General features: G+C 39.9%; 1 protein-coding gene across 2 annotated transcripts; it reads left to right on the forward strand.

Moving 5' to 3' along the window:
- Positions 1-7,885: 7,885 nt before the first annotated feature.
- E2F7 (E2F transcription factor 7) lies at positions 7,886-53,535 on the forward strand. Of its 2 annotated transcripts, XM_012442098.3 has the most exons (13): positions 7,886-7,936; positions 8,671-8,757; positions 17,488-17,763; positions 22,670-22,838; positions 27,081-27,371; positions 28,602-28,760; positions 30,199-30,333; positions 39,728-39,913; positions 40,651-40,723; positions 43,401-43,902; positions 45,726-45,981; positions 47,863-48,284; positions 50,288-53,535. In XM_012442098.3, the coding sequence occupies exons 2-13, from the start codon at positions 8,671-8,673 to the stop codon at positions 50,456-50,458; spliced, it is 2,727 nt and encodes a 908-aa protein (XP_012297521.2). In that variant the 5' UTR covers positions 7,886-7,936; the 3' UTR covers positions 50,459-53,535. The 2 variants fall into 2 exon arrangements, with proteins under 2 accessions (XP_012297521.2, XP_064233022.1); XM_064376952.1 differs by lacking the exons at positions 7,886-7,936; positions 8,671-8,757 and having other exon boundaries at positions 17,021-17,763.
- Positions 53,536-72,089: the final 18,554 nt, after the last annotated feature.

Below are 72,089 nucleotides of genomic sequence, written 5' to 3' on the forward strand. Positions count from 1 at the left end.
CAAATGTGATTTGGTAGCTATTAAAAATTACATTCAGCCATTTAATTCTAAGCTTTAAAAAATGAAGGTCACAAAGGTCACTTTGGCCCAATATTTAACATTCTCATTATTAATATATAAAGGTACATAATTTAACTTAGTAAGAATGTGTTCAGTATCACCAAACATGAAAATAAGAAAGTGGTTTTAGCAATATTCTTACATCTCCACACTGAGTGATTAGGAGTCAATAGCAAATAGCTTTAAGGGCTATACTAAGTATTCAATTAAGTAGTATAATAATACTTAATACTTAAATATTAAGAATAAATTAATATTAAGCATTATTAAGTATTAAGCATTAAAGATGAAGAATTCATAGCTTCTACAGAGTTCTTCCAAATCAGCTCACCACTTCACAGAGAAAACTAAGGCCTACATAGGCAATACATTTTGTTTCAGGTCACCCAGGAAATTCATGGCCAAACTTGATCTAGAATCTATGTCTCTCTACTCCTCAAAGTGAATTCCTTCCCTTCTGGATAAGGGATTAATCTTGATTAATTAATCGTGATTAACCTTGGGATAAATCACACTTTACAGAAAAAGGGTAAAAGGCTATTCACAAGTTTGAGAAGTGGTGGAGATTTTTACAGAGAGGAAGGTCAGACATCATCTGTGTACATCCTTCGGAGCACAGCCTTTGTTACTCTTCCATTATACCTCCACCCTGCTCATCACATTTCTCATTTACAGGCTCAACTCCTTCCAAAAACCAGTGACACTGCCACAAACCAGCGAGATGCAGCCCCTTAAAACCTCTGTGCCTACTCCAGAGGGCAGCACAGCTGCCCAGCTCTTCCTGTTCTCATTGATGGGACCTGAGGATCCAATTCTGAAACCATTGAGTCAGAAGCATCCAAAGAAATCAATGAAAGAAGGATACAACTAGCAAGATGCTAAGGAACAACACACTAAGCACTTAAAAAATACTTGATACCCAAGGCCAATTCCAGATCAAGTAAACTAGAAATCTCTGGGTGTGGGGTTCAGCTACTGGTATTATTTTAAATCTCTCCCAGATAACTCTAAAGCATAGACAAGGTTGAGAACCACAGGATTAGCACAATACAGAACCTTAAGAATTGCTGCCATGTAGGTAACACTATACTGTTTCAAAGTCAGTGACTTCTCAGGCAGAATTTATTGAGGTAGAATCGTAAGATACTTCCATTGGCATAAAACCCAGTGTGGCAGCTTTAAAATATGGCCCCAAAGACACAGCTAAAGCAGTGTTTAGAAGGAAATTTACAGCAGTAAATGCCCACAAGAGAAAGCAGGAAAGATATAAAATTGACACCCTAACATCACAATTAAAAGAACTAGAGAGGCAAGAGCAAACAAATTCTAAAGCTAGCAGAAGACAAGAAATAACTAAGATCAGAACAGAACTAAAGAAGATAGACACGAAAAACCTTTCAAAATAAATCAGTGAATCCAGGAGGTGGTTTTTTGAAAAGATTAACAAAATAGATAGACCTATAGCCAGACTAATAAAGAAGAAAAGAGGGAAGAATCAAATAGACACAAGAAAAATGATAAAGGGGATATCACCACTCATCCCACAGAAATACAAGATATCATCACAGAATACTATAAACACCTCTATGCAAATAAACTAGAAAATCTAGAAGAAATGGATAAATTCCTGGACACATATACCCTCCGAAGACTAAACCAGGAAGAAGTCAAATCCCTGAATAGACCAGTAACAAGTTCTGAAATTGAGGCAGTAGTTAATAGCCTACCAACTAAAAAAAGCCCAGAACCAGACAGATTCACAGCCAAATTCTACCAGAGGCACAAAGAGGAGATGGTACCATTCCTTCTGAAACTATTTCAAACAACAGAAAAATAGGGACTCCTCCCTAATTCATTTTTTGAGGCCAGCATCATCACAATACCAAAACCTGGTAGACACACAACAAAATAAGAAAACTTCAGGCCAATATCCCTGATGAACATCAATGTGAAAATTCTCAATAAAATGCTGGCAAACCAAATCCAGCAGCACATGAAAAAGCTTATCCATCATAATCAAGTCAGCTTCATCTCTGTGATACAAGGCTAATTCAACATATACAAATCAATAAATGTAATCCATCACATAAACAGAACCAATGACAAAAATCAAATGATTATCTCAATAGATGCAAAAAAGGTCTTCAATAAAATTCACAGCCTTTCATGCTAAAAACTCTCAATAAACTAAGTATTGATAGAACCTATCTCAAAATAATAAGAGCTATTTATGACAAACTCACACTCAATATCATATTGAATGGGCAAAAACTGGAAGCATTCCCTTTGAAAACTAGCACAAGACAAGGATGTCCTCTCTCACCACTCCTATTCAACATAGTTTTGGAAGTTCTGGCTAGGGACATCAGGCAAGTGAAAGAAATAAAGAGTATTTGAATAGGAAGAGAGGAAGTCAAATTCTTTGTTTGCAGATGACATGATTGTGTATTTAGAAAATCCCATTGTCTCAGCCCAAAATCTCCTTAAGCTGATAAGCAAGTTCAGCAAAGTCTCAAGATACAAAATCAGTATGCAAAAATCACAAGCACTCCTATACACCAATAACAGACAGCCAAATTATGAGTGAACTCTCATTCAGAATTGCTACAAAGAGAATAAAATACCTAGGAATACAACTTACAAGGGATATGAAGGACCTCTTCAAGGAGGAATACAAACCACCACTCAAGGAAATAAGAGAGGACACAAACAAATGGAAAAACATTCCATGCTCATGGATAGGAAGAATCAATATCATGAAAATGGCCATACTGCCCAAAGTAATTTATAGAGTCAATGCTGTCCCCATCAAGCTCCCATTGATTTTCTTCACAGAATTAGAAAAAACTACTTTAAATTTCATATGAAACCAAAAAGAGCCCACATAGCCAAGATAATAGTAAGCAAAAGAAAACAAAGCTGGAGGCATCACACTACCTGACTTCAAACTATACTACAAGGCTACAGTAACAAAAACAGCATGGTATTAGTACCAAAATAGATATATAGACCGATGGAACAGAACAGAGGCTTCAGAAATAATGCCACACATCTACAACCATCTGATTTTTGACAAACCTGACAAAAACAAGCAATGGGGAAAGAGTTTCCTATTTAATAAATGGTGTTGGGGAAATTGGCTAGCCATATGCAGAAAACTGAAATTGGATCCCTTCCTTACACCTTATACAAAAATTAACTCCAGATGGATTAAAGACTTAAATGTAAGACCTAAAACCATAAAATCCATAGAAGAAAACCTAGGCAATACCATTCAGGACTTAGGCATGGGCAAGGACTTCATGAGTAAAACACCAAAAGCAATGGCAACAAAAGCCAAAATTGACAACTGAGATCCAATTAAACTAAAGAGCTTCTGAGCAACAGCAAATGAAATTATCATCAGAGAGAACAGGCAACCTACAGAATGGGAAAAAATTTTGCAATCTATCCATATGACAAAGGGCTAATATCTAGAATCCACAAAGAACTTAAACAAATTTACAAGAAAAAAACAACCCCATCAAAAAGTGGGCAAAGGATATGAACAGACACTTCTCAAAAGAATACATTTATGTGGCCAACAAACATATGAAGAAAGCTCATCATCACTGGTCATAGAGAAATGCAAATTAAATCCACAATGAGATACCATCTCACTCCAGTTAGAATGGCAGTCATTAAAAAGTCAGGAAACAACAGATGCTGGAGAGGATGTGGAGAAATAGGAACACTTTTAAACTGTTGGTGGGAGTGTAAATTAGTTCAACCATTGTGGAAGACAGTGTGGCGGATCTAGAAATAGAAATACCATTTGACCCAGCAATCCCATTACTGGGTATATATCCAAAGGATTATAAATCATTCTACTATAAAGACACATGCACACATTTGTTTATTGCTGCACTGTTCACAAAAGCAAAGACTTGGAACCAACCACAAAAGCAAAGACTTGGAACCAACCCAAATGCCCATCAATGATAGACTGGGTAAAGAAAATCCAGCACATATACACCATGGAATACTATGCAGCCATTAAAAAGGATGAGTTCATGTCCCTTGCAGGGACATAGATGAAGCTGGAAACCATCATTCTCAGCAAACTGACATAGGAACAGAAAACCAAATACCGTATGTTCTCACTCATAATTGGGAGTTGAATAATGAGAACACATGGACACAGGGAGGGGAGCATCACACACTGGGGCCTGTCAAGGGGTGGTGGGGGGTAGGGGAGGGATAGCATTAGGAGAAATACCTAATGTAGATGACGGGTTGATAGGTGCAGCAAACCACCATGGCATGTGTATACCTAAGTAACAAACTTGCGTATTCTGCATGTGTACCCCAGAACTTAAAGTATAAATATATACATATAGAAGACAGTGGGAGAAGGGTCAAACAATTTGGGGTCATATATATATGAAGCATATATATATATGAAGTATATATACTTTAAGGCTATATATGAAGTATATATGAAGTATACCTCATATATATGTATATGACCCCAAACTGTTTGATCCTTCTCCCATTGCGAGTGAGGTATATGTCTTCTCCCCTTGAATATGGGTGGATTTTTGACTACTTTCTCCGAAAAAAGTATAGTGGAATTGATGCTATCTTAGTTCTTAGGCTATGTCACAAAAGGTAATACAATTTCCACTTTGCTACATGGCACATTCATTTTGAATCCCAGGAGCCACCCTGGAAGAAGTCCAACTATCTTGAGCTATGATGCTATAAGAAGGGCCAGGCCATATGGAGAGGTCACATGTTGAGATTCTTCTTGATACACCTGCCTACTTGCCAGCCAACATCAGTGTCAACTGAATTTCAAGAGATTGACAGATTATGTATGAATTCTGGGACTTAAAAACATCAATATAAATAAGTGTGTGGGAATAATGTTTCTGAATTTGTCTATTAAACATTTATTTTCCAGTTTTCCTCCAAATCTAAGATAACTCAATCAATGAAATTATAAGTGCCTGAAGTGATGTATGCAACTGAGTTTTATTTTGCTACTTGAATGGAGTCTACATTTGTATCAAACAGAAAACTTTGAAATGACTACTTTGAAATGCTAGGAAAAGTTCTGTACCATGAAACTGTCTAACCTCAAAGAAACCATCACTAGTATTTTGAAATATCAGAGAAATGAATGGACTTTAATAATTTGAATGTTGGTCTAGAAGGCTGAATGGTGGGCCCCAAAAAGGTATATCCATGTCCTGATCCCCAGAACCCAGGAAGGACATTACTCAGAAGGAAAGAGGATCTTCCCAGATGCAATTAAATTGAAGATCTCAAGACAAGATCATCCCAGACTATTCAAGTGGTACCTAAATTCAATGACAGGTATCCTCATAAGAAAGACACGAGGGAGACTTAACAGACAAAAGAGAAAGCAAGGTAACCATGGAGGTAGAGATTGGAGTGAGGCTGCCACATGTCAAAAATTGTTGACAGCCACCAGAAACTGAAAAAGGAAAAGGACAGATTATTCTCAAGAGCCCCAGAGGGAGTCTGGCCCTGGGAACACCTTAACTTTCCAGAACTCTGAGAAAATAAATCTCTGTCCTCATAAGCCAGTTATGGTAATTTGTTACCACAGCCACAGAAAATGAATACCACTGGGAAAGATATTTCCTTATCTAAACTTCCTGCTTCCACATATGTGCAATATTTAGTAAGTTGCAATTTTTTATTCTTTAAACTTCTAATTAGGTTTCTATCTACAAAAGAGATTTCAGTTCAAAATGTTATTCCTATAAAAATGTCAGATTTTTATTACTATTACTTCTTTTGTTTAATGTTTTGCATGCTTTTCTCCTTTTGATGTATGACTTAGCAGTGGCTTTTTTTTTTAAGGCTGTATTTACCAGAAATCTAGAGTTTGAAGTTAAGGACTTGGTTGAGCATTCTGAATTCTGCTGAGAGTTCATTTAAAATATATATATTTGATGCTGGGAGTGGTGTCTCATATCTGTAATCCCAGCACTTTAGGAGTTCGAGGCAGACGGATCACCTGAGGCCAGGAGTTCGAGACCAGCCCGCCCAACATGGTGAAACCCTGTCTCTACTAAAACTACAAAAATTAGCTGGGCGTGGTGGCGCATCCCTGTAGTCCCAGCTACTTGGGAGGCTGAGGCAGAGAATCGCTTGAACCCAGGAGGTGGAGGTTGCAGTGAGCCGAGATTGTGCCACTGCACTCCAGCCTGGATGACAGAGCGAGACTTAATCTCCAAAAATAAAATAAAATAATTTGGAGGGTAAGTGATGAAGACTGGAGCGTTGGTACAGAAAGGAGGAGGATGATACCTTTGCTGTAAAGTATATGGGGTGTTCAGAAATGTCTGTACATTTAAGAATGGCTGGTGCTTTAAGAAGGCTGTCTCAAATATCAGTTGAGGGATATCCTACCTGACCACTACTACTCAAAAATGTCCAGGTATCAAAAATGAGAAAAGTATGAGAAACTGTCATAGCCAAGAGGAGCCTACAGAGACACGGGAACTGAAGGTAATATAGTATCCTGAACAGAAAAAAACGACACTAGGAAAAAACTAAGGAAATCTGAATAAAGTAATGACTTTAGCTCAGAAGAATCTCCCAATATTAGTTCATTAATTTCAACAAATATTCTATATTAACACAAAATGTTAATAGTGGGTGGAACTGGGTGCTGGATATATGGGAATTCTTGGTCATATCTCAATTTTTCTGTAAATTGAAAACTTCTAAACAATAAAGTCTATTTTGTAAAAAAGTCTATTTCTACCAACATTCATATTTTAAAAGAGAAACTATAAGATGAAAGAAGTGAAACATTTAATACAAATCAGAGGTGTTGAGGAAATTTTCTAGGCTGTCTCCCAGACTGCTAGCCCATACTGCAAAGAACTACTTTTTTATATAAAGGTTTTTCCCTCCTAATTATTTGCAATGTGGCGAAAAGGGAACACCAAAAAACATTTCCGGATTTGCCACACACACACACACACACACACAAAAGTTAAAAAAATTTCTGGTTTGGCTTTCAGTCTCGTCTCCAGGCTAACTGGCGTGCCATCTGCTCGCAGCAGAGCGGTAACCATGGTTCACGTGTCTCATCAGCGTGCGGTGTTGGAAAGTTTGCCCCGGCAAGTCCGGACAACTCTGTTTCCGCGCAGGTTGCTTGGGCGGGTGGGGATGGCGGCAGCAGCATCCAGAGGGTGTAGATTGTTTTTCCAAACCCCATCTGCTTTCCTCTCCCCTAGCTGTGTCCGCGGTCCCCGGGCGCGGCAAGCCTCGGGGACGTGCGCGGGTCTTGTATGCATAACAAAAGAGCCTCCTCCTCCTCCCCTTCCTTCTCCCGCCGCCCCGCGCCGCCCCCACCTTGGCTTCCCGCGGCCGCCCCCGCCCGCGTCCCCAGCAGGAACTGGCTCCCGGGCCCGAGGTTTCCAGGTACCAGGAAGGGGGAGGGGGCTGAGGCGGCAACAATTGGGCGGGTGAGGGCAAAAAGCGCGGCTCGGAGCGCCAAGACTCCGAGGGGCGGCGAGCCCGGGCCGTGCCGCCGCACCATTGGCCGGAGCCGCCCGCCGGCCGCCGCTGATTGGTGGATTCTCAAATTCGGTCTCAAGGCGCCAGAGGAGGTGTTTTAGCGGGGACTGGGATCCAGGCTGGAGTCGCGAACGGCGGGGTGTGAACGCTGGCGCAGCCCGGACGCCGCGGGGTCCCAGCCAGCCCAGGGCACTCGGCGCGGGGATCTGCGCCTCTCGCTCTCCGTTCCCGATGCCGCCGCCCGGCTGCTGATTGCCGCACCACCTTCCCTTATCGGCGTGGGGCCGTGAAGGTCCCTGCAGAGGCAGGAAGCCTCCCTTGGAAAGCAGGGGTAAGCGTGCGACCCCAGCACTGGTAGGGAGGCGGGAATTGGGATACGGGGACCCCTCCCGCCCCGGCTGCCAGCCTGCCACCCCTCCCGTCCCCCGGCTGTGGGAGATTCGAGGTGTTTCTGCCTGGGGACCCGGTGCGCAGAGGCTGTGCCGGCTGCAGCTCTCCCTCTGGCCGGGCAGTAGAGGGGATTTGCCCTTCCCCACGATTTGGGGCTTTCATTGGAGGAGTTTATCTGGGGGGTCTGCATGGAGGCCTGGGGAGGGACTGCGCTCAGCGCTAAGTGGGTTTGGTCTAGCGATCGGGTTTCCTTCCCCGATTCAAACCCCCTCAAAGCCGAATTCCTCTCAGTTCTTTGCGCCAAAATTAACTGACCTGGGAGACCCTGCACGTTCTGACAGATTTGCCCAACACCCTTCCGACTTGGTAACTTTATTTTGCCATCTAGCTTTTCATAAAGAATTACTATTTTTGTACACTTTTTTTTCCTTACCAGCTTTCCTGTATTACTAAGCACACTTTAGGTGTTTGAGTTTGTTCGTGTGAGTTTTAGGAAGTTGAGGGTGGCTACACTCCTGGAAATGCCCAGGATGTGTTTAGAGAATTGAGAATTTCATATTGACAAACAAGTAACAAATAGGTAGATATTTTTGTGGGAGGAAAAAATATATGTAGATTTTTTTGTGGGAGGAAAAAAATATCTAATTGTAAAATCATTTTCTAATGTAATTACAGATGGAGGTAAATTGTTTAACACTAAAAGACCTGATCAGGCAGCCCAGACTAGATTTTGCAATTGAAGATGGGGAAAATGCACAAAAGGTAAGCAAACGTAAATACTTGACTTTCTAATACATTAAAGATGGTGATGTTGAATTCAATTAAGTGTTCCAACATGCCATTTGTATTTGTATTTAAATATAATAATTAATATTGATGAACATTATAGAAACATTCTTTTTTAAAAACAGAGCCATCCGGCCAAAGTGTAATCCTAGCACTTTGGGAGGCTGAGGCAGGCGGATGGCAAGGTCAGGAGTTCGAGACCATCCTAGCCAATGTGGTGAAAACCCATCTCTACTAGAAAAAAAAAATACAATAATTAGCTGCGAGTGTTGGTGGGCACCTGTAGTCTCAGCTACTCAGGAGGCTGAGGCAGAAGAATTGCTTGAACCCGGGAGGCAGAGGTTCCAGTGAGCCGAGATCGCACCACTCCACTCCTGCATAGGAGACAGAGCGAGACGCCGTCTCAAAAAAAATGAAAAAATAGAACCATCCAAACCGTTATTGCTGCAATTGTACTCTCAGATATAGTGGGAAAAATAGGCAAGGTTACATGTAATGTTGTAACCCATTTATATAAGTCAAAAATACGCTGGCTACAGCAATCAACGTTTGTAGTACAGTTGTCAAGGGTCGTGTAGCTAATGCTCTGTAGGAATGCTAAGCCTCTGTTCCCAGGAAGATAGACCATTGTAGTTATAAATGCTGGATTATTAAAGTGCTGTGAAATGTTTTCATACCAATAAACTAGCTCCTAGAGGCTGTTGGATTCACCCAAGAGTAGACCTGTACCTACCATCAGGGAGATAAAGTGGCTCAACACATCAATATTTTCTGAATATATTACCATACTATTGCTAGTTTTGCACTGAGCCATTCCCTTCCATTTTGCACCCCTTGTGATTTGTAAGACCAAGCTGTTGTTTTCAAGAAACATTATAAAGTAAACTGGCCATAACAATGTCTAAGCTATCTGAGCATTTTTAGGCGGAGGCAAATAGAAATAACAAACCAAATTTTAGAAACTTTGAATATAAATCTGTGAGTAGCAACTTGGGCATTGAACCCTCTGAGTTCCTGGTCTTATTTTTAGGCTTAGCATCAACAATGAAACTCCTCAGTTGCAAAGCACCTGTCATATGAACCTCTGAAGAATACTTGATTATTGTTAATGTGGGATAGATGTGAAATTGTATGCTTCCCCCACATAGGGATACTTTGGTCCAGCATTTTGATTTATTTTTATTAAGCAAAGAAATACATAGTCCCCCTTATCCACAGGAAATGTGTTCTGAGACCTGCAGCGAGTACCTGAAACTGTGGATAAGGATTGCCATTAGTTGGAACACATTTTTGTTTACTCTGCTTATGTTTCCACCCCCAAATTTAGTGCCTTTTCCGTCTTAACTAAGCACTTACGTACCATGGCTATAACTTTTGCAGTTTGGGGTATGACAGCAAAACTAGCATGAATTTCTTTTTCATTCTTCACAATTTCACAGATAGGAGATTCATTCTTATAGTAGATCTTAGCAACCTTGGAGTATGGATTTTTTCTTTCCTTAAGTCAAGAACATTCACCTTTTCAGTTAAAAGAAGCACTTTATGACTTCGTTTTGGCATATCCAAATGCCAGCATCACTACTCTTGTGCTTTGGAGCCATTATGAAGTCAAATAAGAGTTACTCGAACATGAGCACTGCGATGCCATGAAGGTCAGCCAATAACACAGTGGCTGCTAAGTGACTAACGAAGGAGCAGGTAGTATCTACAGAGCAAATACACTGGACAAAGGGGTGAGTCACATCCCAAGCAGGACGGAGCAGGATAACATGAGAGTTCATCACACAGAATGGCATACAATTTAAAACTCATGAATTGTTTATTTCTGGAATTTTCCTTTTGATATTTTTAGACCACTATTGGCCACTGGAAGTGAAACCACAGATAAAGTGAAGAAAAAACAACTGGCCTTTTTTTTAAATTATCTAAACCATGAGGGTGGAAATGCCCAGACTTAACGTGTATATTCAGAGTTTGGGCTTTGAGAGTTTTAGAACAAGTCTTTGTTTTCCTTTCTAATTTGGATGGTTCAGCCTTGAAAGAATATGTATCCGTACATTTATATAAAAGTCTAAGTCAGTGCTCTGCTTCTCTTCTTCCTGGGTCAATGACTTTTATCAAGTGCCTTTGACAAGGACCCTTCTCCTCTAGCATCAGCAAGTGTTGTGTCCAGTCGAGTTTTCACGGTCTAATGTGTGTGGAAAAAAACTGACTTAAAGAGATTGGAAAAGCAGTGAAAATGTTTAGAATAGCGTGTATGAGTAGGGATTCTGTCCTCCCAAATAGAAGGCAAGAGATGAGAACAGAGTGCTTCCATATAGTTACTAGGAGGGGCTTCTGTCTCTCTTTTTCATGCTGCTGTGAAGTAAAGGAAGGATGCTTTCTAGGGATGATGAAAACATGGAGTTTAAGAGCCAAGGAGTCCTGGGTTTGATTTCCTGCTTTGCCAATTATTAGCTATGTGACTGTAAACAGATATGCTGCTATGAAATAAAGGAAGGATGCTTTCTAGGGATGATGAAAACATGGGGTTTAAGAGCCAAGGGATCCTGGGTTTTATTTCCTGCTCTTTGCCATTTATTAGCTATGTGACCTCAAACAATATATTTAGAAGGTCTTTCAACAAATATTTTTCATCCAGATGCTGGGGATATAGTGATTTAATGAGTTTCCTAATCTCCCTAAGTCCATTCTTTTCTTCCATAAACTGGAATGAATATATAGTACTCCTCACACTGAGTTTTTGTAAAGCACCCATAACCACATAGTCTTCACACTGTTTTGAATCAGACTGATAGCCTAAAGATAAACATGATGTCCGCCCTGCTCTCAGTTACCTGAGAGACTTTCAGGGGCCCAAATGTGAAACTATACTGTTGATTTGTTAAGTGCTATACTAGGAGTAGGAACAAAGTACTTGGGCAGAAAGAGGAGGAGGAAATAAATGCATGGGGATTTCAGAGAGAATTAAAAAGCTTCACAGGGGAAGGAAGATTTGGGCTAAGTCTTAGTGGATGAGAAAGCTCAACCTACAAGAAAGCAAAAGTGAACGAGATGGACATTTTAGGCAGAAGAAACAGCATGATGTATGGGCATTCCGAAAATGTTCATGAAATCAGAGTAGCTGGAAGCTAGTAGTGCTGAATTGTTCCTTCTTGGAATCCCTCTGGGGAATACATGGAGTGGTGTCCTGCTGGATCAGTGGTCATTTAGAGGATTTCTTTCTTGGCCATCTGCCCATTGGTCAAGGTCTGTAAGTACTGTCTTATGCATGCATTTTCTTAGCAGTTATGGAGAAACTTTTCTTTAAAACATACAGGAGTTTCCAACTTCATTACCCAAAGTTACTATCTATTTACAATATGCTTGAGACAACAAAAGTGGAAAACAGATAGTCTGGGGCAAAGAGGTTAGGAGAGCTCTGTGAAGGAGCTAGCACTTGAGCTACAGCTAGAAGGAATACTAAGTCTCAGGCAAGTAGAGAGGAGGGGAGCTAGTGAAGAAGTAGAAATGAGCATGGTTTATTTGGGGACAATGCCCAGACTTAATGGGCATGGGTGTTCTTTGAAGGTCATTCATCTCTTTTGGGAGTGGCTGAGAAAGAAGTTGAGTTTAGTTTGGAATATGTTTGTACCTGTGTGATTTACAGGTAAATAAGTATATGCAGAAGGCAGCAGGTGGCTTGATTTTGGAATTCCTGAAAGATTGTAGTCAGGTACAAATGGGAATTGTCAGCATACAGGTTGATTTTAAAGCCCTATACATGGGAGTGGCAAATAGTGAGAGACGGGCAGAGGGTTGTGTGTGGACTCCTGTGGTTTGGTTTGTAAGAGTGAAAATAGAAGGAGGCTGAGAAGGCACGGTCAGAAGTATGTGAAGAACCAGGAGAGAAACAGTGGTATCTCACAAGTTAAAGGCTGAGAGTTCTATAGAGCAAAGAATAGTCAACTGTCTTAACTGCTGCAGTGAGGTCAAGTAAGATATTTTGCCTCTGACTTGATCTGGCAACTGAGAGGTGACCTAAGTAAGAGCAGTGGATCAGAACAGACTGGTAGTTTGAGGGACCCCTAGGGTGTAGGTGGATGAAACCCTCAAATGTGGATTGCTTCTAGAAGGTGTGCTCTGGAAAGGAGAGTTGTTGGTTCATAACTAGAAGGAGACACTTTCTAACATGTAGTCATTGCAATAAGCCTTAAATAGTAGACAGAATTTTAACAGGCAAAGCCAGTGGCATTAAAGAGGAAGTGGTGGCGTGAGCACCAGCTTAGCTGTGATAAAGTGAAGGGCAGGTTTGAAAAGCAAGGGGACTGTTTGGACAGAATGTGGGATGTGCATGAGAGGGAACTGAAAAAGAAGTTGGCTAAATATGGCTAAGGGCCAATTACTGTGTATATTGTTTGAGATAACATGGTCAAAGCTGTATCTGACGCAGGAGCAGGAGTAGAACCGAGACAACCAAGACTTTTCTGTGGCAGCATAAACCAGTTTACCTAGAGTCAGTGTGCTGGTGTTATTAGTAATAATATTGAACATTTGTCACAGATGACAGAGTGCTTTTACCTTCTGAGCTCATCATCACAGCAACTCTATGGTAGGTAAGCCAAGGTATAGTACCTCTATTTACACATGAAAACTAGAGGACCATTTCACAGGATACATATCTCCAGACACTGTAATGGAGGGAGTGATTTCCAGGGTATTACAGGTCAGATTTCCTGAAGCAAATCTTACCTGGAGGTTAAGTGTGCAGGAGGTCTATTAGAAAGTGCTCTTGGGATCAATGCCTAGGGAAGGGATGGGAAGACATGGAATTGGACAGAGGGATAAGTGGAGCTGCCATACAGTCATAGTGGAAGTTACCCTCTGGGGATTTCTAGAGTAGCCGTTAGAGGAGTCCAGAGTTGAGGCAAGGAGGCCTTGCTTTTATATGTCTGTGCTACTTCTACCAGCCAGTGAGTATAGGAGAGGAAGTGGTGTGACCCTGGACGAGTCAGCCGTCTTCAGCCAAAGCAGTCTGGTTATGGGATGACTGTTGGCATTGCTTCCAGCAGCTGGGGAATGAGTCACATCTGAAGAGATCAGGGTTCGTCCCAGCATCCACTCCACAGCTAAGCAGCCTTGCTAGAAAACCCTGGAGATAGATAATTTCGTCTAAATTCCTCATTTTAATACATACGGAAACCTGCCCCCAGACAGAATGAACAGTTTGTCCAGGATCAAAAAGATACAAACAGCTGGGACACAAATCAGGTTTCCATTGCAGTACCCTTTCCACAGCCCTATACGCCATCAGCATAGCAGGACTGACAGATGGAGTGAGATGTGACTAGATTGCAGTTGACTTTCTCTCCACCTGAGTCCCTAGAAAACAATTGGTTTGGCATTTTTTTTCTCTTGACAATCATAACCTACATGACCTAACTCCCCTCCTACTTTAAGTATTCCGTAAACTTCAGTGAAAATATATCAAAGTGTATGAAGAAATAATTCATTCTCAGTTGCTCCCTCACTAGGGAAAAAGTAAGTCTATTGGAAGCAATGGAGAAGGCGTGTAAATCTCTGTCCACCCAGCATGCCTGGACCACACCCTCCACCATGAGGATACCTTTTGGAATAACTCATCAAAGCACAGTGTTTTCTGAGCACCTGCAGTGGGCAAGGCATTGAGCCAAAAATTGTGAAGAACAACACATGTGGAACTTGCTTCTTGACATTTTCAAGGGCACAGTCTTGTTATTGAGACAAGACACATCCAGGAAGTTAAATCGCAATATGATGTGCTGTAGTATATTTAGCTCAAAATGCCAGAGTGAATGGTAATAAAGAATAGGAAAGAGGGAAAAGATAATAGCTGTTTTATCGAGCGCTCACTATATGCCAGGAACTATCTCATAACCCTTGAGATTGGTATTTTTATGAACTTCATTTTCAGTTGAGAGAAATAAAGTACGTGAGGTACAGAAACTTGCCGCACTCACACTGCTGATAAGTAGGAGGGGAAGGTTAGCCGGCCCTGCATCCTGCATATATAACTATTTCCCATGCTGCCTCTCCCTAGGTGCTAGTGGGGATCAGTGGCCTGCTGGGTACCTTTGGTTGGAGATGTGAAAAAGATGACTTCCTCCCAGTTTGTACCCAGGACACAACCTCATTTTTAGATGCAGTATTTCAGAAAGTTCTGCCTTCAGCTATTTCTTGCATACCAATGATTTTACACTGAACGAGGTCATAGGTGACCTCAGGCAAGTTATTTGACTTCTCTGTGCCTCAGTTTCTTCATCTATACACTGGAAAAATAATAATACCTATGTCACAGGATTGGATGAGGAGTCAATACATGCAAAATACATGAAACAAAGCATGGCACATAGTAAACAGTAATTACCCTTGAGAGTTCACCTGTAGAAGCCTTTTATCAGAATAGCACACTAACAGGGACTTGTTAAAAGAGGTGGGTGGATGCAGCACTCTGGACCGGGTGCTTACTGTAGTATGAGAAACCGCCACTTCCACTCGCTCCTCTCCTTCCTCTTATACTGGGACAGAACGTTGCCATAGCTAGCATGCAGCTTCTGCTGATCCAAGGAGCAAGAGTTGCCTTGCCTACACAAACTCCAGTTTCTCCCAATAGTTTACCTCTTCACATGTTGCTCATTTATAGGAAAGCACTTATTGTAAACCACTGCTCAGCCAAAACCCAAGCATATAGTAGCTCTATAGAGTGTACAGGGAAGGAGTGACAGATAACTCATCTACCTTTGTGATTATGTAAGACACTGTTGACTGGAAGGGAATACTACAGAAAGAGCAGTATCTTTCTGTTTTTGAATATTGAATTCTCGAATTCTCATATTGAATTTTTGAAAATTTTTTTGGGGAAAGATATATTTTAATTACTTGGTAGTTCCAAAGGTGGATTCTATATACTTAGTCCTTTTTAACAGTGGGACCATCATTAATCTTAGAATTATTTAAGACAGTCTACCTCAAAGTATAGTCTGAAGGCAGGTGCTATTACACAGGCCATCACCAGGGTACAGAAAAATTAACTTGGGAGTTAAACACTTAAAAACCTCAATAGTCTAGGTGTGGTGGCTAATGCCTTTAATCCCAGCACTTTGAGAGGCTAATATGGGATGATTACTTGAAGCCAAGAGTTTAAGATGAGCCTTGGTAACATAGTGAGACCCCATCTCTACAAAAAATTTAAAAAGGCCAGGCGTGGTGGCTCATGCCTGTAATTCTAGCACCTTGGGAGGCTAAGGCAGGAGGATCACTTGAATCCAGGAGTTCAAGACCAGCCTGGGCAACATGGCGAGACCCTGTCTCTACACAAAATTTTAAAAATTAGCTGGGTAAGGCTGGGCGCGGTGGCTCATGCCTGTAATCCCAGCCCTTTGGGAGGCCAAGGTGGGAGGATCACGAGGTCAAGAGTTCGAGACCAGCCTGGCTAAAATGGTGAAACCTCATCTCTACTAAAAATACAAAAATTAGCTGGGTGTGGTGGCGTGCGCCTGTAGTTCAGCTGCTTGGGAGGCTGAGGCAGGAGAATCACTTGAACCCAGGAGGCAGAGGTTGCATTGAGCGGAGATCACACCACTGCTCTCCAGCCTGGCAACAGAGTAAGACTTGTGTGCACTGGAAATCCCAGCACTTTGGGAGGCTGAGGTGGGAAAATCACTTGAGCCCAGGAGTTTGAGCCTGCAGTAAGCTGTGATCACACCACTGTACTCCAGCCTGGGTGACAGAGCAAGACCCTATGTCCAAAAAATAAAATAAAGTATTTGGGTGTAGTGGTGTGTGCCTGTGGTCTCAGCTACTTGGGAGGCTAAAGCGAGAGGATTGCACATGCCCAGGAGTTTAAGGCTACAGTGAATCATGATCACACCACTGTACTCACCTAGGTAACAGAGTAAGACCCTATCTTTTTTTTAAAGAAAAAAAAAAGAAGAAAAATAAACCTCGGCACAAGTATTGCCACCATGTCTAAGCTTATGATCAGTGGTCTCTTCTTGTTGAAGAAGCTGTGGGTCAGTTTGAGTGACAAACTCAAATGGCAAATCACATCTGGTGGGAGTTGCATTACATATTAGTCCTATGAAGTAAGGTCACGTATCAGTTTGCCAGAGTTTGGAAATCTAAAGAAACTTATCCTTTATCTTGGGTAGTTTGAGATGCACTGCTCTAGGAGAATGACATTAGAGAGCTCTCTACGTTGGCTTAAAATGTGGGATTTTGTTGGGTGCTCTTCCATTCACTGGTTCTGCTACTAAGTGCTATATTAGCACTGGTGCGCATTGAACTACAAAAGCATTCTTGCTCTTCACTAGTCCATGCAAACTTGTAAATAGTGTTTTAAAAAAGATGACACCTACAAGCAATATGGACTCAACCCAGGTTGGTCCCCATAGTCCCCATCTGTTACAAACATGTAACAGTGACAGATATGTTGTGTTTTCTCTTACAGAGATACCATGAAAGATAGGTGTAAAAGGTGTAGCAGATTATAATCTACTTCTCATTGGAGCCACTCTTTGATTCCCATGAAGCCTTCTAATTTTCATTAGTCCTATCCTGATACTTTTCAGCCCTAAACACATAGTCCTGTTTGTATTTTCAAGTCTTAGTGAATGGTGGAAACAAAATGTACTCTTAGCTGATACCTGCCCTTTCTCATTCTTGCTAAAAGTCTCTTTTTTAAAATAGGAAAATATATTTGTTGATCGATCAAGAATGGTCCCGAAGACTCCAATAAAAAATGAACCAATTGATTTATCAAAGCAAAAAAAATTTACTCCAGAAAGAAATCCCATTACTCCAGTTAAGCTAGTCGACAGACAGCAGGCGGAACCATGGACACCCACAGCTAACCTGAAGATGCTCATTAGTGCTGCCAGCCCAGATATAAGGGACCGGGAGAAGAAAAAGGGACTATTCCGACGCATTGAAAACAAGGATGATGTATTTACAGATTCTCTACAGGTAAACAGACTGTGCTCCTTGGCAATTTTATGGAACTTAAAAAATTTTACCTGATTATTAAAAAGTCATAGAACTCTCAATTTTTCAGCTCCTATTGAGCCAAAAGCAGTGTCAAACTGAGTATCTTTTGATTTTATTACAGAAATCTCATTCTATCTTATTTTTCATAATGAATGCTTTCTTTACTATATGATACTCCTTGGACCAGGGCTCATTTAAAAATGATAAATCATTTTAAAGTAATGATATTTAATCATTTTTATTTAATGAAGGGATTTGGATTTTTAAAATGCTTCTGTGAATTTTAATTTTACCCAGATTTTAAGGATAATATTAATGTAAATATTTTTGGTTTAGGAAATTCCATTATTCTTATATATGACCAGTTTGTTAGTTTGGGGCTTTATTGAAGTTAAGCCATCTTTAAATTACCTGTTCTGTGGGGAAACAGAGCTGTTGAATAAGTAGCATGTCTATGCTGTGTAAAAATAATAATAAAAGATCAATTATTTTCATTTCCCATCAAGCTTTTTCCCAAACTTGCTAAGAAAAGTTTTACAGATTTCAGTATTCTTAGCGATTTTTCTCCTTTTGGCAGATTTTTTAAGCTATAAAAATTGCCAAAATGAAGAAATTGGGAAGAGAGAAGTGAAAAAAGATGTCTCGAATTACAACTTGAAATTCATAGAACAAAATGACTTTAATCTGTTATATACATTGCAGTGGGAAATCAGTGGTAGTACTAAGAGATTCTTTTACATAACTAAATACAAATCAGTCTTGAGAGTAGTTCCTAAAGGCTTGAAGCCAGAGGGATTTCACAATTCCTTTTTTAAGTCTGGGCTGTCCTTTGGCTTCCTTTCCATTTTATATTTGATATGAAACCCACAAGGAGCTGGTTTCTGAGGCCTTGAGTTCAAATTGCTAGCTGGGTGACTGGGGGAAATCTCTGCACCTCAGTTTACTCACTTGTAAAATGAGGGTTGTTGTACCTGTCCTGGTTTAAAACTACATAAGATTAAATGTGCCTCTTGTTGTCAAAGGCATATAAATATTAGATTTTTTGTAATTTCTTTTAACAAAAATATAGCAAAGTGACAATCAGCCAATGGAAATGATTAGTGACCTCTTTCACAAGGTAACATTGTTGATCTTACTTTGGTAGAACTAGTTGTTTAACACACCCCTAAAACAGTTAAAATTTTGGTTTTCTACTAGGCTTTATAGAGAGATTTTAGCTGATGAGTCACTAGAAGTGTTCACCACCTTTAGAAAGTAAATGCCTACAATTTCAATGGATTTAAAACAGACTTCCTTTTGAAATTGAGGACTTTAATATCTTTCAGCAGTGTTTCACAATTTTTGGTGTACAGGTGTTGTACATCTCTTGTCAGATTTATCTCTAGATTTCCAAGTTTTTTGATGCTATTGCAAATTGTATTTTTTATTTTAGTTTCAATTTCCAATAGTTTATTTCTAGTATATGCAAATACAATTGATTTTTTTTTTTTTGTATATTGATCTTGTATCCAGAAAGCTTACTATATACTGATGCTTTTAATGTCTGATGTATTCGATCAAAATCAAGTAGTTTAAGTAGTTTTTTTCTTTTAAGTTCAGTGGGTACATGTGCAGGTTTGTTACGTGAGTAAATTGAATTTAGCGAGTATTTGGTGTATAGATAATTTGGTCACCCAGGTAATCAGCACAATACCCAACAGGTATTTTTTCAGTCCTCACCTTCCTCTCACCCCTCTACCCTCAAGTAGGCCTTGGTGTCTATTGTTCCCTTATTTCTGTCTTTGTGTACTCGATGTTAAAACAGACTTTTAATACCTTTCTTAAACTAGTCTTCATTACCTTTTGTTAGACTATTTGATCATCTAAAATACACATATCTTTTGCAGTACCTTTAACACCATGAATCTACCGCTCAGCCCAAAAATTGATACAATGTAATTAATTTACATCTGTCCCCCCAACAGAGTAAGCACTCTCTTGAATTTGTATTTATAGTCTTAGGGGACTTGCTTTTGTCAATCAACATACATCCTTTAGGTTCATTTGTGTTTTTGTGTGTAGCCATGGTTCTTTCATTGCTCTATGATATTCCACTGCATGACTACACCACAATTTATTTCTTAATTCTCCTGTTTACAGCCATTTGGGTTGTTTGCAGTTTAGGGCTAGTACAGACTATGCTATGATATTCGTTCTTATTTATGTCTCCTGGTATACATATACAAAAGTTTCCCTTGGGCAGTGGTTCTCAAAGGGTGATCTGGAGACCTCAGAGTCTACAGACAATCTTTCCGAGAGTCAGGGAGGTCAAAACTATTTTCATAATTATATAAATACCTTTGCCATTTTTGAACTTTCATTCTCTCCCAAGTGTACACTGGCATCTTCCGGGAAGTACATGATGTGGCTATTGCAACAGATTGACTACAAAAGGCAAGCACAAATATCAGTTCTCTTCTATTAATCCGGAAACTAAATATTATATGAAATACCCCTTTCTTACAAAACATTTTAACTGTCTCAGTTTTCATTTCTAACATGGTAACTATCAATAGATAATCCCCATAAACAAAAAGCCCTGTGGAGTCCTCAGTAATTTTTAAGAACATAAAGGGCTCCTGAGAACAAAGAGTTTGAGAACTACTGTTTTGGGTACGTAACTACTGGTAGAGGTGCTAGGTCATTAGATATGCAGAGGTTCACAAGTTAATGCCAAATTGCTTTCCAAAGTACTGTTTGCCTCCCTCCAGTAAAATATAAACATTTAGCCATCCATATCCTTTTGACACTTGAAATTGTCAAATTTAGTAATTTCTGCTAATCTCATGACTATACAATGTGTATCTTTTTGTGATATTCATTTGCTTTTCTTTGATTACTCATGAGATTAAGTTTCTTTCCACATGTTTACTGGCCACCATGTTTTTTGCTCTTCTGTGAAATGCCTGTTTGTGTTCCTTGCCAATTTTTATTGGGTTTTTTTTTTTTTTTTGTCATTTTGATTTGTAGGAATTGATTATATATTGAAACTAAACCTTTATTAATTATGTGAGTTATATATCTATTCTTTCAGTTTGATAATTGTCTTTTCCCTTTATGTTATTTCTTGATGGACAAAAGTTCTTAAGTTTAATTTAGTTCATTTTTTCTTCTAAGAGTAATGTTTTTTGTGTCCGAAGAAATTCTTCCCTATTCCAAGGTTAGAAAAATATTCTCCTTTATTTTCTTCATTTAAAATTTGCTTTACCTGTTTAAATTCTTGATCCATTTGGAATTGCTTTTTGTGGATGGTGTGAGTCAAGAATGCAACTTTGATTTTCTAAACATATCATCAGTTGTCCCTGCACTATTTATTCAGGAGGTCTTTCTCCTCCCCTCAGCTGGGCTGGCAGTGCAACTGCTTTCATGTCAAAGTTCCATTTACATGTGTGTCTGTTTCTAGACTCTTCCTGTTCCATTGTCCATCCCTACCTCAAAACTCTATTGTAATAAGCAGGTAAAACAGAACCCTCAACTTATCTTTCTTCAGAGTGTGTGGGCTACTCTGGTCTGTTTGTTCTTCCATGTGTATTTTAGATAGGATTTTAATTGAGATTACATTTAATCTGGAGACTAAGAAGAATTTATCTCTTTAAGATACTGAGTTTTCTTCTCTGTGAAGACAGTATATTTCACTAAATTTTAAGTATTCTTTAAAATCTTAAGTTTTCATATTTTATGCAAATAGATTTTTGCTTGATTTATTCCTAAAATCCTTATCGATCTTGTTGCTTTCGTAAATGATATCTTTTCAATTCCTTTGCTGTTACTGTTGTACAGGGATGCAGCTGATTTAAAAAAACATATTCTCTTGTATTCAACTACCTTGCTAAATTCTTTTATTATTTTTAATGATTTGTCTGAGATTCTTTTGAGTTTTTTGTGTAAACAGTGATATCTTCTGGAGAAGGAAAGTGGCTGATTCCTTTCCAGTCCCTGTGCCTCAGTTTCTTTTTCTCGTCCCCACACATTGACTAGGATCTTCAATCTGATGCAGAAGAGAAAGTGATAATGGGCATCCTTATCGTTTCCTGACTTTAAGGGACCACTTCCAGAGTTTTACAAATAGACGTTTGCCATTGTGTTTTCATGAATACCCTTCATTGAAGAAGTTCTCTGTTATTCTGAGTTTTTTAAAGGTGTTTTTGAAAATCATGAATGACTGTTAAATTTATCAAATGTTTTTTCTGAACCTATAGAGATAATTATATCACTTTTCTCTTTGAATCTGTTCATTGAAAAGCCTTTTACTTTCTTGGGGCTTGAATGGAGCCCCTTTCAATTGTGGGTAGAGGAGACAGGATGCTGCTAGTTTAATGTATTTACAAATAAAGAATAAGGAAGAATATGATTGGACTGCCTTCATTCACTTTCATTAACCTTTGGTCAATTGTGAAATATAAAACAGTTTGATGAAGAAGGCAGGCCAGTGCATCTGAAACTTCCCTGTCAATAGAAATCACCTAGGATCTTATGAAAAGGCAGATTCTGATATAGCTGATGACAGATTCTACATCTCACAAGCTCTTGGTGATGCTGATTCCACAGGCCCAGCGAGTGCACTAGTAGCTAGGCTGTAACAACCAGTAAATGACTTACATTTTTCATTTGTCAAACTTTTAACTAATAGACTCAGTCTCAAATTATAAAGGAGAAAAAAAAGTCAGTCCAGAGGAGACAATAGATAAAACATTCAAGGAATTAGATTAGGAAACTTATTTTAACCAGAATCTAGGATGGTATGCATTGAGGTGTCCCCCCAATTTGCCAGTACTGACCATTGCCATTTCTCCATTAGTATGTTAACTGTGACATCTTCCCCCTCCCTTCTATCTGCCCTCTGTAGCTTGATGTTGTTGGGGACAGTGCTGTGGACGAATTTGAAAAGCAAAGGCCAAGCAGAAAACAGAAAAGTTTAGGACTCCTGTGCCAGAAGTTTCTAGCTCGCTATCCAAGTTATCCCTTGTCAACTGAGAAAACTACCATCTCTCTAGATGAAGTTGCTGTCAGTCTTGGTATGTATCATCAGATTACCTGGAGGCCTGTCTCCAGTTACTGTGGGAAACTGGTTTTCTTGGGCAGGCCGAAGACTTCAGGTAGTGTGGGCCCTTCAGTTGGGTGAAGACAGAGGAACAGGCACAGATTCCTTTGTCATCATCAAATTTCTCTTCATTATACAAAGAATTTGAGGGAGACTTTTAGACCTGAGGACCAAACAAGAATACAGTCTTTTTTAACCTTAAAAAATATTTTATAATGAGTAATATTTTTTATAATAGAGTTACATTACAAATTAGTATCTCATATTTTAAATTCATCTTACTTCAAACAGATGCAAAAATATTTAGAAATAGCCTGCTTTGTATTTTTAGTAATGCTTCCAGCAGTTCAGAACTGGTGTTATTTCAACTTCGTAAAGCACGATTTGAGAGCAAGAGCATTATGTTTAAAGTCCCATACGATGATTGGTACAGCAAGTGGGGTCAAACTAGAAAAAGGTCATTTGGACATAACTCACACAACTAACCCTTATAACAAAGAGGAATCCACGTGTTCACATGCATGAGTGCATGATTTGAGTTGGGTGTGTGTGCTGGAAGTATGTGTACACCTGCTTCAGAATAGAGACCCCTAGTGGACATTGCAGTTAGTTCCCGAAAGAACATATTGTTGACATTTGTTAAATAAGCAGAAATTACAATGGCTTGAGGGTGTCAGGGTGTCCCCTTAAAAATAGGAAGGTTTTACATACACACAAAAAAAGAAAAAGTTCTGAAGAAATCAGCTAAATAAATAAATGATAGATTATAATTTTTAGTTTGTTTCTTAGTTCTATTTCTTCCATATCCTAGAGAAATGTGCCCAATAGAGGAAGGTCAACCTGAATTATTCAAGCTGAAAGCTAAATAGATTTTGGTTGTGGGAAACTGAGATGAAGAAACAGTGGGTTAAGATGAGAAGACCATGGGCTGGGCTTTGGATCACGTAGGGCTAGGTTTGAAGCCCAGCTCAGCTCTCTAATTTATAGGCTATAAGAGCTTTAAAAGGTGAATTAACCTTTTTTTTAATCTATAACTTAGAGACCACAGCACGTACCTTGCAGAGACATAGCAAAGTTAGGGATAATGTCAGTAACATGCCAAAGTCAATGGCTGGCATGGTGAGCTCTTATTATTATGAGGAACAGTTTCTGATCAGCTCTTACTAGAATGTCAATACCCTAGCTGCCCTATCCCCCTCTATAGATAGGAAGAGAAAGTAGAGTGCTATGGTTTGGGGGCTGATTTGGAGCCCAGAAGTGTAATATAGTATTCTAGGATTGGGGGCAGTTAATCAAGAAAGGGAAAATGAGCCAACCGAACATCAAAAAATGGGGTCCCTTGCTGGCCCTGGGGTGTATCAGTTGCATTCACATGACATTTCTAATGGGAAGGTGTATGGAATGTTACACTCAACAGGAAGTGTTAATATATGAAAACAGACTGGAATAAAGAAGCAGGAAGTTTTGGGCAAGGAACCGCTGACTGTTCCTGCCAGCACCTTCCAGCAGCCATGATGAAGAGCCAGTTGAGGCTCTTAGGTCCAGGGTCCTAGAAACTAGTCTTACAGTAATGAAGGTAAAATGACAGATCGTCTGATATCCTTCTCATTGGGGTTCATGAAGCCTACTTCCTCTATATACCCAATTTCCATTAAGGAGTCTTGCACTGGTGTCACTGCGGAAAACAAAGGATTAGATGTTGGAGGGCTGTGTTACATCCCAGGGTGGACAGAAAAGTGGATTCCTACTTTCATATGGCTCCAGATTGTTGCACACATCCCCATGTTTTGGCTGCCTGGAGCAGAACTCCAGGGATTTTTATGGGTTTCCCAATGACTCCTGATTACCCAGACCTGCCAAACAAGCATGCTGTCTTTTCATGTGACATCATAAAATGGGGTCCCTTGCTAGAAGCTGTTTCACTGATGAATATCTTTTGGGATTGAGTCTGAACTCAGTGCTACATCCCGGGTTACAGGCCACAAGACTGTATTTAACTAAGGATGTGCAGAGCATTCAAATTACATTGTTTTCCAGATTCTGGTGCCATGTAGATTTGACATTGTTGGATATCATGGGTAACAGTTTAGAGAATTGGGAGTGACTTAATAGCACAGCCTAGGAAACTATTTTTCTGGGCTGAGAATTTTTAGTAAGTTCCATCAGCAACTAAGGGAAGCTTAGCAAAAATTAGTAAATCCTTGACCATATAACTAATCCTATGATTGGGATTAATAGAATGACCTCAATATAAAAGAAAAAGAAGATTGAATGCCAGGGAAAAGTGTTCTGACAGAGCAAGCCCTCAGAGTAACCTACCGGTCTTGAGACCTGTGCAGTGGAACTTTCTGGTGCACTAGCCAGTGGGCAGTTAAACTCAGTTCAGATGAAAGAGCTAAGGGATTGTGCAGGCAGGCAGTTGCCATGTTGGTTTTCACCAAAAGCACCTACTAAACACCCACTGTGCTTCCTGAGAATCATTGAGAATCTCCAGGTGGTCAGAAGCTTCTTTTATTTTCCCTTCTTGGGATGTCTAGCCACTAGATGGAGACTTAACAACTTATTATCGAATATAAACTAACAAAACAGAGGGGCATATGGCTGGCCCTGGGGTGTCAGTTGCAGTCACATGACATTTCTAATGGGAAGTTTTATAGAATGTTATGCTCTAAACAAGATGTGTTAATATATGAAAACAGACTGGAATAAAGAAACAGGCAGTTCTGGACAAGGGGCTGCTGCGTGCTCCTGCCAGCACCTTCCGGCAGGCATCTGGCACCAAAGCCTGAGCTTATGAGGGTAACAAGCCTTTCAGGGTCATGAGCTGAAATGTTCTGATTGACTGTGAAATGCCTCTTTATGCATGTGATAGAACGTCCTTTCAGTTCCAGAGTTCTCATTGTAATTTGGTATATTTCTCATGTTAAATTTTTGAAGGGCCAACAGCTACATTCAGAGTCTGCCCTGATTATATAACAGCTCCTGGCAAGTGAAATGAAAGAAGGCATCTTTGTAGCTGGGCTGGTTTTCTGTAAGATGCCTGGAGGCTTTTGCTATGGGCCCAAGGGTCTGTTGCACAACAGAATGAGTCACAGACATGAGATTTTTAAAATCTGTTTCTGCCGTGACCTCTTATGCTAGCAGGGATTTTAGGTATAACCAATGTCATGACAAAAGTATTTATTTAAAATTAACACCTACTGGAGACTCTATATTTACACTTACATTTCATCCTCGGTATTATTGAGATAAATACAAAGGCACAAAAAGGTTAAGTAACTTCCCAAGATCACCCAGCTAGTAAGGCATAAATCAGGGATTCAAATTTAGGCAGTCTGACCCCAGAGCCCCACACCCTCAACCACTTTAAGTGTTTTTTGCTGGGTTTGATGGACAGCTTATAATCCTAGCTGCCTTGGGAGTGTTGGGAAAGCGAGCTGCTGAGCCTCATGGTTTGCTTGTACTGGAGTCTCTGTGTTTCACTTTTGGGCTGTGTGCTGGGTTATGATGAATGCGAACACAGAGAATTGTCAATAGCCATGATGAACAAAAGGAGACTCCCATGTTGTTCCAACCCCGGCTCTGGCTTCCTTCGGTAATATGAGAAGGGTATTCAAGCCCTTGACACCTGCATTTCCAATTCAAAATAGAAAACGTAATATTTGCACCTGTTTTCCTTACTGGTCCATTGACAGCATTATCAAGGTAATTTTTTTATATCATTCAAACTCCATGAAAGCGTAGATAGTATTGTCCAATAGCGAAGTGTCAGTTTTTAGGCACAGTTGATTTTGTAGTCTGCATAATTAGGAGTACAAGTCATAGTCAACCATCCATTCATCAAGTGTCCATTAGGCACACTGTTATGTGTGTTGCTCAGTCCACCCATTTCAGCATGCTGAAGTGTTTGTGTGGTTTGCCTAACAGGTCTAAAGAGCAGCTGCTATATTATTTATGTCAGACAGATGGAACTATCACCATCTCTAGATAGATGTTTTATCTTAGATATTTTTAAGGGTTGGATCTGAAGAAGTAAAAAGAAAAATAATTTCTATTGCTTGCATCCTTGCAGGTCGAATCCCTTGAGCATCCACACAGGGGGCATTATATTGGGGATCAGACAAAGTAGTTCACAGACATAGTCCAGGCCCTCAAGGAACTTGTCTTCAAAAATGTTTGTCTGCATGATGTCTGTTGGCCTCTGTTTTTCAAACAGGTGTAGAAAGGAGACGCATCTACGACATTGTAAATGTGCTGGAGTCACTGCATCTGGTCAGCCGGGTGGCTAAGAATCAGTATGGCTGGCATGGACGGCACAGCCTGCCAAAAACCCTGAGGAACCTCCAGAGACTAGGAGAAGAGCAGAAATATGAAGAGCAGATGGCCTACCTCCAACAGAAAGAGCTGGACCTGATGGATTATAAATTTGGAGAACGTAAAAAAGATGGCGATCCAGATTCCCAGGAACAACAGTTACTGGATTTCTCTGAACCCGACTATCCCTCCTGTAAGTCCATTGTAACTTCATGAGTAATGGCAGAGAAAGGGCGAGTGATGGTCTCCTCTGCAAAGAGTCACTGCTCAGATGAGAAGTGCCAGGTTGACAACCCTGGAGAGAGACGTCCTCTTATTCTCTTCACTGAAGAAAAGGAGGCAGATGGCCCCCCAACTGGACTGCCTGCTCGACCTCATTTAAATAAACCTGGCTCATGGCAGGTCACTCGTGTTTGGCCTGTTGGGAGAATAGATCACTAGCAGTACTCCCATTTATAGATAGGCAGCCCCATGCTGGTTGTTTTTGTACAACTGTAAGATTTACTTTGAAAAAGTTATCTTTTTAAAGAATTTTATCTAATTATATACTGGAGTAGACTACTTAGGAAAGAACTCTGTTCGAAGAAAATGTTGATAAGAAAGACAGACAACCTCTGTTTTCATTTGGAGAATTTTTATTTACATCAGCATGGTTCTTCCTTCCCAATTCATATTTATCCTCTTCTTGTTTTAACCAGTGATCTTCATCCCTTTTGCTAAGATGACAAAGTACAAGTGCAAATATAAGAAATAGAAATAGAAAGAAAAGTGGGCCTGGTTTTCATTAGATTCACTGCCTCATGCCTTTTAGTTCCACCCCATGAGCCAGTACTTATCTTAATAACCAGAGAAGACAGCCATCTGTCAGGGATAGTTTGCCTGCCATCCACAAGAGCACATATCTAATCTGTCTCCTGTTTATATATAGCTCATTTATTCACATATTTCTGAAAAGAAATGGAAGAGGCGGGCATCTACTATGTTTAGGGTATAGTCTAGATATTGCGGGCACAGAGAATAAAAATGGAGTTCTTGCCTTTGAGAGGAGAGTTGATGTTCTGAAAACAATTCTATATTCCTACCCTATCCTTTTATCCTTTTACATTAATCTTTCCAAGACGTTGCTTCAGGAAAACTACCACATGGATTCTATTATAGGAAGTGTAAGTATAAAGCATCGAGTGGTTTAAAATATGCATCTCAGAGTTTATGCCTACTGTAGAGTAATTTTACGAGCCACAAGAAAATCTGTCTCATTTCTTCCTGAGCTAACTTCTGTGCTGTGTATCCAGTAAGCTTCTGCCTTTGACAGGGGTGATCTTTCCATGTGCTGGTAGGGCTAGATCATTTTGGCAAGCCGCAAGTATCGTCTTTCTTGTAGAAAATCATATGCTTTAATGCTTTTGTTTCATTCCTTGTGTAGCATCAGCAAACAGTAGAAAAGACAAGTCTCTGAGAATTATGAGCCAGAAGTTTGTCATGCTGTTCCTCGTCTCCAAAACCAAGATTGTCACTCTGGACGTGGCTGCCAAAATACTGATAGAAGAAAGCCAAGATACCCCGGACCATAGTAAATTTAAAAGTAAGTCTTCACCTACATCCACTTACTAACACAAAAAGGGCGGGATTTCATATGTTGATATTTTCTGCTTCCAAGATTATATATATATATATTGTTTTTGACATGCATACTCCTTTCCTGCATTCATAAAGGGTTTTGGTGCTGTGACAGGTAAGTTAGTCACCGACTAGAATTCAGCTTAAAGTCCTGTCAGTGCCTTTCCCTTGATGGTTTCAGTGGACAGTGAAAAACAGAACACTATCCTGAGAACGCCGGTCAGGGAGGGTGTGAATTATTTTGCATTTCTCTTTAGTATTGCTACATCCAAGACAGAATGTCTGAGTTTTCTTTCCCCTTTTTTCCCCACCCCCTGCATACTCTTCTGAAGGGTGGAGATGAAAATTGTCTACAGGTAAGAACCAGAAGAATGGCCAGGGTAAGGGTGGTGGGACATGGACAGGGAGAGAGTTTCCAAACATCACACTCAGTGCATCCTCCTTTTCTGTCCAGCTCTGATACTGAGCCACATGCCCTGGGCTGCTGGTAGCCTGTTCAAGCCCCAGGAAACCATGAGCTCAACATATTCTAGCTATTTTTTGTTTCCAGCTGAAATTACAGTCACCTTTGTGTGAAATGGCTAGATAGAATCAGGATTGGGAAAAATAAAGCTGCATCTAGGGTGAATGCTTACTATTTCTGGATGATAATTCAAACTCCTTTGCTTGATCTTAATGCTGAGGTCAAATGGGTTTCCTACCTATAAATCAATTTCTTAAATAGAAAATACTTTGTGGTCATGATCTTGCCTGCTTAATGTGCTACCACCCCTTCTGAGTATTTCATGTAGTTTGTACATTTTTAAGTGTTTCTACCAAAACCACTTAACATTCAGGGGAGGCCCGTTCCACCCCTTCTCACTGGGTGGCTGGAATGCTACAATTTCAGGTGAGGGGCTGCCTATCTTTCACACATTGTAGTGTTGACCTTGAGCATCCTATGTGCCCAGGAGTGCAGCCTGGCAGGAAGCTCTGGGGAATCCTTGTCATTTTCACAGACCACCTGCCTGGTGGACCTGGTGCCACAGTCTCCTGCTGGGAGAAACTCAGGGCATGCTTTTGACGTGCCATGTCAGAATTACATTTACTAAGCCTTTAATTACAGCCCATTCCCTCCCTTGGTGATTTTGCAATTACGGTGCTCCCTGTGTGTCACCAGGTGCCTCTTGCAAGAGGTGTGAAGTTGTGGAAGTGAAAGGACACACTGACCTTCCCTTAGCCTTCAGATACTGCAGGTTCATAAATCCTGGGTGATTTTATGACAGAGCCACTGATCTCATCCCAACCTGCTGCTTTCCATCCGAGGTTTATATGGTAGCTGAGAAAAGTTACCTGTCACATAAACTAAACTATGTCATGGTGTCACAGGCGGCATGACCATAATTGTGTTTTATATCTTCAAGCAAAGGTACGACGCCTCTATGACATAGCCAATGTTCTGACCAGCTTGTCTCTGATAAAGAAAGTGCATGTAACAGAAGAGCGAGGCCGTAAACCAGCCTTCAAGTGGATCGGGCCGGTGGACTTCAGCTCAAGTGGTAAGGTGGTGTGGTTTTGCTAGCAGGCTGTTTTATTTAGAATTCTCAGTTCCTTTTCCCAGTCTCACATCTACTACACAGTGAGACTGATCTTTTCCCATGTCACATACAAAATGAGACTAGTGACTCCACTCTTGGAACAGTTAACATTAGCCTGCAATTGGTGCGTGCTGGTTTGCCCACACATAGTAGGAAAGGAAATAGCGTTTATAACTTGGGGGTTTCTGTAACTACTAAATTATAGCTATTTTGCTGTTTAAATTCTGTTCTAAAGCTTTTTCCTGAAAGTTTGGGACCAAGAATTAAAAATGACACCTCTTTTGAGCTCCAGTTGTTTCTACATTAGCACAATAAAACATGGTTTTTCTTTGAAATTTGACGTAATATAAAAATTATGAGTAAAAATCACATCAATTACTATCACAAAATTAATATGTGTTAAGATTGCATCTACATATAGTGTGGATGTAATGGACATGTTTTCTGTAATTTATTTAAAAGGTTATAAATATCATAATTTTATAAAACCGGAGTCAAAGAGGATATTATCTTCTACTTATTTCATGGGTAATACGGGAGCAATCAGGGACTAGATCCAACTGCACCAGCTACTTTACATGTAGCTGTACTGCCTGGGAAAAAGCCATTAAAGTTATTTTTAAATTACCTTTCCAATTTTAGTGTTAATGGTATAAATGTGAGCCACTTATCCCAGGCTTATAAATATATGCCTCTCCACCTCACTTGTAGCACATTATTCACTTAGGATCTAGATGAAACCACTTAAAATCAAGTATAACAGATTCAACCCAGCGTACACGCTGAGTGTAGACTCTGTGCCAATGACTATGCTAAGGGCCCTGAGAGAGTGAAGATGTGAGTGACAGTCCCCACCTGCATGCAGCATACCACTTTTCCATTTTCTGCTTTCTGCCTCTGGTTTCTCCTCTTCTTTTCACCTGTGAAGCCCTCTTCTTTTTAACAAGAAAATATTCCCAACCTTCAAGATCTGGCTCAAATGTCAACTCCTCCATGAAGTTTTCCCTGATAGCCCAGAGCAGAGTGTTTCATCTGAACGCTTGCAATTGAGTATTGTGCTGTTTGTGGTGGGTGAGGTTGATATGGTGGTGTCATCCCTGCCCTACACGTTTAAGACCAGACATCATCTTTATTCATCCTTGATTACCCCATAGTATCCAGAATAGTGCCTTACTCACTTTAGTCAGTTAATGAGCTTCTATAATTAGGCATATAATTAGCATACATTTGAAAGTTAGGAGAGCAATTACACGCTAGACAGAGTGGTACTGGCTCTATAGGCATTCAGAGAGGATACAGATTAAGTTCTGGTGGGCTGTTGGGTTTTGGAGGCATGAAGAGAACATGGGATAGAAAATAATGAGATACGGTGTGATCAGTGGGGACTGCATTTTTGGAAGACCTCAAAAATTGAGCCAAGAAATTTGGACTAGATGTGATAGAATTAACAGAGTCTTTGGACAATGATTAAAAGAGAGGAAGGAATCAAAGGTGGTAGGTAGTACCATTAAAGAAAAGAAGATCACTGGGCCGGGCATGGTGGCCTATAATCCCAGCACTTTGGGAGGCTGAGGCAGGTGATCACCTCAAGTCAGGAGTTCATGATCAGCCTGACCAATATGCTGAAACCCCGTCTCTACTAAAAATACAAAAATTAGCCAGGTGTGGTGGCATGCCCCTATAATCCCAGCTACTTGGGAGACTGAGACAGGCGAATCCCTTGGACCCGGGAAGTGGAGGTTGCAGTGAGCCGAGATTATGCCATTGCACTCCAGCCTGGGTGACAGAGCAAAACTCCGTCTCAAGAAAAAAAAGAAAAGAAGATAGCTGGAAGATGGCGGCTGTTGAGAAGTCGAGGAGTTCATGTAGTTGCACCAAGGGACAGAAGTGGGAGAACTCTCTGATTTGACATGGTAGAAAGACTTTGGAGGCAGGTCAGGAACATTAAATTGGATGTATTTTCTCTACCCTTCAGAAACCTGGTCTTCTTTCCATATTCCCTATTTCATTTCTGATAACATCAAGTCCCTTTTGATTCCTTGAGCCACTCTTTACCCCTTGCCTAGCAGTTTCTCACAAATTTCATAAATGTCTTTCTCCTCTTCTTTCCTACCAGCATGGCACAGTGTATTATGAATGGTATTTTCTTGGTAACAGCTTTATCAAGGTATTATTGATATGCAATAAATGGCAGGAAATTAAATTGATAATTCAATAAGTTTTTTATATGTGTGTACCTGTGAAATCATCAAGATAATGAACATACCTGTTACCTTCAAAAGCTGCCTCCTGCCCCTTTGTAATTCCTCCCTCTTGGTCCCCACACCCTTCCCCAGGCCACCACTAATCTGCTTTCTGTCACTCTGGATTTGTTTGTATTTTCTGCAGTTTTTTTGTAAGTGAATCATGTATAGTTGATCTTCATTATTCACAGATTTCTTATTTGCCAGTCTGTCTACTTACTAAAATTTACATGTAACTCCAAAGTCAGCACCCAGGGTGTTTCCATAGTCAGTTGTGGTCATGCACAGCTTGGTGAAGAATTTGGATCTCCCAGTGCACATATTCCCAGTTGAAGTTGAATCAGGCAGTACTCTGCCTTCTTGTTCCAGCTCTCCTACCATAAACCAGCATTCTCTTTGCAATCTTTCTAGTGCCACTTATTCACATTTTTGTGCTTTTTGGCTCTCAAGTATTGCTGTTTAGTGTTTCTTAGCACAAGAAAGCTGCATTGTGCCTTATGGAGAATATACATGTGTTAGATAAGCTTTGATCAGGCATGAGTTATAGTATTCTTGGCCAAGTTGTGTTAATCAACCAACAACATATATTAAACAAGGTGTCTTTAAAAAGAAACACATATAAACAAGGTCATATATTGATCAGCTAATGAAAATCTTGCAACCAGAGGCTCACAGGAACCTAACCCTTTATGTCTGCTAGAAGCAATGGGTCAGTATTTGCTAATTCAGCGTTTGCAGTGACTTTATAGAACATAACTACTGTGAATAATGAGAATCAACTATAACCTATACTCTTTTATGTTTGTTTGTTTGTTTGTTTGTTGAGGTGGCGTCTCACTCTGTCTCCCAGGCTAGAGTGCAGTGGCGCAATCTCAGCTCACTGCAATCTCCACCTCCTGGGTTCAAGCAGTTCTCCTGCCTCAGCCTCCTGAGTAGCTGGGATTACAGGTGTGCGCCACCATGCCCAGCTAATTTCTGTATTTTTAGTAGAGACGGAGTTTCACCATGTTGTCAGGCTGATCTCGAACTCCTAAGCTTGTGATCCACCCACCTCTGCCTCCCAAAGTGCTGGGATTACAGGCGTGAGCCACTGCACCCAGACACCTATACTCTTTTGATCAGGCTTCTTTCACTCAGCATAATTAATTTGAGATTTACACATATTGCAGCATGTATCAGTAATTTATTTTTATTACTGAAGAGGCTATTATAAATAAAGCTCCTGTGATTATTTGTGTACATGTCTTTGTATGGGCCTATGTTTTCATTTCTCTTGGGTGAATACCTAGGAATGGAAAGGCTTCATTGTATGGTAGGGTAGATGTTTGAAATTTTTGAGAAACTTCCAAACTGTTTTCCAAAGCATTGATAACATTTTACATTTCTACCAACAGTATATGAGAGTTCTAGTTCAACCATATCTTGCCAAAACTTGATATGATCAGTCTTTTTCATTTTAGCCATCCTAATAGATGTGTAGTGGTATCTCATTTTGGTTTTAATTTGCATTTCTCTAATGATTAACGATGCTGAACACCTGTTTTGCCATCTGTTTATCTTCCTTGGTGAAGTGTCTGCTCAGATCTTTTGCCCATTATTTGTAGCTATTGGGTTGTTTGCTTTCCTATTATTGAACTGTGAGAGTTGTATATACATTCTGCATACAAGTCTTTTATCAGATATATGATTTCCAAGTATTTCCTCTCCATCTGTGGCTTTGTCTTTTCATTCTCTTAACAGTGTCTTTTGAAAATCAGAAGATCTTGATCTTCAGCAAGTCCACTAATTTATTAATTTGTATTAATTTTTTCTTTACTGGGTCATGTTTTCAGTTTGTTTGTTTTGGGGTTTTTTGTTTGTTTGTTTTGAGACACAGTTTTGCTCTTCATGCCCAGGCTGGAGTGCAGTGGCATGATCTCAGCTCACTGCAGCCTCCACCTCCCAGGTTCAAGTGATTCTCCTGCCTTAGCCTCCCAAGTAGCTGAGATTACAGGCGCCCGCCACCATGCCTGGCTAATTTTGTGTATTTTTAGTAGAGACAGGGTTTCACCGTGTTGGGCAGGCTGGTCTCAAACTCCTGACCTCAGGTGATCCACCCGCCTCGGACTCCCAAAGTGCTGGGATTACAGGTGTGAGCCACTGTGTCTAGCTGCTTTCAGTTTTTATCTAAGAAATCTTTGCCTAACATGAAATCACACATGTGGTGTGAGGCATGGATCAATGGGGTTCATTTCTGAGGGAATGAGAGGTTGTATATGGATATATCCAGTTGTACCAGCAACATTTGTTGAAAAGATTATCCTTTCTCTACTAAATTTCCTTTACACCTTTATTAAAAATAAATTGACCACATGTATGTATGGTAATGTTTCTGGACTCTCCAAACTGCTGCATTGATCTGTTTTTCTATTTGGTGTCATGCTAATACTGGCCTCTTAAAACGAGTTAGGAAGTAGTCATTCCTCTTCAGTTTTCTGGAAGAGTTTGTGTAGAATTGGTTTTTTTTTTTTTTTCCTTAAATGTTTGGAAGAACTCATAAGTGAAGAATTGATAAATAATTTGTCAATGAAACCATCTGGGTCTGGTTTTTATCTTTAGTTAAAAACTTTCTATGTGAGAGGTTTTTAACTACAGATTACAATTTTTTTAACAGCTATAGAGCTATTCAGATTATCTCTTTATAGCTCCTTTCTTTAACTTTGAGTTCAATTTATTCTTATTCTAGTTCCTTAAGGTAGAAGCTGAAGTCATTAATTTGAGACCTTTCTTCTCTTCCAATAAGCATTTTAGTACTATAAATTTTCCTCTCAGTACTGCTTTAGCAGTATCTAACAAATGTTAATATGTGTGTTTTCATTGTCTTTCAATTCAAAATACATTTATTTTCCCTTTTGATGTCTTCTTTGGCCCACAAATTATTTAGACATGTGTCATATAGTTTCTAAATACTCTGGGATTTTCCAGATATCTTTCTCTTACGTATTTCTAATTTCATTCCATGTAACCAGAGAATATACTTTGTATAAATTGAATCTTTTAAATTTACTGAGAGTTGTTTTATGGTACAGATACAGTCCATCTTGCTAAATATACACAAATATAGAGTTTATATTCTGTTGTTGTTTGGTGGAATGTTCTATAAATGACAAGTAGGTCAAGTTAGTTGATAGTGTTGTCCAGTTCTTTTATATCCTTACTGATTTTATGTTTACTTGTTCTAGCAATTATTAATAGATGGATATTGAAATCTTTGATTATAGTTGCAGATTTGTCTGTTTCTTCTTGCAATTCTTTAAAGTTTCATGGAATGGATTTTGAAGCTCATCATGAACTCTGTCTGCATAAATATTTAGGATCACTATGTCTTCTTGATAAACTGACCCTTTTATCATTATAAAATGACCCTCTTTATTCCTGGAGATAATTCTTTGCTCTGAAATCTACTTTGTCTCATAGTGATATAGTCACTTTGGCTTTCTTTTTATTAGTTAGCATAGTGTAAACTGTTTATCCTTTCATTTAAATAATTTGTCTATATTTAATATGAGTGACTAGTAGGTAGTATATAGCTGAATTTTTTTAAATCTAATCTGACAATTTATGCTTTTCAATTGGGTTATTTAGACCATTTACACTTAATGTGATTCTTGATCTACTTGGATTTTAATCTGTCATCTTGCTCTTTGTGTTCTATTAGTCCAATTTGCTTATTGGTTCTTTTTCCTCTTTTTCTTTCTTTTGGATTTATTAAGTATTTTTTATGCTTCCATTTTATCTCCTTTGTTGGTTTATTGGCTATAATTCTTTGTTGTGTTATGTTAATGGTTGCTTTAGGGTTAATAGTGTATATTTTTGATTTGTAATAGCTACTTTCAAGTGATAGTATACTACATGTATTGTACAAGAACCTTGCAATAACTTGCTTTCATTTTTCCCTGCCTGGCGTTTGCACTATTGTTGTCAAACATTTTACTGCTATATGTGTTACAAACCCTACAGAGTATTATTGGGGGTTTTTTGTTTGTTTGTTTGTTTTTGGTAGAGGCAGGGTTTCATTATGTTGCCCAGGCTGGTCTCAAACGCCTGAGCTCAAGTGATCCACATGCCTCGGCCTCCCAAAGTGTTGGGATTAGGAGTGTGAAGCACCATGCCTGACCCCCAGTTAATTACCTTTTAAAGAGATTTTAATAAGAAAATTTTCTAATCTGAACCCATGTAGTTACCATTTCCAATGCTTATTATTTTTATAGATGTAGGTTTCCATCTAATATGATTTTTTTCTGCTTGATGAACTACAACACTTCTTTTAGTGCAAGCCTGCCAATGATGAATTCTTCTAGCTGTTGTATGTCTGAGAATGTCTTTATTGTACCCTTGTTTTTGAAAAACATTTTTTTGGGGTAAAGAATTCAAGGTTGACACCAGGCACCATTGCTCATGCCTGTAGTCCCAACTACTCAGGAGGAACGAGGTGGGAAGACTGTTTGAGCCTAGGAGTTCAAGTCCAGCCTAGACAATACTGTAAGACCCCTGTCTCAAATAAATAAAGAATTTTAAATTGGAGATTATTTTTTTCCTTGAGTTCCTTTTTTTTTTTTTTTAATTTTTTTTAGAGACTAGGTCTCACTCTGTCATCCAGACTGGAGTGCAGTGGCACAATGGCGTGATCGTGGCTCACTGCAACCTCAAACTCCTGGTTTTAAGTGATCATCCCACCTCAGCCTCCCAAAGTGCTGGGATTACAGGTATGAGCCCACACACTCAGCCCTTTAGTTCTTTAAAGAAGTTGCTCCACTGTTTTCTAGCCTGCATTGTTTCTGACAAGGAATCAACCATCATCCTGTTCTTCTGTATGTAATGTGTCATTTTTCCCTGGTTGCTTTTAAGTGTCTATGACTGGTTTTAAGCAATTTGATGATGTATACTTGTTGTTCTTTGCTTCGTTTCTTGTACATGAGTGTGTTGAGTTTCTGGATCTTTGGGTTTAAAGTTTTTATCAAATTTGGCAAATTTTCAACCAGGACTTAATCAAATATTTTTCCTGTCCCCCATCTCCTAGTTTTACAGCTTCCACTTATGCTGCTTTTGGCGAACTAAAGTTGTCCCACAGTTTGCTGATAATTTGTTCATTTCTGTCTTTTTTCTTGCATTTCATTTTTGTACAGTTTCTATTGCTATGTCTTTAAGTTCACTCTTCTTTATTTCTGCAATTTCTAATCTGCCATTAATTGTACACATCGTATTTTTCATCCTCGCCACTGTATTTTTTTTAATCTCTAGAAGTTTGATTTCAGCTTTGTATTTTTGATGTCTCTAAGACTTAACATATCCAGTCTTTCCTCTAGCGTCTTGAATTTATGGTATGTAATTTTAATATGTTTTAATGTGCTAGTCTACTTCTCTATCATCTGCGTCACTTCTGGGTCTCTTTCAATTGATTTTTCTCCTCATTGTGGGTTATATTTTCAGTTGCATGCCAGACACTGAGAATCATACATTATTAGGTACTAGACATTTCTGTATTCCTAAAAATGTTCTTGAGCTTTGTTCTGGGATGTGGTGAAGTTAAAACAGTGATCCTTTTGGATCTTGCTTTTAAGTTTGGCTCAGCAAGACTATCATCAGCTTTTAGTCTTTAGTATGCTTTCCCCATTACTGGGGCAATACCCTTTTTAGTACTCTAACCAATGCCTCCTGAATTAAGTTTTTCTACTGTAGCTATTGGCAACAGGCACTTTTCTCAGTCCTATATGAGCTGCAGACATTGTTCCCTCTAGTGCTTTTGAATGGTTCTTTCCCTGGCCTCAGTTATCTTTCTCACATGCATCAGAACTCCACTGAATGTTCAGGTGGGACCTTTGCAAATCCCCAGCATTTTCTGTATAGCTCTCCTCTCCTGCATTCTGCCCTGCAAACTCTAGCTGCCTTGACTTTCCAGGACTCCCAGCTCTATCCTCAACTTAGGGAGACCTCTAGTCTTTGTCTAGGTCTCCCTCCCTACATCCCAACCTAGAAACATTCTCCAGGCAGTAAGCTAAAATCATCATAGAGCTCATCTCATTTGATTCCTGTCTCATAGAGATCGCTGTCCTTCATGTCCTGATGTCCAAATGTCTTGAGAGCCACAGTTTTATGTCCAATATTTTGTTTTAGGAAGGAGGCAAATATGGTCCCTATTAATGACTTGACCTGTTTTCTTTTTGATTTCGTAATTTCTGATTTTTAAATTGGGCTTTTGTTAAAAGAAAAAGAAAACCGTAAAGGTGACTTTTTGTAGTTGTTTCTATTTTAAAGTTACATTCATGTGAAATTACATATTTTAGAAAATGTAAGTCTAGCTGGGTCTTTCAGTTTATTAAATCAATTCTCTAACTGAAATGTGCATGCTTTGAGCTTAGAAAAAAATTAGCACAAATGAACAAGGTAGAGATGACCGTCTGGACAACAGGGATAGCTGCCTAAGTCTATATAGAAAGTTCTGTCTTGACCCCACATACACTCTGTTAAACACAAAATGTGTCTCCAGGGCCTAACCTTCTATTATCTCACTGTTCTGCAGCATTTCAACCATGAGGTTTCTGCTAACCTTATTCCTGTGGTCACATAGTAACTGAGCCTCCTACTGCATAAGAAAGAAATAATAAAGCATAACAGAAAATAGAGATTCTCCTATTCATTGCTGTAGGTCTGTGGCATAGGAAGCTGATCTCAATTAATCTTGAAAGTGAATCTCAAAATATGCATGTTGGGCTGAGCATGGTCGGGCTTTCCTTTGATACTCTCTGCCCAAATAGAGCATCTAAAATGTGAGGCTCATTCTAATTCGGGTTGAAGAACATCTTGCTCTACTTCTGTTGCAGTTCAGATAATTTTAGAATATATATGGATTCAATCTCATTTTATAGTCATCCACTAACTTAAAAAAAATAAGTACATTGAAAGAAATTGGGGTTTGAGACAAGGCTCATAAAATTCCTTTGATTGTCTTAGTTTTTGATTTATAGGGTAGTAGCTCCATTACAATTATAGGTTCAAAGCCATCTCTTAAATAGACGAAAATTATCCTGAATTACAGCTGTATAACAACACTACCAATTCTCTCATTTATTTAGATGAAGAACTGGGGGATGTTTCTGCATCTGTCTTACCAGAATTGAAAAGAGAAACATATGGCCAGATTCAAGTCTGTGCAAAACAGAAGCTGGCTCGCCATAGTTCTTTTAACACAATTCAGGCTTCTGAGAGGATCCAGAGGAAGGTGAACTCAGAACCCAGCAGCCCGTACAGAGAAGAACAAGGTATCTACCTTTGCATAATGTATGGAATCCATCAGTTGCCATGTAACTGTAGCCCATGCCAGTGCAGCACCCATGTGCTGGCATTTTAAAACGAGCTGACCCTCTCAGCCCTGCCTGTTTTTCCCCAGTGGTCTACTTTTTACTTAGCTGAAGTGAAACAACTATTGGAGGCAAAGTAGATGCTGATATCACAGCCTATAAACATGACCCGTTTCCTGAAATTGATCCTGGTCACCTTGTAGACCAGTTGGTTTGCCATAGTTGGCCTGTTTCATATATCTCAGAAACTCATTAGACTTATAAAGCAATGCTTGTTTTGAATACTTTGTTTTGTTTTGTTTTGTTTTTTGAGAGAAAGGTCACTGTCACCCAGGCTGGAGTCCAGTGGCACAACACAGCTCACTGCAGCCTTGACCTCTCAGACTCAAACAGTCCTCCTCCCTCAGCCTCCCAAGTAGCTGGGACCACAAACACACATCACCATGCCTGGCTAATTTTTTATTTTTTGTAGAGACAGGGTCTCCCTGTATTGCCCAGGCTTATTTTTAATTCTTGGTGAGACCTGAATTCACCATGAACAGCTAACTTCTGAAAATTTTTCTTTGAATCAAAACCATAACAGATTTGAGTAATCTCTGAGCTGAGAATAATGAATTCTCAGCTATATAATTCTCAGTATATAGTTGGTGTGTATAAGTCTCTTGCTATATTTGTCAAGCCTTCATCTTCCTTTTCAGGATCAGGTGGCTTCTCTTTAGAAATTGGAAGCCTGGCAGCTGTCTATAGACAGAAAATAGAAGACAATTCACAGTAAGTAGTCTATAAAAGCTCAGAGTGTATTCTTTTCTGTCTCCTAGTGTTAACTTTGACTAAATTGAAATGCCACCCATCAAAAGAAAAAATTTTAGGTCAGCCGTTGATTTGTTAGGAATTGGTAAGTGTTCCCTTTGTGCCCTACACTGTGCAGGAAGCAGTATCAGGGACACAAAAGTATGAAAAATGTATCCTGTAAGCTATGATGGCTTATAGGAAACAAGATAAAAAGACCACACTGAAAAGAGACAAGTCATAATTAACATGACCCTGAGAAATGATGCATCAGAGTTCCGTGAATCACTTTGTCATTATTGTGGTTGGTTTTGCTACTAACTACCAGCTACCATTGCAGGAGCCTTAGTGTGTATTGACTCATCTGATCATAAGAGCGATCCTTTGAGGTTTTACAGAGAGGTACTACCCTCATTTTACAGAGAGAAAACTGAAGTACAAAAAGGTTACGTAACTTTCCCAAAGTCACATTGCTAATAGGTGACAAAGCTAGGATTCATACCCAGGCTGTCTGACTTAAAATTTGGGCCTGATTTTGAAAGAAATCATATATCACCAGAGAAAGCAGAAGAAATGCTAGAAAAGTATTTAACGACAGACATGGGAAGAAGCAGATTACAAGGCAGGGCCAGGGAGTAGAAGAGCCAAAGCCTGGTTTGTTTTGCTGTCATGGTTTGTCCAAACAGGACAGGAAAAGGAAAAATCATTCAGCAGAAGAGGTTAGGTGTTGGAGGTAAGTAGGTCAAGTTGGCAAAAAGCTTTGAAAGCCAGAGAAGAGTTTGGATTCATCAGGGAAACCGTAAAGAGCTATTGTAGGTTCTGTGATGAAGATCATCCGGCTACTTTTCACAATTGGGATTAGGCATAGAGAAAGGCAGGTCACAGAACAGAGCATTTGCAGTCGTTCTGGTCTGCTGTGAGGCAGAGCTGAGCAGTATACAGCGGAGCTGGAAAGAAAGGGAAACCAGTGTGAGACAGTGAGTTGGCAGGGCAAGCTAAAGGAGACAGAGGCATAAGAAAGAACGTCTGCATGTCAGGTGATGGTGATGTCATTGGTGGAGACGGAGAAGTTGAAGGTGGATGGCTGGTGGGGGGATGGTGGGTGATGTGCCTAGGGTGGGCATGTTCAGTTTCACAGTGCTGAGCAATACCCATTACTCAACCAGAGGCAGTTGATTGGAGAGGTGATCATCTCTGCAGCCTAGTGCACTCCATTTTATCCTCAGCAGCACAGTGGGGAGGGAAATGGTGGGCGCAACAGGTCTTCATGATTCCATCAGAAAACAAAGAAATCCTGGTCCTCTGTTTCCTGGTTTTTTGTTTTGTTTTGTTTGGCTTTTGCTTTTTGGAGACAGAGTCTCACTCTGTTGCCCAGGCTGGGGTGCAGTAGCACTATCTCAGCTCACTGCAAACTTCACCTTCCAGGTTCAAGAGATTCTTATGCCTCAGCCTCCAGAGTAGCTGAGATTACAGGCGTGCACCACCACGCCCAACTAATTTTTTTATTTTTAGTAGAGGTGGGGTTTCACCATGTTGGCCAGGCTGGTCTCAAACTCCTGACCTCAGGTGATCCGCCTGCCTTAGCCTTCCAAAGTGCTGGGATTACAGGCGTGAGCCACCGAGCCCTGTCCTCTGTTTGTTTACTATTTCCTAAAGGTTCGTTCTTCTTGATTCCTAAAAATATACTAAGAACATAAACATGGTTTTAAATGTTTGCAAATTTTTCCAAATGAAAGGCCCAAACATTGTTTATATCTTATTTATTTCATTTTCTTATTTTAGGGACAGGGTCGCCCAGGCCGGAGTGCAGTGGCGTGATCATAGCTCACTGTAGCCTCAAACTCCTGGGCTCAAGCAGTCCTCCCTCCTAGTCCCCCAAAGGAGGCATGAGCCCCTGTGCTGGCCTATAAACTTACACATTTATGGGACTTAATTTTGATTGTGTGCTGCCTAAAATTTTGTTAATAACACTGAGCAGAATGGGACAAGAATGACAGAATATAATAATTTAGAAGATAAGTTTGTTTCCTCACTGCCCACTTATTTCATACTAGATTTGTGAAATGAGACAAATGAGATTCCTCTTTTTTTAAATCAAAGTCCAGTCTCGGTTAGTCTCCCAGAGTCTCTCACAGTGACTGAGAACATGGGCTTTGCCATCAAACAGATATGGGCATGGGGCCCAGCTTCCCACTTGAGAGCTGGCTCACCCGAGGCAGGGTGATCAACCTCTGTGCTTCAGTCCTCTTCACTAGTAAACTGGGGGAAATAAGAGTAGCTATTATTATAATAATTGCATAAAATTGTTATAGTATTATGCTAATTATATATGTACATGCATGGCAAGGGTGTAAGTGCTTGGTAATTGGTAATTGATAACTATCAGATGTGGAAGAGATGAAGGAGGACTGAATGTTCTCTCTCACCTGAGATTCCAATGGCTTTTCCCTCATCGACTCTCCCACCCCATCCTAACCATTTATCCAAGCTACACCTGGACATCTGCCTCTGGGATGAGCTAACATGTGCTCAGCAAGTGCACTTTCCTATCTGCCTGAGGAATATTATCTCATTGCTGATTTGGCATGACTCTCTTTGGGAAAGTAAAGGGTCAGGAGTTGGTAGACTGTGCTAACTTTGTTGTTTCTTTTTATTACAGGGGAAGAGCCTTTGCCAGCAAGAGAGTGGTGCCTCCATCAAGCGGCTTGGACCCTGTTGCTCCTTGCCCTGTCCTTTCTGTTGACTCAGAATATTTCGTTAATCCTTTAGCCCACCCAGTATTTTCTGTTGCTCAGACGGACCTGCAGGCATTTTCCATGCAGAACGGTCTGAATGGACAAGTAGACATCTCACTCACTTCTGCAGCCTCTGCTGTGGAGAGCTTGAAGCCAGCACTCCTTGCTGGCCAGCCTCTAGTGTACATGCCTTCTGCCTCACTGTTCATGCTGTATGGAAGTCTGCAGGAGGGAACAGCGTCAGGGTCAGGATCAGAGAGGGATGGCAGAAGCTCAGAAGCCCCAGCCACAGTAGAGCTGTCATCCGCACCCTCAGCTCAGAAGCGCCTCTCCGAGGAGAGGAAGCCTCAGGAGGAGGAGGAGCCAGCCACAAAAAGGCAAAGCAGGGAATACGAAGATGGCCCGCTGTCGCTCGTCATGCCCAAGGTAAGGGAGTGCTGGTGGATGTGTTTGGTGACATCCTGTTAACCCTGAGCTTCTTCCTATTGAAGATACACTGATATTAATAAGTGATGGAGTCTGGAATATAGGGCTCTTTCATGTCACTTTCATAATTAATTAAGCACTGGAGTGGCTCTGCCAAAAATCTTCCCCTAAAATATTGCATAAGAAAGGACATGGATGAACCTGGAAACCATCATTCTCAGAAAACTGACACAAGAACAGAAAATCAAACACCGCATGTTCTCACTCATAGGCGGGTGTTGAACAATGAGAACACATGGACACAGGGAGGGGAGCATCACACACTGGGGTCTGTTGGGGGGAAATAGGGGAGGGACAGCGGTGGGTGGGGAGTTGGGGAGAGATAGCATGGGGAGAAATGCCAGATATAAGTGATGAGGAGGAAGGCAAGAAATCACACTGCCATGTGTGTACCTATGCAACAATCTTTGGGGTACTTCACATGTACCCCAAAAGCTAAAATGCAATTAAAAAATTAAAATAAAAATTAAAATGAAAAAAATAAATAAACAAAAAAATTTAAAAAAGAAAGGTGATTTTTATAAAACTCACAATTTGTGTAAAATGCTAAAACGTATAAAGAAGAAAAAAAGTTACCCAGAATGCTACCACATAGAAGCATCACTGTTAACATGTTTGTAGATTTCCTTCCAGTCTTTATTACATCCTTTCTTTTTTAAACAAATTAGAATCACTGAAATAATCATCTTAATCCAGGATGCAGCTGAGTTCCAGAGGGAAGAACGTGGGTGCTGTCTGGCTATCAGATCTATACTTGATCAGTTCTCACATTTCAGTGATCCTGTTTCCCTAGCTTCAAAATGAAAGCGAAAATCTGAGCTTTCCACATCTTCTGCTTAGTAGCCATTCAGAAGTTAATGAGATATGACCAGTAAAACTCTCAGAAAGCAGGAGCACTGTCATTACAGTGGTTTGCAGTGGGTCGGCTGGGCGCGCTTCATGGAAATCATTAGACTAATTAAGAACCTTTCTCTATTTTTTTTCTCTTGCCAGAATGAATTTTTCTCATTTCGTAGATAGCCTGGGGTTGCAGATCAAAACTGAAAGACTGGCTGGCATATGTCTTAGGTAACCAAGACATCTTGGATCAGCCCACAGTTCTTATAGGACCCCAAAAGACTAGTATCAACACCCTTTACATGTGTTACCAGCTCAGAAACATATCTCACAGTCTAACCACCATGGCTAGTTTTCCACTGCTAAAATCTCATTTCTCTACTTAGACATCACAATAGATGCACATGACATGACATTTATTTTCAGACCATTCCTACAAAAACAATGAAAACCACTGACATATACAAATCAGTGTGGCACACAGCTATATCCTACCTTTATGTTTATGTGTTAGCAATGTTAAGAAAGCTGTTATTAAGATTTACTAATCCCAGCACTTTGGGAGGCCAAGCCAGGTGGATCACCTGAGGTCAGGAGTTCAAGACCAGCCTGCCCAACATGGTGAAACCTCGTCTCTACTAAAAATACAAAAATTAGCCAGGCCTGGTGGCACACCACTGTCATCCCAGCTACTCAGGAGACTGAGGCAGGAGAATTGCTTGAACCCGGGAGGCAGAGGTTGCAGTGAGCTGATCATGCCACTGCACTCCAGCTTGGGCAACCGGGAGGCAGAGGTTGCAGTGAGCCGAGATCATGCCACTGCACTCCAGCTTTGGCAACAGAGTGAGACTCCATCTCAAAAAAAAAAAGGATTTACTACTGGAATTTTGACTTGCTTTCCTGCTTCCTGGTTTGGTTGTGTTTAGAAACCCTCAGATTCCACGGACCTTGCCTCTCCCAAGACTATGGGTAACAGAGCGTCTGTACCCCTCAAAGACATTCATGTGAATGGCCAACTCCCTGCTACAGAAGAGATTTCAGGAAAGGCAACAGCAAACTGTTTTGTTTCTTCTGAGTGGGGAAATCCTTCAAGAAATACAGATGTTGAAAAGCCTTCAAAAGAAAATGAAAGCACCAAAGAGCCTTCTTTGCTACAGTATCTTTGTGTGCAGTCTCCCACAGGTAAGGGATGTCATCATGTCTTAGAGTCCCTTGTGGCAATCAGATCCTGAAGTGGATTTTTAAATTTTTGTCTCTGTCACCTGACCAAAGTGGCTTATTGATGTGCCTGAGTCATTTTACTCAGCCCCTTTGTTTTCTCCATCTGCAAATGAAGGGAGAAGCTGCTTCTACTTTCACCAACTTCAGGAATAATGAGAAAATAATTAAGGCAGGTGATTTTTTTAAAAAAATACACTAAACTTTATTTGGTGAAAAAAGCACGGTAATTCAGCTGAATCTAGCATTGCTTTAGTATAATAGTATGAACATGTTGGCCATTGCATGCAGCTAGTGTTTTGAGGTCTTGAACATCTAGAGATACTGGATATATCGCGTCGTGGTCAAGTGCCAGGTCTGGAGTGAGAGGGCTTGACATTTAAAACCACTTAGTATCTGCATGAACTTAAGTGTTCTTAATCCTCATTGGTTAAACAGCAGTAATAATAGCACCTGCTTCATATGAGTGCTGTGAAAATTGAATTAAATTTAATAAGATAATATATCTAAAGCACTTAGAATAACAGCACCTGGCACTTAGTAAGACTCAATAAATGCTGTTACTATTTTGAATTAAAGCCAAAATACAGTAGACACCAGACTTTTAAAGTATGTACTTTGTACATAAAGCTGCTCTTGATGCAAAGATACCTAAATTGATTTTCCTCAATTCCTTGTTGGTTTAAGCCTAACCTGCTAGATCAGGTTAGGTAAGTATTTATGATCATTCACTTATTTAGAAAAAATTATTTATTCCTTTAGTAAATATCTTTTAGTGCTTTCTCTAAGCACTGAGTATTGGGAATACTGGATGAACAAAAATAGATTCAGCCCCTGCTGAATGAAAATTACAGCCCAGCACAGGGGTTTTTAACTTTTTCTGTGCCACGGACCTTTTGGCAGGCTGGTGAAGGCCATGGATACCTCCTCGTAATGTTTACAGATGCATAGAATTAAATATATGGGATTACAAAGGAAGCCAATTATATTGAATGCAACTAGGAAAACCATTTTAAAAATTACTGATAGTAATAAAAAGACCTGGCAACCAGCCCAATACTGTCAAAATTTCCAAGTTATGCTGAGCTTAACAGTGTATTAAGAAATCTAATAGCTTGAATATGTATTTATCTGTACTATTTCCTAATGACAAAGTCAAGGTGTTGTTAAAATTGTTGATTTGTTGCCTGCGATAATTGAGGAATTTATTAAAATAAAGATATATTGGCCAGGCACAGTGGCTCATGCCTATAATCTCAGCACTTAGGGAGGATGAGGTGGGAAGATAACTTGAGCCCATGAGTTTGAGACCAGCCAGGCAACATACGGAGACCCTGTCTCTACAAAAAAAAAAAAAAAAAAAAAAAGTAGCTGGGTATGGTGGCGTACTTGTGATCCTAGCTACTCTGCAGGCTGAAATGGACTACCTGAGTCCAGGAGGTTGAGGCTACAGTGAGCCATGGGCACACCACTGCACTCCAGCCAGGGTAACAGAGCAAGACTCTGTCTCAAAACCAAACAAAAAATAAGTAAATAAATAAAAATAAAGATATAATCTTTCCCATCCAAGCTTTTTGCCTTCTCAGTTTGGGTTCAGTGGAACTCAGGTTAAAAACTTCACAAGCATCAACCAAATGATCACACAGGTAAATGTGGGATTACAGTCTTGGCCACAGCTGTGTAGAGCAGGGTGTGGGCTGTTTTGCCTAGTCAGGTGGGGGAAGGTCTCATCATTCATTGATTTTTTTGTGGACTCCCTTTTGAAAGGACCATGACAAATGTGAGCTTGAACGGTATCCTCATGATGACATACATTGATTTTCGCCTGTTCTGCTTCTCTTTCAGGATTAAATGGTTTCAGTGTACTTTTATCTGGCAGCCAAACCCCCCCTACTGTGGGCCCATCCTCAGGTCAGCTGCCGTCTTTCAGTGTCCCTTGCATGGTCTTACCCTCTCCGTCTCTGGGCCCTTTTCCTGTTCTCTATTCTCCTGCAATACCGGGCCCGGTTTCTTCTTCTCCTGGTGCTCTCCCAAACACAGGACCTGTGAATTTCAGCTTGCCTGGCCTTGGATCAGTAGCCCATCTTCTCGTCGGCCCCACAGCTGTGGTTAATCCAAAGTCATCCACACTCCCTTCTGCAGACCCTCAGCTTCAGGGTCAGCCCTCACTAAACCTGAGTCCAGTGATGTCACGGTCACACAGTGTCGTCCAACCTGAGTCCCCCATTTACGTGGGACATCCAGTCTCAGTAGTAAAATTACAACAGGTGAGGCCTGAAATTTCCTGAAGACACCATCACTCTGGGAAGGGGTATGCCTGTGATTAACCAGCTTTCATTTTAGCCACATGACTGCCAGACAGAAGCACTAGGTCAGGCTCCACCCGGCTTCCATTGTAGACTCAGAGTTATTTGCTCCTTTGTCACTGAGACATGAGGCGAGAGATCTTACGCTTTAAAGGTGAAAATGTATGTTTTTAGTTGTCATTCTGTTTCTTAAAATTAGAGGGGACCTGTTTCAGGCATAGTTTGGGGGGATTTTTGAGGAATGCTGTATATTTTTACTATTTTGATGATCTTCAAGCTTTTATTTTCACTAGGTCAATAAAAGAAGCCACCCTAAATTATACAGCTATAAACACTATCAAAGGAAACAGAAGTCTTGATAGTAACTCAGAGACTTTTAGCCCATCAGTCATTTCTTGTTTGTGTATATAATGTCTGTATGCATATACATATATGTATATACATATATATCTGTATGTATATATGTATATGCATACAGACATTATATACATGTGTTATATGTACGGACATGTATTATAGAATACATATATAATACATAATGTATTATACAGTACATATGTCTATGTATAATACATGTGTTTATGTCTATATGCATATATAATACATATACGTCATAATACATATATATCTGTACATCTACATTATATAATGCACATGTATTATATGTACAGATGTGTATTTATTATATAATACATATATGTAGTAATATATATGTATAATATATGCATACATTATATAATACATGTGTGTACATGTGTTATATGTATATACATATATAATACATAGATGTGTGTACATATAATGCATATGTGTATTGTATGTGTATGCATTTATAGATGCATATAATACACATATGTATTGTTTTTATAGCTGTATAATTAAAATTTAGGGTGGCTTCTTTTATTGACCTAGTGAAAATAAAAGCTTGAATGTATTGTATGTATATGCATGTATATATACATATAATACATATGTGTTATATGCCTATATATACAATACACATATGTATTCACATGTGTGTCCTACATCCCCAGTGCATATAATACATATATGTATTACATATGTATATACATCTAATACATATGTGAATTATATATGTAAATACATCTGTACCTACTCAGAAAACATAAACATTTACATAAAGATATTATCAATATAAGTTAGTGTGTCTTATGTTTGTCCCCCAACCTCCATTTGTAGTTCAGTCAATAAATATTTGAATTCCTATTATATATTAGGTTGTTCACAATGATTACTTACTTACTCTCCCAGATAAAGAGTTATGTTTGGCCAAAAATATTTTAGACAAGTTATTCAAAAGCTCAAAAGTTTGCTAGACATTGAAATGAACATGTTAGGTTTCAAACAAGATGATTATAGCATAACATAGAATTTTCTATTACCATGTCCCAGGCACCGTTCTAGGCAGTGAAGATAAAGCAGTGAACAGGATAATGGTCCCTGCCATTTTAGGGCACATTAAGGGACTAAATATTTAACATTTAACATTAGGGGATAAGTATTAGCAAGTAAAGAGAAAGAGCCAAGACACAAACCATGTTGGCCTCGCATGCTCTAAAGTGCTTTACAATTATTATCTTATTTAATTCTTACAACCTTGTGAAGTCAGTACTTTTACCATCCCCGCTGGATGGAGGAGGAAACCGAGGGATAGACTGCTTAAGTAACTTGCCCACGGTTGGAGAGCCCAGTCCCTGGCTCCAGATGCCACACTTGTAACCTCTTTGGTAGACTGCCTTTCTGCACCCAAAACAATAAATATGAATTTAATTTTCAGTTGTGGTAAGTAGAGGAGACAAATGGGATAAGTGTGATAGGAAAGCAAAGAAGAAGGAGCATCTGCCTCGGGATCCTAACACACAGGCCAATAAAGGGCTGCCTTTCTACTCGGAGATCGGAAACAATATGGCTTCACTTCTGTTTTTACTTTTTTCCTTTTTTAGTCACCAGTTCCAGTGACCCCCAAAAGCATCCAACACACACATCGTGAGACATTTTTCAAGACACCTGGCAGCCTTGGAGACCCTGTCCTGAAGAGAAGAGAAAGGAACCAGTCACGAAACACCAGCTCAGCCCAGAGGAGACTAGAAATCCCCAGCGGCGGGGCCGACTAACCTGCCACTTTGCCAGGTGCGGTGGGATCAAACGCCCTTAGAGTCCCTGATGTCCGAGGCGGAGTGGAAACCATCCCGTCATGAGCACATGTCCTTCTTCTCTCTTTCATCCACACTTCTGTTAACTTCCCATCATCATGAATCATCTGTTTTCCTGAAAGTAATTAATTGTGCATTTAATACCAGTTAGAGTTCAGACTCTGCATGGTGTCATAGTGGAAGTACCGACTGACTTATGGTTTTGATTCCAGAATCATCTTATTGCTGGAAGGAGATCTGAATAGGCTACTGGAGCCTTGTGGTTTTTCTAAAGGGGGCTGCTGTCTAGCACTTAACTAGGGTAAGCATTCTTAACATGTATTTCCACTTGCCCTGAGTAAATCTGTGGTGAGAGAAGCTTCCTTTCTGCAGTTTAAAAAGCTACTGCTTCCTTAGGCTTCATCAGAAAGCCACCTTCAGTTGTGAATCCTATGATATTATTTATTTTGTTCCTGAAATGGGATTTAGTGCAAAAAGTTTACAACTACAGTCTAACACATTTTTTTCAGGGTATGACGACTTGAATGTTTATACTTTTATTCTATAATTTGCCCTGCACTTATTCTACAACCTAGTAATAATGTGGATAAATGTATCTACATGACATATGTCAAGACCAAAATAACTGTGAATGACACACCTTGCTGTAAATGAACTGTGCTAACCCTGTCTGTGGGCATGAGAACAAAGATGAACTCTAGAACTCTAGCAGCCTAACTGCTGCTTCTCAAATAACTATGTGAACAGTGAGATATTACTGTTGGTTTCTAAAAATCCTACTGTGCTCAGTTTCCTTCACTACATGCCCTGCATTTTTTATTCAAATCTTTAACTGTAGAGCGATCGGATATGGATGCTTTCTAACAATTGCTGTTTGTAAAATAAATCAGGATGGTAGAAAGTGATTATATGGAAAATTGGAACCTGGATGAGACCTTTTCATTGAATTTGGAAGAGTAATGATGTGAAAATTGATATAGGGCAATAGATGATTCTTTTGTTTTTCCTCTACTTCATGTCTGGAAGAGTAACAGGGAAAACGGATACACTATGTTTCGTATCCAAGGTCATTCAAACCGTAGTTAGATGGTACCTCTGAAAAATAAGAATGGTGAGTGCAGGGGTTGGTTGTTCTAGCATGAATACAATTCTGGAAACTTATGCAATTTCCCTTTTTTAAACCACATTACTTCAGGGGAGCATTAAGTAGCCAAACTGTTCTAGTCCTTTGTATTCCTAGACTTGCTGATATGTACCTCTCTCTTGTCTCTTCAGAGTAAATGGCTCCCTTCTTTCCTTCATTCCCTCTTCCTACCTCCTTTTTACTTCTTTTCTTCCTTCCTTATTCCTCTCTTAAAACTTCTATCTTAGATGTAGAATCCTGGTGTAGGGTTTATATTTTATTTTTGTTCTTTGACCCAATAAAATGTTCTATGAAAGAATAAAAATATTAATTTAAGAGACTCTGGGAGTCTGAGTAAAGTAGCCTTATATTAACTACAGGATAATATTAGCCTTATTACCCCTACAAGACTTTTTAAAACTTGAAGTGGGTAGCTACATTAAATAAATTTGCTACTTATATACAATTTTTATCAACACTAAACTTTTAAAGTTTACAAGATTTTTTTTTCCTTTTTACAGTCTTCTATAGAGTTAGATTAAAAATGTGGTTTTAACCATCAACAATTGCATGGTAATGATGACCCTAAACTAAAACTGATGGGTTTTCTATTAATACAAATAAAAATATGCCTTTTTCAGGTTTAAATCTATGCAGGGTATATGCATTTCAACTCTGCCATGTTTAAGAAATTCCACAAAATATTTCACGGAGTGGTCTGCATTTAGATGGAAACACAAATTACTTTTCCCCCTCACTGTTCCTGGATGCTCTCTACTTGTTTTAACATTTTTGGTATCTTTTATTATTATTCTGATCACGATATGACCATATTAACCTCAGAATACATAATTTTTGAGAGGTGTTAAGAAGCGGTCCCACTGGTGAGGATATTATGACTTGGTGATCACACTTAGGAATAGGAAACCAAGGACAATTGCTTCTGTATCCAGTAACTACTTCTTAATGTGGCTTTTTTTTCTTTTTTTTTGAGACGGAGTTTCGCTCTTGTTACCCAGGCTGGAGTGCAATGGCGCGATCTCGGCTCACCGCAACCTCTGCCTCCTGGGTTCAGGCAATTCTCCTGCCTCAGCCTCCTAAGTAGCTGGGATTACAGGCACACGCCACCATGCCCAGCTAATTTTTTTTTGTATTTTTAGTAGAGACGGGGTTTCACCATGTTGACCAGGATGGTCTCAAATCTCTTGACCTCATGATCCACCCGCCTCGGCCTCCCAAAGTGCTGGGATTACAGGCGTGAGCCACCGCGCCCGGCCCTTAATGTGGCTTTATGTGTAAAAATAAAATAAGAATGCAGTGGTTGTTTCTGTCAAGAAAATGAATCTTACAGAACAACCGGTGGAACTGAAGCTGCTGCGCTAGACTTGGATATTTTGGGTAGTGAAGAAGCAATGGCAATCTTGAGTCTATTGTATCATTTAGTAAAAGAAACAAATAATCGTTGGTGATCCTACTAAGAGAATGCAGCTTTTTTGAGTCGTCACAGAGGCTGTGTGTGCCCTACACTGTCCAGGGTTTGTAAAACCCTTTCATTCTGGTACAAGAGTTGGGGGTATAACTTTTATACTTGAATCTACCTACCAAGTTTACATTTCTCAATTCCTTTTTGTAAGGTGCTATTTCTGTATTTAAATAACTTTCTTTTAACGTAAAGCTGCTTTCTGCTTATCTTATTGCACTGCTAGTTGTATGTAGATATTAATTTTATTGCTGCTTACTGCTTTTGTTTTATTATTTAGCTCTGCTCTTTTTCCTAATGGCTATATTATCTATAGCTATTTACTTGTAACTGTACTACATATAAACTGATTTTTGTTCTGATTTTTTTTCTAATATTTTTAGGAAAATATTAAGCTTTGTAAAGTAGCAATAAAAAATAATTCATTTAAGAAGAGATGGTGGTTGTATTTCTTGGTAGGCTTTTTTTGCATACTGTTTTGAGTAAAACGATTAACAGTTACAACATAGCTAACCAGGCCCTCATAAACACAAGTCAGATGTTTTTGCTGAGACCACCTTGTGGTTGCTAAATGCTGAAACTTACTGCATCGGAATTACGTGGGAGCTTGCGGGGGTTGAGGTACTGTACAGTTGAGCTTCTGATTTCTACTAAGTCCCACTCTCTGCAGGTTTGAAGCTTCCAGATGATTCTAATGTTTATCCAGTCTAGGAATCACAGGTGAATGCAAACCACCCCTCAACTTCTTGTAGCATCCATTATGTTAAATGCTTCTCTGTATCAAATGCCCACCTTTCATTGAAAGCCAGTTTCTATTGTTAGCCTTCACTTTTAAATTGACCTGCAAGCAGACTTAATCTGATGTCCCCTAGCTCTTTATATCTCCAGAGTGATCCATGTTGCACTGTTGTCAGACTCTCCTGCTAAATTCTGAGGTGACACTGGCAGATGCTTGAGCTGATAAAACAGACAATTCTTCAAAGGCCTCATCTTGGGAGCATTTGCCTGCACTTCCTGTGATGCCAATAATACATATTCTTCCAGCTGCAGCTCTCCCTCTGCTGCTGGTTCTCCTGTCGTCCATTCCACACAGACCCTTGAGCAGGATTTTGAATGGTCCTGGTCTGGCCCTGATCTGGTTAACTGAATCATGGAGGTGTTTTCCCCATACTGTACTCATAAAGAATAAGTCTCACAAGATCTGATGGTTTTATAAGAAGAAACCCCTTTCACTTGACTCTCATTCCCTCTTTGGCTGCTGCCATGTAAGACGTGCCTTTCGCCTTCCGCCATGATTGTGAGGCCTCCCCAGGCACGTGGAACTATGAGTCCATTAAACCTCTTTTTTCTTTGTAAATTACCCAGTCTCAGGTTTGTCTTTATCAGCAGCATGAGAATGGACTAATAACAAGCCCTATCTCCCATCAGCCACATCCAGTGCTCTACCTTAATCCTAGGAGAGAAAATCCAACCAAACACACAGTGCTCCCTCCACTGCCAAAGCTGCTGGCCCACTCATCTCCCTTAGGTCCTCCAGGTAAGTCAGACACCAGAGCATACCCCTCACTGCAGGAAATAGGCAAGAGGGAAGCATCACGCTGAACACCTCCCCTTGTTGGCTCGTAAGTGGCAGAAGTAAAGAATTACAGCATAACTTCAAAGATATCCTCACTAAATCCATTTCTTTTTCCATTCCTTCAACCCTTTCACAGACTTGTAGGTGAACACATTCAATACTTGGTTCACTAGTTTTGTAAAACTTCCTCCATCAATCCTGCAGAGTCCAACACCTTTGGAATGCAGCATTTCCCATGACGGTGCTGTAGTCAAGCTTGCCATTCAATCTCCTGTTATAACAGTTACAAGCTGCCATTGTCCAGGATTTGCATTTTCCCAGATGACAGTTATTTCATACCAGAGTAACTTTTGATAGCTATTGATTTGTCTTTAGTGTGAAAATCAGTTTAATGTCCTTTTCTTCCCGAAAATGCTTCTGAAATTAATAAATCATACCCAAAGCTAAAATCATTTTCTTATTTTCATTCTCTTACACCAAAATCCTTTTTTTGTAAATAACCCACTGGTAGTCTTCAATTTGACAGGCTCTTCTATTAATATAGAAACATCCACTCTTGCCCCAACTGTGCTCTGAAGAACTCTGTTTTTTTTTTTTTGTTGAGATGGGGTCTTGCTCTGTCGCCAGGCTGGAGTACAGTGACATGATCTCGGCTCACTGCAACCTCCGACTCCTTGGTTCAAGCGATTCTCCTGCTTCAGCCTCCCAAGTAGGCATGTGCCACCATGCCCAGCTAATTTTTGTATTTTTAATAGAAACAGGGTTTCACCATGTTGGCCAAGATGGTCTCGATCTCCTGACCTCATGATCTGCCCGTCTCAGCCTCCCAAAGTGCTGTGATTACAACAGGCATGAGCCACTGCGCCAGGCCAATATTCTTAATATTAAGATATTAACTCAATATTCTTAATATCAAGAATCAAAAGTGGATAATACTGGTAAAACAGTTTTTTTTTTTTACTGTAAGATTAGAGACATAAACTTAGAGGAAATTATATATACAATGTTATTTTTTAAACTGATTTGATTATAGACCATTTTTTCTTAGACTATCTTACAAGCAGCAGAAGATACTCCAAGAAGCACTGAATTAATTCCCTAAACAACCCTCTAAAATTTACTTACTCTTCACTGAAAAGAAAAACAATATTAGCTTCTTAAGGGCAGAGCTCATAGATGATTCATATCCATATTTACCATACCCAGCACAAAATGTGTATACAATAAAAAATTGCGGGGAACAATATAGGATGGATGAGTTAGCATAAACACTGTTTTTTAAAAACCTTAGAGGACTCTCATTGCATGGTTCCATGTACATAGCTTGTTTGTTTTGCGCATTTTTGTTGGTCTGTTTTAGAATGGGCTCCTCAGTATCACCAATGTTCATAAAACAAATTTAATCATAATGGTTCTGCATTTAAACTTCAGTGGCATGTCATGCAGCGCTTTCCCCTTAAGCACGCTTTTCCAGTTCCTACAGAGTCTACTCTGGCTTTCAACTTGCCTGCCAGCTATGCAAGATGTTACCTATCGGCCCTCAGCATTCATTTTCACTCCTTTTCCACATTTCTTTAATCACAGGGCTGCAAGCCTGGCAACTACATTTCCCACATTTTACAGATGATTTTATTAGTAAAACAGACTCATGCAAGATTTGGTAGATAGAAAGGAAGCTGAGGCTGTTCTCCCTCTTACAGTGGAAGCAATTCATGCACACATTGCAGCAGTCTCAGTTTTTGCAGCAGCCATACCTTTTACTGTCTAGTCCAGGACCGTGTATCAGCTGTAACATTGGCTGTGGTTTGACACTGTTCCCAACCATTGTGCAGGAGCAGCATTCCTCCACCCTCTGGGTAGCAGCCACGGTGGCATGATCCAAAAATACTTCACAACACCCCCTGGACTTCCACTTTCCCTCCCTTCCTACGATTGTGTAAGCACCTATTTCCCTGTATTAAAACCTTCCTATTAGAAATACCTAGAGTGCTTTTTAACTTCTACATAGAACCCTGCAGTTCTGTCTCCCACCTCTACTCCCTTCTTCTCCCCACTTCTCTGCCCATCCTGTCAGTCACTCTACTCTTGGTGGTCACATTATTCATATTGTTTTATTCATCCATGCCTTAGTGCCAGCCATTCCCTTTTCCTAACATGCCCTGCCACCCCCATTTCTCTTTCTCTGTCAGGTTACCTCGTATGCATTTTCCCAAACCCAGTTCAAATGTTCAGCCCTCAGGAAGAAGCTGTTTTCCTCATACCATTGTGAGATCCTTCAAGGCAGGAATTAAGTTTTTCTCATCTAGGGCCCAGCATTGGGCTTAGTATATGAACAAATAGTCAACCATGCTGAAAAGGATATGTAATCATGCATCCTGACTTATTAGAATAGCTGTAGTTTAATATGCAATGGCAACATGAAAATAGTCAGTACAATAAACAGCAGCTTCTCACCAGAATCAAACATTTTATGCATAGCCCTATTGTACCATAGTCATGCTAATTACTTATTTACTCAATAAACATTCATAGTTCCTATGCAAACAGAAATAGTCTTGGGAAGAGGGCATTCTACCCTCTTTTTCTCTCTTTAATAATGGTAGAGAATTCTAGAAACTTCATGCCCAATGGAACCTTAAAAATTATCTTATTTGTGCACGTATTTTACAGGGAGGAAATAGAAACAAGGAAATTGAGCAAGTTACCCTGCATTAAACAGTAATTTAACCACAAAGCTGAGACCAGAGCTTAGGACTCCAAATATCCCAACCTGCATACTCACCCCTATGCTATGCCACTTACCAAGCTAAGGCAAATTTTTTTAACAAAATATGATAGGTGTAGTCCCTATAAACCCATCAAATAGGTGATCCATACAATTCTCAGATTGTATGAATTTTATAGACCACACACTTGGATGTGCAGGAAGTTGCAAATTTATTATGCAGACCGTCCTCTTTTTAAACAGTAATGCAAGACTATAAAAACAATCATGCAAACTGAAAGTGTGCAAAGCAATCTTCACATTTGAACTGGGTCTTGAAAGATGCATATTAGATTGCTGGGTGGAAGGCATTTTAAGCCAAGTGATTGGTGCAAAAGCATGCATACATAATTGCAATTGTTCTGTGACCTCTTCAATTTTTATCAAGACATTAAAAATTCTCTTACTGTTGGCTACAAATATTTACAGAAATGAAAATATATTAAAACTCATATTTAGTATATAATTTATAATATTAGATAGAGAAAGTGTTTTATTACTTTGTAAAAAACTTATCAAGAGCAGTTTCAAGAGCACTGACTTTCTCATCAACATATAACTTATGATAAGTACTGAACATCTTTTCTGTGCTTTGGTGTATTGTCATGCTCATTTCTAAGTTTGGATCAGCTTCCAACATTTTATTTTTTGCACTTTTGATTGCAGAAAATATCTCCGAGGGTTCATTTAATGGGTGGTTTTTGCAGACATCACTTCCTCTGGGGCACCTCCGTTGTTTTCATCACAGCCACTTTCCTCACAGGTTGATAAATTCACCCTCATTAAGTTTCCCTAACTGCATATCTACAGTTTCTCATATGGTGCTTCCCTTTCATCTTTACTGGCCAATTCTCTCTTCTGATTATTCATTTTATTAAATGTCATGTGTCTATCACCAGGAAACAAACAGGCAACATGACTCCATGCTTTGCTGTCTGCATGAAGAAAGACTTTGTGCACCAACAGTCTTCTGAAGAAATGACATGAATGCCTGTTGGTCATGAGGGCATCTGTTATTTATGGAGAGAGCATATCATAGTAACTGAAATCTGAACCATAGACTGATATTATTTAACCCATGACAACTGACATACATGCATATTAGAACCAGGCAAAGCAAGGGCTGCCTATATATCTGAGATTGAAATATATATATATATATTGAAATATATATAGAGAGAGAAATATACATATATATATGTATTTTTTTAAATTTATTTCCGGGATTGAAATTAATTTCCATTTCAAGCCCTCATTCTACCTCTGGCAGAAATTAATCTCAGTCAATTCAGCACCCACTCTACACACAACTCCCTGACACTCTCTAGAGGCAGTTGAAGTACTTTTAGTGGCAAGTATTTGAAAACATAATTCAAACAGGTTAAACAATAAGGGGCCTTGCTGGCTTACATCACTAAAAGCACAGAGGTAGGACAAGGACTCCAGCTCATTTTCACTCCAGTTCATTTGGTTCTGCTTTGCTCCATATGTCAGTTTAATCCACAGGCTACAGCCATTATGGTCCTACGCAAGCCAAGTTCAAAGAAAGAGAAGTAAACTTATGAAAGTTCTTCCAGAGGGGTAAGAAAGAACTTTCTCAGAGTTCCCCAGTGAGTCTTTCCTCAGTTCTTATTGGCCCAAATAGGTTCCATATTCATTTCTACACCTGTTAGGTCCAGATAGGATTATCTTTATTCCATTTAGACGTACCCTGGAACTGAAGCACATGGGCTCCTGGGAGCTGAGGGGGGAGCGGGTGATGCTGATCAAAAATCAGGTTCTGTTAGACTAGAAAGGCATAAAACAGATGCTGGCTACAACAGAAATTTCACTGCAGCCCTGACCTGCTTTCTGCAGTCACACATCAAGCCATGAGCAAGGGCAGACTGGTTCTCAGTCCTTACCTGTTCAAATTGTCATCAGCTGAGATGTAGTTTCCCTTCTGCTCTTTGGTCCCTACTGTCCCTTTTGATCTCATGGCAACTTCCTTGGACATCAAATCCACCCCCTGGAATACCTGGCTGGGCCTTGCCCGGCCCTCCTCATTGGAAAATAAGACTTCTATAGGTCAGCTGGCTCTCAGTTCAATGTCACCACAGCACTCAGCCCCTAGGAAAGCTTTCCACTGCCTTACTCACAGTCCAGGGGCTCAGGAGAGGCTCCTGAGGCTGTCTTGGCTTCTCTCTGCCAAGAAAATCATTTAGGGTGAGACTAAGCCACAGTTTCATTTCCTGTGAAGTCTGCCCCCTTAGAGCCACCATTTCTGAAGCTTCAACTTCAAAAACCCTGCAAGGCCACTCTGTGAAGGTTTTCAATTATATTGTGGGCATAAATCTTAGAGAAACTCTTGTACACAGAAAACAGGTATAATGATGTTTATTGCGCCACTGTAACAATCAAAAGCTATAAACAGCTGGGCATGGTGGCTCTCACCTATAATCCCAGCACTTTGGGAGGCCAAGAAGGGTGGATCACGAGGTCAGGAGTTCGAGACCAGCCTGGCCAATACAGTGAAATCTCATCTCTACCAAAAATACAAAAATTAGCAGGGTGTGGTGGTGCACGCTTGTAATCCCAGCTACTCGGGAGGCTGAGGCAGAAGAATTGCTTTAACCCAGGAGGTGAAGGTTGCAGTGAGCTGAGATCATGCCACTCACTCCAGCCTGGGCAACAGAGCAAGACTCCATCTCAAAAAAACAAACAAAAGCTATAAACAACCTGAATTTCCAACAACATGGATAAATAAATTGTGATCTATTTCCATAAAGTACTACTACTGAATAGTTTAACTGAAATCGCTAGATCTATATGTAACAACGTGGATACGTCTAAAATATATACTGCTCAGTGGAAAAAGCTGTAAATACGGCAAATGTTAACGATTGGTCATTCTGGGATACGAATTCTCATGTCTTTTTGTATTAATCTCTGTACTTTTCTGTATGATGAAAACAATTTGTAAAATTAAAATGAATACAGTTGACCCTTAAACAATGAAGGGGTTGGGGTGCTGACCTATGTGTGGTTGAAAATCTAAATATAACTTTTGACTTCCCCAAAACTTAACTACTAATAGTCTACTGTTGACCAGAGGCCTTACCAATAACATAAACAGTTGATTAACACATATTTTTTATGTTATATACTGTATTATATACTGTATTCTTATATATTATATACTTACATATCATATGCTGCTCTTACATTAAAGTAAGTTAGAGAAAAGAAAATGTCATTACGAAAACTATCAGGAAGAAAAAATGTTTTTACTATTCATTAAGTGAAAGCAGATCATCATAAAGATCTTCATCCTCATGATCTTCACCTTGAACAGGTTGAAGAAGAGGAAGAAGAGGGTTGGTATTGCTGTCTCAGGGATGGCAAAGGCAGGAGTGGAGAAGGTGGAAGGTGAGGCAGGAGAAGCAGGCTTGCTGGGAGTAAGTGTTACTGAAAAAAATCCCCATATAAGTAAACCCACACAGTTCACACCCATGTTGTTCGAAGGTCAACTGTATTTTTAATATAACAATTTTAGAAAATGATAATCATCTGTTTACTATAATTACCAATGGTTCCTAGATTTGGGATTTTCGTGATAAGTTATTACATTGGCTTGAAGACCTGTGCTCTCTTCCTGGAAGAAGTTTGTATACCCTTACCATGTTGAACTCAGCAGAGGCCATGAATTACTTCTTCTAAAGAAACTAGATGGAAATGATGTGTGTTCCTTTGGAACAGAAGTTTTGAAAGATTGCTCATGGTTTACAAGATCTTGTTTTTTTCTCTGCCAAGCAGCCAGATGTTCCAAATGGGCTGCTCTGTTGCTGTCTTGGGCAAGAGGCAGAGCTGTAGCCAATCTGCAAGGAACGAGGACTTGTCTTCAAGTTGTTGAGTTTTGGGGTTGTTTGCTACCTCGACCTAATTTGGCTATCCTGACTGGCACAGTTTAAAAACATAATAAGTGAAGGGTCCAACACAGTACGGCCAACATGGGATTTTAGAAAATAAGAGCTTTCAAAATCATTGCGAGCATTTTCCAACACCATCTTTTGTTGTTGCTTTGTTTGGTTTTGGGGGCGTTTTTTTAGTGCAGAAGTCATTATAGTAAACTAAGAGTTACTTAAACTCAGTGAATCCAACACTGAAACCTAAACTATGCCTCCTTGACCCCATGGCAGCTCATTTTGGCATCAGCCTTACGAAAAACTTCCTTATAGACAGGCTTTTAGGATAAACCAGTGATTTCAACATCAGCATGCAAAGACTTTTCAAAAAACAGATCTATACAGATAATTTTAAGCAGATTAATTTACATATATCTTCAAATTCCATCTGTATACATCTCTAAAATGTATTTGGCTAGGTAATCTCTGGTCAACTGTTAAGCTAGTTTTCTGTTCCCATCACCCGTTTCTCTAAGTTTTCCCTCTCCTTGCAAAAGAAGAGCTTACCTCCCATACAAATGAAGGTTACAGAGGTTCCCTGTCTGGGGTATAGAAACCTCTAGAACGTCCATCACAGGGATGATTCGAAATATTAGTGTCTGTGCTGAAAGAGTAAATGATTCTGATGACTGGGCACCAACTCCTGCTGCAGCTCCTGTGGTTTCTGATACTTTGGCTGTCAAAATGCTTGAAGCTAAACCTAATCCAGTTGTCCACTGGTCATTAAAAAAAAGAAAATTGTTTAAAGTATAAGTCGGCCAAGTGTGGTGGCTCACGCCTGTAACCCTAGTACTTCAGGAGGCTGAGGAGGGAGGATCACCTGATGTCAAGACCAGCCTGGATAGCATGGCGAAATCCTGTCTCTACTAAAAATACAAAAATTAGCCCTGTGTGGTGGCGGGCACCTGAACCCAGGAGGTGGAGGTTGCAGTGAACCAAGATCGCACCACTGCACTCCAGCCTGGGCGACAGTGAGACTCTGTCTCAAAAATAAAATGAATAAATAAAGTATAATTCATCTGAGGCAAATAACTTGGAAATTGTTTTAAAAATTCAGTTAATGCTGCCTAGTAAAATTTCTTCCATTCTGATTTCTGTAACTGAAGCTTCTTGAGGCTTACAACTAGAGAAAAATGATAAATATGAATAGTATCAATACTGACCCTTGCCTCATTCTAGCAATAATGAATATTCATCATGGATATGTAAAGTAACTTTTTAAAGCCTCATCTATCTAAAGTATTACTTTTTATAATGTTTAATAATTATCAATAAGTATTTTAACATATTTGTGTTTCAATCAATTTTGTACTTAAAAATGTAGATAACTAAAGCCTTGTGGTCAACCGAAAAATTTTATAATTTAAATTTTAACATATATATTTATTTTTGTTACAGAGAAATATATAGTGTTTTATATAGACATAAATTAGATATAGCATTATATATTAAAACATAAATGTGTGTAAAACAGAATATAAGTCTGTTGGGGAAATGGAATTCAAATATAAGTCCAAAGAGGAAAAGGAATTACATGAAAATTACTCATCTAAAAAAGACTTTTTGTGTAATTTAAAATTAGCTGATGGTGAATGTCAAATCCCTCTGGTATTTAATTTCCCTCTGGTATTTAATTTAATTTAATACATTTAAAGGAGAAATATAGCAATTTTATTTTAAAATGTCAATATTCATAAACCATAGGAGATAATATTCTTTACAACCATTTAAACTTATAATTAAAATGTTTATATATCAACTTAAGAATGTGCCATAAGTTTTCAAAATTCTTTTCAGGGCACGTGAGCAAAACCATCTGAAGGCCTGCCTCAGAGATGGAGTTCTCACACCCATCCCTCATCCCTCAGCTCCCACTGGGCTCCCTGCACTGTCCACTCGGTGGCAGTAGTGTCTGTGCAGCCTGATGGAATTCTAAAGCAGAATGACTCCTAAACCGTTTCCACATTTCATTTGCACTAAATGAACATGTTAAATTAACAGTTTACATTTCCCTTGCACTAGAGCAATAAATGTCCACTGTGACTTACCACTGCTGAATTTCAAATTATTTCACTAAAATTTCCAGTCATGTAACAAATAAATAGCTATAAATACCAGAGCTATATAAATCTCTTTTTACCCACCTGGGAATGAGCCGGACATTAAATTCATTTTTACACTCCTCTCTGCTTCTCTCTTCCCCACTGCTCACACAGTGTCTGCCCACCCCTCAGCTTCAGTTGCTAAGCAACGGAAAGAGCTTTGTTGTTCTTAAACACTAACCATTAACTGCCCTCATTTTCTCTAATGAGAACATGCCTGCAGCCCAAATTACCTCCTTTTCCTGAACAACAGATCAAGATGCTTATAACTTATGCTAATCATAAGGCAAATACCATCCCAATAGATAAATGCAAGAAAAGTAAATCCAGGAGGCTCGAGCAACTCTGAACGTAGTACACAAACACTGTATTCATAAGGGCCAATTTTCCCTTATTTAAAAGATTATGATTTTAGTGAGCACCTTTTATATGCTAGGCAGTGTGTGAGGTACTTAACATGCATTATTTATTTTAATACTCAACCCCACTTTTTGAAGGTTTTTATGCCTCAGCAGGGGGCAACTTTTTAAGATTGAGTTGAACAAAAGGTACACTGCTGTTCTGAGGAAGGGAAAATGAGAATGGAAAACTGGCTTACCCCTTCACCTGTCATTCTTAGGAAAATCTGGTATTTTATCTTAATTTTTACTTTATCTGGATTAGAAAGGTCAGGTCCATGGATGTTAAGTGACTTACCTAGATTCTGTCAGATACTAACCTCATGACCGCACACTGCCTCTTGCTCATATTGGACTCAGAATGATGTGGGCATTACTAACTTTCAACATCTTTGCCCGACATGTAGAAATATGATGAAAATTTCTACATTAAAATTCTGACAGGCTCTTGATGCATGAAAGAAATGTTTGTGGTATGAGGGGAGTTGAGTGACTCCAGTTTGAATCTTGCTTTGCCACTTGCATAACCTGAGAAAGCCCCCTTCTCATTTGGGGCCTCAATTTTTCCCCTGTAAAAATAAAGATAAACAGTATCTACCTCATAGGAATTATCTGAAGATTAATGTTGTGTATTAACTGGAGTATGTTAAACTCCCTATAACAAATGGACTGCAAAGTGCATAATGGTTCAAACACTAGGCAGGGTTTCTTCCTGCCCATCTTGCAGTGCAAGGCAGGCATCCCTCCTCAGCAGCATGCCTCAGCTTCTGGGGAACAGGTTGATGGCAGTTCTGCGGTCATCAACACAGGACTTCCAAGATCACCTAGGCATCATTTTCACCCAGGTAAGCTGGAAGCAGGAAAAAAGGGGAAGGAGGATATTTGAGAGGCTTCTGGAAGTCAGACCAGGAAATGGGACACCGCTTCCACCCACATTCCATCAGCTGGCACTCAGGCACAGAGACACAGCCATCTGCAAGAAGCTGAGAGATATAACCTGCCCAAGTACCCAGGAAGAAAAGAACCCAGATTTGGAGAATACCTAGTGATCTCTGCCAAGGGCCATATTTCTGTAATCATTTCGTACTATGCACACAGTAAGACTTCAGTTAGTGTTTTAGCTTCTTCCCTTCTCTCGTCCCCTTCTTACTTTTTTATTTCTCTTTCTATCATCCATTCTACTATATAAATAATATTTCTGACATAAGATATTACCATTGATCACAGTATAAAAACTCTTCAAATGATATCAGAACAGCAAAATAGAGATGAGATTTTTATTAAAAAAAAAAAATCTCTTGCCAAGAAAGGATCTAGGCTTACTTATATTCATTATTTTAATTATGATTATAATTACCTCTTTGCTAAGACATCATTGGCTACAGAATACTTGACTTGCTAAACTACAAAATAAAGAAATATTGAAACAATACTGGATTCTCCATATTTTATTTTGTAAATATTCTAGAATATCATACGTTCCAGTGTTTGAGGAATCTCTCCAAATCAGTTTATCAAATTTTCCCTGTTCAGAAGTTAGAAAAAAATAAGTGTAAAGAGAGGTTACATGCCTAACACCACAATGCTAGTCAGTGGCAGGGCAGAGGCTCTTGACTTTTGGTCAAGATTATGAGGAAAATGTATCTAAAGCCCTTATCAGTGCTCCAGAAATGCGATAACTATTGAAGAGGCACATGCAAAGTGCTTTGCAAATCTAGGGCAGCTCAACAGAAGCATGGACATAGCTGATTTCCTCAGTAGGCTGATGCGAAAATACCAGTGTTCTCTAGAAACAATATCATTTTTGGTCGAAGTCATTTATCAAATTAGGTATACAATTTTAAAGCAAGGAAAACAGGAGAGTTCACATTTGATGGGGAAATGAAGTGAAAATTGAAAGGTCCAGATCAGGGGGAGAAGAGACTGGGGAAGCAAACCTAAGTGAACAGAAGATACTTGCATGGAATGAGACAAGATGGCGGTGGTGGTGGTGGGTGGGGCTTCAGCAGCCCAGAGCCAGCATAAAGGCTCTGAACAGCTAAGAAGGAGAGTTTTTTTCACTTTACTTATTAAACGTGAGTGTTTATATAGCAAAAAAATAAATAAATAAAAATTAGAAAACAAGTAGACAAATGTCATCATGTCATTTTAAAGACAAATTCATGCTTAGAGAGCAAAATGATTTGCCAAAGAAAAAAGCAGAGCCGAGACTTGACCCTGGGTCCTTGACTCCAAATCCACCAATCTTTCCACGAACATATACTATAAAAAAGGGAAAAGTGACTTACCAAAGACAAACTCTATTCACTTCATGATTTCACAGTTACAAACCATGGTAGATTGATCATAAACATGGCTCCTATTCTCTACTCACCCCATTTATCCACGCTTATTGCAATGTGACTGGCAGTTCTTTCTAGCAGCTGGTAGAGTCTATTTCCTCACCTCTTAAACCTGGCTAGCTTTGTGACTTGCTCTGGTTAATGGAATACAGCAGAAATGATGACGTCAGTTTGAAGCCAGACCACAAGCGAACTCATGTGCTTCAGTTTTCTCATATTTGGATTCCTGCCTCAACCATGAGAGACTGGGCTAGCCAACTGGAAGATGAAGAGAGAGACTACTTGGAGTAGAGTAAATTCATGCCAGGAGCAACCTTCCTCAACCAGAAAACAGAAAACACATGAATAAGCCCAGCTAAGTTAGTAAAGTGCAACCCTAAAACAACAACACTTAGCCTGCTGCAGTGGCTCACGCCTGTAATCCCAGCACTGTGGGAGGCCAAGGAGGGCAGATCACCTGAGGTCAGGAGTTCAAAACCAGCCTGGCCAATGTGGTGAAACCCCATCTCTACTAAAAATACAAAAACTAGCTGGGCGTGGTGGCAGGTGTCTGTATCCCAGCTACTCAAGAGGCTGAGGCAGGAGAATCACTTGAAGCTGGGAGGTGGAGGTTGCAGTGAGCTGAGATCATCGCACCATTGCACTTCAGCCTGGGCAACAAGAGTGAAACTTCGTCTAAAAAAAAAAAAGACTCTTTATTATTGTAAGGCTGGTTGCCTCTCCGAGAGCTCGGACACACCCCCTCCCCTCGGGGGACCTTGGACATGCCCCCCTCTCTTGCGGGGACCTCGGACATGCCCCCTACTCTCGCCGGGAGCTTGGACACGCCTCCTCCCCTTGCCAGGAGCTCGGCTCCCCTCCCCCTCTCCGCCGGGAGCCCAGGAAAAAAAAAAGCCCCATCAGGACCCACCTGATAGCATTTTGTCCTATCTGGGCCCCAATCCCTGCCTACCATTTTGTCCTATCTGGGCCCCACTCACTGCCATTTTGTTCCATCCAGGCCCCACTCCCCACCATTTTGTCTCACTCACCTTGGGCACAACCAATCAAACGCCTCCACTCCCTATGAAACCCCGTGCCTGAGAGGAGTCCACGAGACTTCTCCAGCCCCTCCTGTCCGGACCGCAGAACCTCTCCCGGGAGCCTGAATAAAACCCCTTGCATTGGATTATTTTCATGCTGGCCTCAGTTTCTTCATTTTATCCTCGGCGAGAACAGACCTTACAATTATTATTCTCTAGTCTACTGGGCAGGTCTGCCTGTCTTACAGTTCTTCCAACTGTCTATTCCCAATAGATTAGGGGATAATAATAAAGAGTTGTTTTAAGCCATTACATTTAGGGTGGTTTGTTATTCAGCAATTGCTAACTGATACAAGGGAAACCTGGCATTCAGAGCGAGATTGAGGATTAGGCTAGCCCAACAAATCCACAAAGATTCACTCAAGTATCACAGAAACATATATCTGTGTGTGTGTATGTGTGTGTAAGAGAGAGAAATTAAATACGTGTCAACGACCTCTACTTTCTACAGCTTTCTTTTGTAACTGGCAAAATGTATGTTGCTCCTGCTTCTGGGAAAGTAGAGATTGTTATTACATAAAAACACAAAAATTACTCCTTTTAATCACAACCACACCACCATTAAATAAATATTTAATAAATATCTAAAAACAGTGTTACTGTTGTTTGAGACAGAGTCTCCCTCTGTTGCCCAGGCTGGAGTACAGTAGTGCGATCTTGGCTCACTGAAACTCTGTCCCCTTCTCCTTTCTGGTTCAAGCAATCCTCCTGTCTCAGCCTCTCGAGTAGCTGGGACCACAGGCACTACCACCACACCCAGCTAATTTTTTGTATTTTTTGTAGAGACAGGGTTTCGCCATGTTGCCCAGGCTGGTCTCGAACTCCTGAGCTCAAGTGATCCAACCTGCCTTCGCCTCCCAAAGTACTGGGATTACAGGCATGAGCTACCCCATCCTGCCAAATATCTAAAAATATTAAACCAAAGGGCACCAAATAATCAAATGCCCAAGGTACCCCTATGTTTTTGTTCAATCGCCTGCTTTGTATGTAGATCATGGCATAAAAATGCTCTTAGAAGAGTATACTAATTGTCCTCATTTCCTTGAGAAACATCAAAAGCAAATGACAAGAGGAGTACTTTTCTAGCCCAGAAATAGAAATGTTAGGGCTTTGAGAGGTAAGATCAGGTCAAAATGTGACGGCTGAAAAGGATGTCTCATTCCTCCCAATCTATAAATCTCCCTTCCTTCCTGAACAACTTTCCTGTGTAAGAGGCTGGCTGTGTAAGAGAATATCAATTCCAGATACCAACTCATCTTTAGACTTTGCTGAGTTTGGAGTTTGGAGGGTCAAGTTTCAAGAAAATCATGCGAAGTCATTTACGAGCTATGCAAGAGTGGAAATTCCATATGGTTTCTGACTTATAAAAAGTAAAATAATATTTTTTAAAAACTATCTTCTCTACTTCAACTTGTTTTCTTAAAGTATAACCTTGTCTTGTGGTTACTCTCTAAAGAGAAGTGTGTTTTAAAAGTCTTCTCTGGAAATAAAAAAGTTATTCAAGTTCAAATTTTTGGTCCGTGTCAGCAAGTATTTGCACATACTGTTTGCCAGCAGGCTGTTGGTGCCATACAATTAATGAAGGCAGACTGCCTTTCTTCAGACCTAGGTTAGATGGAAAAAGGAGAATGATTCTGACAGTTACATTTTAGATCTAATTAACATGGAAAATATTTAAATAGAGTGTAAAGAGCTCAGTTCTCTCATGCCAGAGGCCAATTATTTCTCCCACTTAACTTATGAGAAGGGATTGTTGGATTGTTTCATGGTTAGGAACATGGCTTTGGGATTCCAGTTCCTGCTCTGACATTTACTTGCCATGGGACATCAGTTTTCTCCTCTGTACAATGAGGATAGTGTTTATGTCACAGAGATATCTTGAGGAAGGTGTGTCAGGTAGCCAGTGTTTATTGGAGTGGGCACTGTACTAGATGTGTGACATTTTCTGTTATGTTCGAGGCATTACACTTTCAGGTCTATCTTGTACAGCAGTTTGATCTGCCCCCAACCAATATAGCTGACAAGTACAGAGTTAAAAACCAAATATGTGAGTTGAATGGTGTGAAAGGCTAGTGGGATCAATCAGCGATGGCCCAATATCCCCACCTCCAGGAAGGAAACATATATGAGAGACAATAGAACAAGAAGGAAAGGATATGCTCTTTCATTTCAGACAAACTTGGCTGAAGCCCCGGCTCTGCCACTAACTAGCTGTAAGGCAGCAGTTAAATCATTTAACCTTGCTGAGGCATGGCCAACCCAAGTGTAATGTGGGGATGATAATAATCACCTGAGGTTTTGCCAGGATTGAATGATATTATGACATAAAGTGCTTAGCACAATTAATAGATTTCATAACAGTAATGCTATGTCAGTATGCCAGCCTATGGGCGGGAATGCTCCTACCAGCTGCCCAGAGCACCCCTGCTAATGGGCTGAGCTGGTGACACCCACACAATTCCTTACTCTTCAGGCTCCTTTCTTGTCTCTGACTGACTTCTCCCATCCTTCTTGTTCCTGGAGTAGTCCTCCAGATGTAACAGTAACAAAAATTAGGGCACCACTTTTTATCACAGTCCATCTGGATTTGATTCGATTTCCAGTCCTTGTCATTCTTCCTATAATACTTTTGTGCTTTTCTTTAACATATTCATTCATTGCAAGTTATCTGTGTCATTTGACTAAGAGCAAGATTATTTGCCTTTTTCCATGTTCTGATGCATACTTCCAGTTCTAATACACAAGTAATGACTTTATTCTCAGCCCAAGTACTAATCACAGATATTAAATTCAAGGCTCACATTGCCTATTTATCAGTGGGAGGAAGCCCAGATGGAAAACATTTTCAGCTAGCATATTCCATGGAGTGAAAAGAACTCTCAGCTCCACTGACAACTAACAAGTAATGTCTACCACTAGAGAATAGCCTCATCTGGCCAGGCACAGTGGCTCATACCTGTGGATTCCAGTACTTTGGGAGGCTGAGATGGGCAGATTGCTTGAGCCCAGGAACTCAAGACCAGCCTGGACAACGTGGTGAAATCCAGTCTCCACAAAAAATACAAAAATTATCCAGGCGTGGTGGTGAGCATCTGTAGTTCCAGTGACTGGGGAGGCTGAAGTGCCAGGATCACTTGAGCTCAGGAGGTTGAGGCTGCCATGAGCCATGATCACACCACTGCCTTCCAACCTAGGTGACAGAGTAAAATCTTGACTCGAAAAAAAAAAAAAGAGAGAGAGAGAGAATAGCCTCATTTGAGTTTTCTAAATCAGACCCAGCAATGATATAATCTACATACTCTGCATCACTTCAAAATGAAGATGTATATAAAGCTCCCATCTGTCTTCGTTTGTCCTGATGAGAATCTCAGGATCAGCCAGACAAAGAGATGACCTCATAGGGGTGTGTGTCCCCTCACTGAGGCTGCTGCTGCCATGAGGAGAATGTCCCTGGATCTTGCAGACTTCCTTTCTTTTTCTTTTTTTTTTTTTTTTGAGATGGAGTTTCGCTCTTGTTACCCAGGCTGGAGTGCAGTGGCGTGATCTCGGCTCACTGCAACCTCCGCTTCCTGGGTTCAAGCAATTCTCCTGCCTCAGCCTCCCGAGTAGCTGGGATTACAGGCGTGCGCCACCATGCCCATCTAATTTTTGTAGTAGAGACGGGGTTTCACCTTGTTGACCAGGATGGTCTCGATCTCTTGACCTCGTGATCCACCCGCCTTGGCCTCCCAAAGTGCTGGGATTATAAGCGTGAGCCACCGCGCCCGGCGACTTCCTTTCTTTTAAATTCCACTTTTTGCTAGACCCTTGGGTTACTGCAGTTGTATAGCAGTCTGCAGAGTAGGCAAGGAGGGTTAAATCATATATTTATCCCCTTTCTGCTGCCTTCCCCCTACACATATCCCAGTGGGGCCGTCTCACTGCAGGGCAGTCAGCTGTGTGTCATTCTCCAAAGGTAAAATTCCTCTTTCTCTAAGGACCATTCTCACTGTTGAATGCTGTTCAAGTATCTCTACTTTGTTTTGTGTCAATATTTATTGTAATGGACTCGATAGCACAATAAATAGGAGTGCTGACTATTCACAAAGGCAATCCTGCTGTTTTCCATACTTTCAAGTATTGAGTCAAGTCCCTCTGGTTTCTCTGGGGTCTAGTCATCATGGCCACAACCAGACTTCCAAGTTCATGAATATCTTCCGTCACACATTAAATTGTACTCCAGTGCACTATTTTTACTTGACTAAATTGGCACTACTGTATGACTGTTACAGTATTTCCTGGAATGACTTCAACATTTATTTCATTGTAAAATGCTACAAACCACATTGTGTTCACAGTAATATTCAGCTAGCACTTTAACTCCAGTATGCCTGGCATACCTAAACTCTCCCTTTCTCTTTTCCCCTATTTTAGTGCTCTTCAATAGCTGAGATAGAAAAGGCAAGAGTTACTCAAATCAGTAAATTTAATTTCTTGGAAATGTTATAAATTTCATTTTCTTCTGAACTACAATTAAACCAAAGTAACGTTCAAAGGAATTTAGGTAGCTGTATGTATTTCTCTTCTTTTAGCAATTTCTCAGTGCTACACATCAGGAGTGGGCAAACTAAAGCCCAAAGCCAAATCCAGCCTGCAGCTTGTTTTGCAAATAAAGTCTTATTGGAAAACAGCTTTGTTCATGTGTATATGTATTATCTGTGGCTGCTTTCACACTTCAACATCAGAGTTAATTGTCCCAAAGGCCTAAGATATTTACTATCTGGTCCTGTACAGAAAACGTT

This window comes from Aotus nancymaae, unplaced genomic scaffold (genome assembly GCF_030222135.1).
Source record: "Aotus nancymaae isolate 86718 unplaced genomic scaffold, 86718_ANA_hifiasm-v0.15.2.pri h1tg000016l, whole genome shotgun sequence".
Lineage (NCBI taxonomy): Eukaryota > Metazoa > Chordata > Mammalia > Primates > Aotidae > Aotus > Aotus nancymaae.

What these genes read in the sequence shown, in the direction of transcription:
- E2F7 (XM_012442098.3), top strand. Translation starts at nt 8,671, where the DNA reads ATGGAGGTAAATTGTTTAACACTAAAAGACCTGATCAGGCAGCCCAGA. An exon ending in TTGTGTGCAGTCTCCCACAG is followed by an intron (nt 45,982 to 47,862) that starts GTAAGGGATGTC and finishes CTTCTCTTTCAG; the next exon opens with GATTAAATGGTTTCAGTGTA. An exon ending in CAGTAGTAAAATTACAACAG is followed by an intron (nt 48,285 to 50,287) that starts GTGAGGCCTGAA and finishes TTCCTTTTTTAG; the next exon opens with TCACCAGTTCCAGTGACCCC.